At 42.7% G+C, this 72,089-nt stretch overlaps 2 protein-coding genes, 1 long non-coding RNA gene and 1 other non-coding gene across 4 annotated transcripts in view; all 4 read right to left on the reverse strand.

Annotated features, from left to right (window-relative positions):
• Nucleotides 1-15,477: 15,477 nt before the first annotated feature.
• IL17F (interleukin 17F) lies at nucleotides 15,478-21,827 on the reverse strand. Its single transcript, XM_045193432.2, has 3 exons — nucleotides 21,801-21,827; nucleotides 16,863-17,068; nucleotides 15,478-15,742 (listed from the first exon to the last, which is right to left on the reverse strand). Exons 1-3 carry the CDS (start codon nucleotides 21,825-21,827, stop codon nucleotides 15,478-15,480), a joined length of 498 nt encoding a protein of 165 aa, XP_045049367.2.
• A 2,459-nt stretch (nucleotides 21,828-24,286) lies between these two features.
• LOC112302513 (small nucleolar RNA SNORA25) lies at nucleotides 24,287-24,413 on the reverse strand. Its single transcript, XR_002974569.2, has one exon. It is a non-coding gene; the product is annotated as a small nucleolar RNA SNORA25 (small nucleolar RNA).
• A 13,300-nt stretch (nucleotides 24,414-37,713) lies between these two features.
• On the reverse strand, nucleotides 37,714-58,423 carry MCM3 (minichromosome maintenance complex component 3). Its single transcript, XM_024557888.4, has 17 exons — nucleotides 58,022-58,423; nucleotides 56,852-56,964; nucleotides 56,160-56,368; nucleotides 55,545-55,675; nucleotides 53,396-53,634; nucleotides 52,782-52,890; nucleotides 51,861-52,014; nucleotides 51,388-51,519; nucleotides 50,569-50,777; nucleotides 49,794-49,968; nucleotides 49,301-49,427; nucleotides 48,317-48,467; nucleotides 46,123-46,263; nucleotides 45,034-45,137; nucleotides 44,456-44,544; nucleotides 43,914-43,983; nucleotides 37,714-40,726 (listed from the first exon to the last, which is right to left on the reverse strand). Exons 1-17 carry the CDS (start codon nucleotides 58,097-58,099, stop codon nucleotides 40,528-40,530), a joined length of 2,430 nt encoding a protein of 809 aa, XP_024413656.1. The 5' UTR covers nucleotides 58,100-58,423; the 3' UTR covers nucleotides 37,714-40,527.
• Nucleotides 58,424-66,662: 8,239 nt separating this feature from the next.
• Nucleotides 66,663-72,089, reverse strand: part of LOC123479485 (uncharacterized) — a 14,623-nt gene continuing 9,196 nt past the window's right edge. Inside the window, exon 3 of the long non-coding RNA XR_006655118.2 lies at nucleotides 66,663-66,831. This is a non-coding gene — a long non-coding RNA (uncharacterized lncRNA). The remainder of the gene's footprint in view (nucleotides 66,832-72,089) is intronic.

Here is a 72,089-nt window from a genome sequence, read left to right on the forward strand (position 1 = left end):
ATCTGCCATTTGTCTTTGTCTGACTTATTTCAGTCAGCACAATACCCTCTAGGTCCATCCACGTTATTGCAGATGGCAAGATTTCATTCTTTTCTATGGCTGAGTCATATGCCATTGTATATATGTACCACATCTTTTCATTCATTATTGATGGATGAAAAGATGGGATTACCCATTCATTTATTGATGGATATTTAGGTAGCTTTTATACCCTGGCTATTGTAAATAATGTTGCAATGAACATATAGATGCATATGTCTTTTTGATTTGGTGTTCTGGGTTTCTTTGGATAAATACCCAGAGATAGAATTCCTGCTGCTCAAATTTAGCAAAATCTCTGTTATAAGAAATTACATTTATATTTGAAAACAATACATTCATTCTACCATTTCACTATATTACTGTGATGAGCAAACAATTTTGCCCAAGGGTGAGCTCTAGAAAAGAAGAACAAAAGGATTTGCAGGATACAATTTATTTTATTATATATATATATATATAAAATATATATATGATAATGTATACATGCATTATTTATATATTGTTTATATATATTATATGAAAACATAAACATATATTATATATAAATAGAATATATTAAAATAATGTACATGTACACATTATTTATATATTGTTTATATATAAAATATATATATATTTCTGTCAGGAGATAGAATATCTGCAACTGGGCTTGAACATTTGTTTAATATTTCTTTAATGAAAGATTTCAGATTATTTGCCAAAATTTTTGAAATGACTAAAGAGCACCCAAAACAGTAGCTTAACTTTTGCCCTTGAATAGATGTTGTTGAGTAAACTATTCGTGAAGCTCATCACTGTCCCTGGTAACCTCGCCTTTATCTCTGTGTCACATCCAATTCGGCTCCCATCAGACTCTAGATTTGAAGCAAGCCATGTGGTTAACCAGACTGTCTACAGCCTCTTGACGAGTTCATGGCTCACCATGGTGATGCTTACAACAAAAGTGTAATAACCCTGTCTCTCAGATCCAGAGAAAAATAAAAGAAAGAGAAAAGTGCATATACTTTCCACTAGAATAAAGAGGAAATTCTCATCCTGTACAATAACATGAGTGAATTTAGCATAGAAAAAAAGATAGCTACTCCAAAGCTATTTTCTTTGGAGATTCTTCCCCTTCCTTTTATGCCCCTTATGGGCCCTCAGCATCAGCTTCAAGATCAGAATTAAAGAAAAATTAAGCAAAACAAATTTTTCTCTAATTCCACAAAAAGTGAAATATTCCGGTCACTCATGGCTAACCTGAAATCTTCCTGAGTTGTTCCTGCAGTTATAATGTTTCTAAAGTTTTTCAAAGCCTGACAGATCAGCAAGTCCACATATGCTGTAAACAACAAGGAAGGGGGAGGAAAGTAAGGAAGGGAAGAGGAAGGGAGAGGAGGGGAGAGAAGGGAAGTCAGGGGAGAGGAGGAGAGGGGAGAAAGACAAAAAGAAAGAAAAAAGAAAAGGAAGGAAGGAAGGGAGGGAGGAAGGAAGGGAGGGGGGAGGGGGGAGGGAAGGAGGGAGGGAGGAAGGAAGGAAGGAAAGTTAGAGGAAGGGAAGAAAAAAAGGACTTCTGTGGAGAAACTACGCACAGCATGCATGATATTTCTAAATGTTCATTTCTAATTACTCCTGCTGAATATTCAGATGTGACTAAAAGAATCAACTGCCTTAATTACCCATGTTTACCTCAACAGCACATACGAGAAATCCGGTTGCATCTATCATAAGCACGAGCGTGACTTGGCCACGACACCCTTCCACTCTCATCCCTATTCAGACCAGTAGTAAACAGATATGAAGGGCAGATCTCAAAGATGCTCATCGTGCCTCATCTCACAGAGTAATTTTTAATGGACAAGTGCATATGATTGTATATTGTCTTTATAGCATGTGAATTTAACCAAACATGATGTCTAAACAATGTAAACTGAAAATAGAACATATAAAGTGGAAGTACTATTAAAAAGACATATTAAATTCATCAATATCTCTCAATGACTCAAAGAGGCCGTGATTCCTGGGTGTTCTGTCACTTAAACAAGTTTGGGAACGCCTGCCCCAGCCGTCTCTATTATCAAAGTTTCTCATTCTCTCTGAGACATCAACCCCACTCTCAATTCTCCTCCTGCTCCCCAGAAGCCTTTTTGGAACCAAAGGCCTCCAACATCTGTACTTTCCTCAGTTACAAGCTTTCTTTCTGCCTCAGATAGAGCTACAGATATATAGATTAGTTAGCTATAGGTATATATGATATAGATGATAGATGACATAGATATAGAGAGTGGCATTTATTGCATTGTATTGGAATTCTTTGCCACAGCCTCATGAAAAGAAAACTGTTTTTGCCTTAAGGGACTGGCATTTCTTCCAAGAGAAGTATTTGCAAAGCACTTTGAAAGGCAGCATTTGGTGCAAAAGATATGACCACCAGGCCTTGTCTTAAAAGACAATAGAAAAATAAATAGCTAAATTACTGCATAACAAAGATACTAGAAAGAGGTAAGGAGCAATGGAGGGAGAGTGAGATCTGAGGAGAGAGGAGAGGTGGACTTAGGGTAGAATTACTAGGAGGTGGGCAAAGGCAAGGAGCCTGTGGAGAAATGTTTGCCCTTGAGGATTCCTCAGTGCCGGTAGTGGCTGAAGAATGTTTAAGAACAAGCATGTCTACTAGTGGGTGTTGTGCGTGTTGCATCGTGGTGTTGCTGCTCTCTCACCCCACATCTTCAGAGACGCCTGTCACACTTACAAATGCCCAGTGGGCTTTCCTCACAAAGTACAGCTTCCGAGTCAGCTCAGAGCAGAGCCACGTCAAGGAGAGCAGCATTTCAGAGCCCAGGGATCTAAAATAAACCCAAGATTCCCTCCGGAATCCCCACAGAGATAAGAGGCAGGCCCTCTTGCTCTGCAAACCAATTGTTTATTTTTGTGGGCGTGCCGGATTTTAGGAAAAGCTGCCTCCTTCTCTTCCAGGGCCTCCCACTCTTTGTTGCCATCCTCAGTTCGGATTCTACCAGGGAAGACAGCTGTGGCTGGGTCTCAAACTTGGCAAAACAGACCATTTTCTGTGTGATATGATTTACAGGGCACTGTGTCTACTAAATTTCAGTACCTTCAGTAGACAGAGACCCCAGCTGATGAGGGTTATATTTGCTGCTTCTTTCTGTCTCCCTTCTAGATCATAAGATCATAGCAGAAGAAACTGGGCCATATTGATCTTTGATTCTCCAGCTGACACAGTCCTGGACCCTTAAAAAGAGTGTTTTCAGAAAATCTCTAGAAAACTACCTCACCAGCTCAACCTGTTAACCTCCTAGAGATGTGCATTTTTCCAAAAAGGCCATCTCAAAGAGAGGATTTCAGCAGAGTACAGAGATATATCTTAGAGGCAGAGTTCCTTCCCAGTGCTGCACAAATCCTATTACATAGAAAATGTTCTGTTTTGCTAACCTTGAGACCCAGCCAAAGCGAACTTTCCTGGAAGAACCCCAATTGAGGATGGCAACAAAGAGTGAGAGGCTCTGGAGTAAAGGAGACAGCTTTTCCTAAAAAGTAGCAGACCCACCAAGGTAAATGATTACTGCTCAACTTTTTGCCCTACTTCCCTTTAATACATCAACTTCAAAAAGTTTGATGAAGCCAAAAGTTCAAATAATTTTAATATATCAGATATGACTCTTATGCAATGTTTACTTTTATGCATGTAACCTTGAGCTGTTGGGAGAGAATAAAGGTCATTTTGGGCTGAAAATGTAGGTCAGACATCTGGGTTTAAGTTCGTGGAAGGAGCACTTCACCAACACCGACTTCCTTCCCCTGAGGTTACTGTAAGAAGTTGACTGTTCCGGTCAGATGGTGAGAAGCAGCTTTGGGTCCAACAATGCTTTTCGTATGTCTCCCACACAGAGCATGCAGCAGTCAAACTGAAACAGCATCCTTCTGCCTCCTTTGGTGAGTCAGAGCATTTCCCAGCCCGCACCTCCTGCTGTCACCAAAGATGTTGTTCAACTGGGCTGGCCACTAGATAAAGCACATTGTCCAGGACAGACTGAAAAGGGGCCTGAAAGCAACAGACCTCAATCACTGCTCTGCAGCAGGGACAGTGAGCGACCCAGAAATTAGAAACGAGTAGACCATGCCTAATAATTCCTAGTGTGAATGCTCTTCCAGCCTAGGAATTAGGCTAATCAGACATCCAAGCTGATGAAGAATTACCCATGGCAGAAAAGATTTTCAAAGAAAACAATCAGATACACAAAGCATTTTATTCGTTTCCCATCACTGCTATAACACATTACCACAAATGTGGTGACTTTAAACAGCACACATGTATTGTCTTACAAGTTCACTGGGCCAAAATCAAGGTGCCAGCAGGCCTGTGCCCTCAGAGGCACTAAGGGAGAATGTTTCTTTGCCATTCCAGCTTCTAGAGCTGCCTTCCTTGCTGGTGGCCCCTCCTCCAGCTTCAGAGCAGATCGCTCCAACCATCACACTGCGTTATCCCCTTCTGTTGTCCAAGCCCCTCTGCCACCCTCTTGTAAAGGCATGTGCGACTCCAGTCGGGACCTGCCATAATAATCTGAGATAATCTCCCCATCCCAATATCCTTCGTTTAGTCATATGTACAACGGCTCTTTTCCATTTAAGGTAACACTCACAGGTCCCAGGAATTAGGACATAGGTATCTTTGAGGGTCATTATTCAGCCTCCTACCCCACATAAGAAAAATTTTCAAAGAAGAAGAAAACAATCAGATACACTCTACAGCACTGTAACACAAGGGAACTTAATGTTCTTTTGATTATTTAGAAAACAATTTCTGAGATCATTGTCATTGTGGACATCCGTCCATCCATTTTCTAGTGGCACACAAGTGCTTGTTAATACAGATCCCTGGCAAACAACTGAAACCAGAGATTCCGCTCTATTAGACTTCAAAATACACTACAAGGTATGAGATCATTTTCCTTCAGCAAGAGCACCCAGTAATCTTTGAAACTTTCGTGCAAATAGTAGAATTTTTAAATGTACATTTCCAGGAAGCAAGCATTTTTTGACTCCCACTAGATGTGTCTTGAAACTCCCTATTTTTTTCTGAGAAATGCAGACAGTTGGGCCTTTTAATTATATAAATAAAGGGGTGGGCAAAAGTAGGTTTGCAGTTGCAAGTACGTGAAACATAGAATTTCTTCTCGTGTTATTATTTATTAATTATTGGATTATTTATTGTTATTAACCTGCTTTTGCCCACCCCTGTATAAACTGGAGCAACTTGGGAAGCTACAGTTCCTGGGCATTAGATGCCTTTGTAGAAGGTGCTGTTAAAGGTCATTTACACCGGAGGCAGAGTCGCATCTCTGCAGACTATGTCTTTGTAGAAAAATCCTTTGTACTGATGATACGGAGGTTTCTTCAAAAAATTAAACATAGAGCTACCATATGATCCAGCAATTCCACTTTTGGGTATATCTTAAGGAAATAAAATTGCTATCTATAAGAGATATCTGTACCCCCATATTTCTTGTGCATTATTTACAGTATCCAGGACAAGGAAATAATCTAATTGTTCATTGACAGATGAATAGATGCAGAAAAAATGGTACATATTATTCAGCAATAAGAAAAAGAGGAAATTCTGCCATTTGTGACAACGTGGGTAAAGCTTGAGTACATTATGCTAAATGCAACAAGTCAGAGAAAGACAAAAATACCGCCTGATCTGCCATGTGGAGTCTAAAAAGAAAAAAATTTAACTAAAAAAAACCCAAACTCATAGAAACAGAGAACAGACACATTGATTGGCAGTTGGTACAAAATGGGTGAAGGAGGTCAAAAAGTACAAACTTTCAGTTATAAAATAAATTATGGGAATGTATTATAAATCATGGTGACTATAGTTAATAATACTATATTACATATTTGAAAGTTACTAAGAGAGTAGATCTTAAAAGTTCTCATCATATAAAATCTTTTGTTACTATATATAGTGACAGATGATAACTAAACTTACTGGGGTGATCACTTTGCGATACATATAAATGTCAAATCATTATGTTGTATGCCTAAAACTAATACAGTATTATATGTCAATTATACCTCAATTTTTTAAAGGTACCAGCTTCCAGTTGTATAGATAAGTAAGTTCTGTTAACAATTAACAATTCTGTATTATGCTAACAATTTTGTATTATGTATTTGAAAGTTGCTAAGAGAGTAAATCTTAAAAATTCTTATCACAAAAAAATCATAACTATATGACGTGATACGTGTTAATTAAACTTATTGTGGCAATCACTGCAATATATTAATATATCAAATCATTTTGTTGTACACCTTAAACCTATGTAATGTTGCATGTTAATTACATCTCAATAAAACTTGAAAAAATAAGCCATTGTATTTCGATCACAAAACCTGGGGAAGGGCCCAGCTGGGGAGTGCTCTCGGGGGCTCTCTTGAGCAGGCTGGTTTCATGGGTGTACAACCTGTACAGTCTCAGAGAGTCCTGAGCTCGGGTGAATGCTCAGCTTGCCATTATTAATTATTTTTAATAAGGAATTACGCATTTTAATTTTTCACTAGGCATCACAAATTACGTAGCCAGTCTTGCTCATAAGGTTGCATTCAGATATTTGTTGGGGCTGCATTCAGCTGAAGTCTCACCTTGGCTGATTGTCCAGGATGGCTCCCGCACTTGGCTGAGGACTAGGAGCTCATCAAGAATTCCCAACTAGAGCTTCTACACATAGCCCTTCCAGGCTGCCATCCTCAGGGTAGTGGAACTCCTTGCATGGCCGTTGGCATCCCCTAACAGCATCCTAAGAGAACCAGCTGGAAGCTGCATCCCTTTTTGTGATCTAGGGTTGTCAATCAACCTGACAGGGCTAACTGGGTTCTACCTTCAGGTAGCTCAATGAGACAAGGATTGGTGGTCCCAAACCAGACAGTTGACCAAGGTAGTGAGCAACCTTAGGAAAAATTACAGGGAAGTGAAGATGTTGATCCGAGATTTCCAGAAACCTGTGGGGAACAAAGCCTGATAAAGGATTAGATTTCTATACACAAGCAAGATGAAGGCCATTACAATTTGAGGTGTTTCTGGAAGTGGGCAAAATCAAGAGTCTATTGGTTACACTTCCAATGAGCTTTCCATAAAGCTTAAAATTAAATTTGTAGGATTAAGCAAATATCAAAATTAGCATGCTCTCACTGACCAGTCACAGACGGACCCTCAGAGAAGATGCCATGGCTCGGGTATTCCAGTGCAGACAAGTGATTCCTGGTGGGTCTCCTACAGAGAGGCCATGTAGCTCAGTGACAAAAGGCAGGAGTCTACCACTAGGTGGTGACTGTCACCTCAAGAAAAGTATGGACTCAATCTATACCCCAATTTTCTCACCTGTACTGTGACATAAATTAATAGGCCTTAAGTCACAGAGATATATGGCAATTAAATGACTGAATACATATGTTAGAAGAGTGTCTATTCCATTCTAACTACTGAACAAGTGTTAGCTTTCATTACAGAGGGTTCCAGTACTAATGAAAATAATAAGGGATCCCTACCTTCTGTACAAGAGGAGTAACTAAATCATTCCTTTGCCCAGTAAAAGCATTCTCATATGACAAGAACTTCAATTCATCTACATTCTTAAGCCCGAATCATAGTACTCAGCAGCTTTCAAAAGCTAAGCCATATAGATCCAAAAGATTTGTTTTCTTTTATACTTAATTCTGTTTTCTATGTGTTTTCAAATATACAAACCAGGGTTTGGCATCTCACATGCAGACACAGTCAAAACCAAGCGGCAGAAGCAAACCTTGCTTTCTTAATGGATCTCACTTGGGGTTTGAGGTGACCACAGAAGCCAGTCAGGTGTTTGACAAGTGGTCTGTGGGAAGCCTGGGGCTTTTCTCTCAGGTGTGGAAAAGCCAAGGAGTGTGGACTCAGCAGACGCCCAGGACCCCAGGAAACTCCTGCCTGATGGACTACTCTTTTAACGGCTTTTCATGAGCATGGTGTCCCCCCTGAGGAGGCCAGTCCCATCAGACACCCCTCCAGCCTTTAGCACACTCAGCCCCCCCAGGGCGGGGGTGCCCGGACCTTGTGTCTGTCAGTCATGAGTCTGTGGTTGTGGGAAACCGTTACATGGCTTCTGCTGTTGTCACCACTGTAAACAAGGTCTGGCCCTTGCCTGTAGGCCATGCGATGTTTCACTGCAGACAGCATGTAAGGAAACCACAGGGGTAAGCCAGGGGTGTAGGAAGTCTCCAAGTTTTGTAACAGCCACAACCCAGAGCAACTCATTAATCCATCTTGGCTAATGCACTGATTTACGTGGCTTTGAAAACAAGAATTGACAGGTGGGAGCCTTTATCCATAGGCCCTGGCTTATTTAAACTAGTGAGTACAAGTAGTAACAACTGGTTAGAACTTGGAACTGCTCTAATGGCTTCCATGTATTATTTCTTTTAATCCATGGCACAACCCTATGAGGCAAGTATTATCATCATCCTCACTTTCGAGTTGAGGAAACAGAGAGTCACAGATGTGATGTGACTTGTTCAAGGTTTGAAAATACACAAAGAGAATTTTAACGTGAAAGGCAACTGTACATATAAAAGGACATAAATTCTCCTGTCTACATTATATAGTTCACATAAAAAAGTAGTCAAAACAGCTATAAGCATTATTTACTTTTTATAAGTAGAAATAATTAAAGGTCCAAAAATAAAGGAATAACTAAATAAATTCAGGTTAATCAACTTGAAAGAGTAGTATAATGGTCACTGAAAATTATTGTGAACAGTATATAGAAACATAGAAAATATATAAAATATAATGTAATTATAAAATATAAAATATAATTAAGTGAAAGATTACCAAATACAGATTACATGTATGTTATGATTACGGCCTTATAAAGTATGTATGTATGAGTCAGAGGAGCAGATGAGAAAGAAAAATATTAAAAGTTATATGTTATTGTGGTGGGATAATGGATAACTTTTCTCTATTTTAATACACTGGGCAATACACTTACCATGCCAGGTACTATTCTAAGCACCTTACACATATCGCCTTATTCTAGGCTCTCAACAACCTGTGAAGTAGGTACTGTTCTCCTCCTCACTTTCCCATGGAGAAAATGGAGGTTAGGTGACTAGCCCAAGATCATTAGTAATCGGTGCAGTTAGGAAGTGCAAGATTTAGCATTTTAACCTGGCACCTGGCTCCATCATCCACGTGCTCAGTCATTATAGTGTGATATCTGATGTTGCAGTGGTGTTTGTATGATGTAAGAGAAGAGAGAACCATTTTGCAGCAAGAACATCATGCTCAAATCGAAGCCATTCTTTTTTATCTTAGTTTCAAAGTATTTTCTCTTTGCTACTGAGGAAAATTCTCAAAATTATGTGCACTAAATAGCTGCTAGTGAGCCAGTAGGAGGTCACAATTTTTTAAGATTTTATTTTTTATTTCCTTTTAGAGAGAGAGGAAAGTAGGGAGAAAGAGAGGGAGGGAAACACTGATGTCTGAGAGAAATGTGCCTCATGCCCCCAACTGGGGACCTGGCCTGCAACCCAGGCATGTGCCCTGACTGGGAATCGAACTGGCGACCCTTGATTTCATAGGCCAGCACTGAGCGACACCAGTCAGGGTTCCAGTGCTCTTTGTAGATCAAGAGTTAATCCTGAGGACCTCCAGTGATTTATGTAAAAAACCTATTAATCATTCTTCATTTTCAGATAGGAGAATATTCTTGTGAAGAAATATTAGGTACCTTATCCAACTTTATGCAAATGTACTGATTAGATGATCAGGCAAGACGGGGGTCTGCCGTCCAAGACACCAAAATTTAAACCTCCAGGGTAATCTTTACTAGCTCTTGTGACCTTGGGCAAGTGGTAATTCCTCATTTCCCTCATCTCCAATATGGCGATAATAATCTTTGCAAGCTCACGGCACTGTTGTGAGGGCTAAGATGCACAGGAAATAGCACAGTGCCTGACACACATACCAACACTCGGTATAATGAGCTGCTATCATCATCACCATCACCACTATCATCATCATCATCATTATTTTTATTTTTAACAGCCCTCAATGGAATTGTTATTGAGTTTAGCTTCCTGGGCCCCATTAATACTCCATAATTCTGCTGCAAATGTAATTTAATTCTATTGCAAACATAAGAAGATGCATAATTGTGACCTGGGAAGTCATAACCTCCCTGTTTATCAGATTCACAGATATAAGAAACACATGAAGTAGAATCTTCCATATATAAACAGTTCTGCCCACTACCCCAGAACTGACCTCACTCACTGCCTGAAGAAATTCTGTTTTCCTAGGTTCCCTTAAAAAAAGAAAGAATGTTTTTTATAGTCTTTTTTGATACTTAGGATGCATAGAGCTCATCAGCTCAGAAGCTATCTTTTATTCAATGGTTATTTCTCGGCACCAAACAAGGTGTCCCCAAAATATACGTCAGTGTCTGAGAAGCGGTGTGTGCTCCTTTTCACCCTGAGGAAATCCAAGTGAACATGTACCACCTCTCTGACTTACTGAATCAAAGATGATTTTCTCCCAGTTTGTATCAGTGAAGTAGGCTACAATGCTCCTGGCCCCAGAGGGAATTTTTTAATGTATTAAATCTATAGTTTCCTTTACTCTTTTCTAGTTAATTTAAGGTGATTTAAATAAAATATCTACATAATGATAGCATAGTGACAATATATAGATCTTTTACTTGAATTACCTTAAATCACAATAGTCCCCCCACCTTATCCATGGGAGACACGTGCAAGACCCCCGGTGGATGCCTGAGACTGTGGATAGTACCAAACCCTAGGTATACCCTGTTCTTTCCTATACACACACCTATGATGAAGTTTAATATATAAATTAGGGCACAGTAAAAAATTAACAACGAACTAGTTTTTTAAAAAAACATTATAACACTATCCTGTAATAAAAGTTATATCGATGTGATTTCTCCTCTCTCAAAATATCGTATGGGACTGTACTCACCTTTTCACGTAAAGGAAGCACTTTATGGCTTTTCTTTGGCATGCGGAGTTGCCAGCATCACTACTTTCGCTCTTCGGGGCCCAAGCACTTCAGTACCTTGACATTGACGTGAGAACCAAGGACTGCTTAGTGACTACCAAATGAAGAGCGTCTAAGATGGAGATGCTGGAGAAACGGATGGGATTTCACCACAGCTGCTCATAACAGTGAACAATTTACAGTGTATGCATTATCTATGGAATTTTCCCGTTAGTATTTTTGGATCGCAGTTGACCCCAGGTAACTGAAAACACAGAAAGCAAACCCACATATAAGGGGGGTGAGGGGACTGCTGTATATACAGTTGTGTGTAGAGAGTAAATGGACAGGGTGAATTTAAGACCCATGGGAATATTACAGCAGTAGTATTTAAACATAAAAGTTGGCTGTGAGTTTCCTGGGACTGAGCAAACTGGGAAACTGAGGTTCTGTGCCTCTTGGGATAATGACTACCAGTGACAAAGCACCTGCCATTTCCCGGGCACTGTATAAAGTCCTTCACATTTTAACGTCAAGTGCATTACACAGTACTCTTTAAAAATACATATTATCCCCCATTTGACGTACTTTGAGGAAGCTGAGTCTCACTCAGAAGGATTAAGTTGCCAGAATTCATACAACCAGAAAATGGTAGGACCAGAATCCAAAGCCAAGAGCTGTCTAAATATTAAATGCATTTTTCTACCTTTCTTGTTAGAAACAAAAAAAACCCATTTAATAACCATCTTTCTCATGGTGAATTACAAGCAAAATTTCTCCCATGAGGCATTCTAAATATAGGTGACTTTTATCCAGCTTTAGAAAGAGGTGGGTAGGGAGAGAGGGCGTGATAAAGAGAGATTAAGAATATGTTTTCTCCACAGCCAAGCCTTCATAAATAAGAACTGGATACCAAAAGAAAAGGCTACATGCTTTCAAGTTTCCACGTGGAAAGAAAAGTTCCTCTGTTCACACATTATGATGGTGGTGTTGTTTTTGAACATGCGAACCACTCATCTTAGACCATCTCCTGCAAGTGAAACAGGGCCCTGCTGTGTCCCAGGAAACTGAACTAAAAAACAGCCACATTCAGCCTCAACCACGTCTCAAGCGGCTGCTGAAGAAGATACCAGTAGATTCCCCATAAGGGAACTGTGCCACCTTGTGAGTGGGAGAGGATCTGCAATTTCCTGAATGACGGCCAGTCCTCAGCTCAAGCCCGGAAAGGAAGCTGTAACTCAGGGCCCTAGACTCCAGGGGAACCACGTACAATGTATTTGGAAATGTGGGATGCAGAGGTAGGTCTGTATCCACTCCCGGGGCCAGCCCTGAGCCATGTAGAGAAATGACTAAAATGGTCTTTATTAGAAAAAAAAAACTCAATATGCATGAAAAGTCATTAACTTGAAGCCAGTGAACCTGTCTGTTCCTGCCATTAACTACCCAAGTAACCTTGAGCAAGTCACCTAACTCCTCGGGGCTTCATCTGCAAACGAGGGAGGCTGACCAGGGGATCTGCGTGGGCCCATGAGGCTCTAACAATGCGCTGCCATGGGAGAGAAATTGCCTTCTTTCTCATCTTCCAACTGGCCTTCAGCTTGCCAACCCCTTTTGTATTCTACCACCAAAATTGTCTTGTAAAACACAGCTGTGTTCTCATCACATCTGCAATGCAGCACACAGAACCATCCACACGTGGGCCATTTGCCTCTTTCCATGTTTAATGCATTCGTTCACTCTTTTTATTCAAGAAATATTTTTATGTGTCCCCTACAGGGGTGTCAAACTCATTTTCACCGGGGGCCACATCAGCCTTGTGGTTGCCTTCAAAGGGCCGAATGTAATTTTAGGACTGTATAAAAGTTCAGCGAGAGCTGGGCGCTGCCGCCGGGTAGAAACAAGGTGCTGGGCCAGATAAAACAAGGTGGAGGGCCGGATTCAGCCCGCGGGCCTTGTGTTTGCCACCTGTGCCCTACTGTGTCCCCATGCCCACATTGTCCCAGGCACATGGAAATATTTGCTGTTTCCCTAACACACCAAGCTTTTTTGTGCCTCTGTTGCTTTTGCTTATACTGTTCACTTTGCTAGGGATGCCCTTCCCCCATTTTCCTCTAGAGCAACTCATCTTCAGCTCAGTGCTCAAGTCATCTTCTCTCTGAAAATTCCTGGTGGGCTCTCATCCTCTGTATCTTCTTAACATTCCATACCTTGACTACAGTACTTAGCACATTGTTAGGATGTTACATATGTACATATGTAACAATGTAATCCTTTTTTAAGATTGTATTTATTTCTAGAGAGAGGGGAAGGGAGGGAGCAAGAGAGGGAGACACCATCAAACACACCAGCAATGTGTGGTTGCCTCTCACACGCCCCCTACTGGGGACCTGGTCTGCAACCCAGGCATGTGCCCCGATTAGGAATTGAACCAGCAATGCTTTGGTTCTCAAGCCGGCACTCAATCCACTGAGCCACACCAGCCAAGGCAGATGACATCTTCATACAACAGAGGTGTACCTTTTCCCTCTGCAATTTCCTTCATCTCTATACTTCTCCCACCGCTCAGACAGGGGCTTTTTATATGAGATTCATGGAAAATTTATGAAGCTGATAGCTATGAGAGAAAATGTTTCCCAGATTTCAAGAGCCTGAACATTTTAAGTACAAACATTGATGTTCATGCCATAAACAAAAGATTCTGAAGCAAAGAGATAAAGAGCTAGCCAGGCAAACTACTCCATCCACTCTTTCCCCCTACAAGAAACTAGAAAAAATTTCCCCACACTGATACATAGGTGCCAGTCTCCTGCCACTTTCCCATCTTCATGCCCAGTTGCAGGTGGAGGGGAGAACGTGCGCCCCACTGCCTCGCTGGGGTCCGGAAGAAAGCAGCAGTGAGAAGTGCTCTGACTCAGTGGGACGGTACACCAAAGGAGAAAATGTGGTGTGCCATATCTGGGCAGGAGAGGGGTAAAGGAACCTCTGAATGGCGTGGAAACCAGAATATGGAAGCTCCAGTGTCCCCAAGAATCATTGGAGATGGATGACAGATAATCAGTGACCCAAAAGAAGTCAGAACAAGGAAAGTGTAAAGTGATCAGCATGGCCCCGATGCCCAGGGGCTCTGTGGATGGCCGTTGCCAATACTGTGGACCTTCCATACACATTTCTTACTTTGTATCTCTAGTGGCTAGCACAGTGGCCAATACGTGTTCACTTTGTAAAATAATGTAGCCAGGGAGATGGATCAATAAAGAGTTACCAGGGAACATGGTACCATTTTCCTTAACTCTCCACAGAAACCCCAAGAACCATTAATAATAAAATAACTCTCCAACTCATAGAAAGAGAGTAGGTCAGTGGTTGCCAGGGGTGGGGGATAAGGGGAATGGGAGATGGACAAAGGGTGCAAACTATTAGTTATAAAGTAAATGAGTTCTGGGGATTTAATGTACAGCATAGTGCTATGTTATGTATTTGAAATTTGCTAAGAGAGTTCATCTTACATGTTTTACTACAGAAAAAAATGTAACACTCGAGGGGATGGAGGTGTAGCCTAACTTTAGTGTGGTAATCATTTCACAATATATTATGTATCAAATCACCACATTGTGTGCTTCACTCACCATGTCATTCATCAATTACATCTCGATAAAGCTGGAAAAAACTAAAGTCACCAAGCTCATACACACAAAATAATAGCTCTAATGAAATAATTCTAACACTAGTGCTCTGATGAGAAAGTATGAAAAAATTGACAGGTATATAGAGCTTAAAATTTGGGGGGCTACAAGGTCTGTGAGTACAATCTGAGATGAACACAAAGTGTTTTGTAATCATTAATAGTTTATTATAATAGTACTTGATATATTAATTTTTCTCCTAAAATTTTATAGAGTCAATATATCATAAAAACATGAACAATTGCCTTACAAATATAAATATCAGGCCAACCTCATCTAGATTTAGCAAGTGCTTAATAAACATAGATACTAGATCCTTACCCCCATCTTCCCCACCCCACCTCAGCCTGGACAGCGCCTCCCACACTCTCATGTTGGGGGTATATTTTCTGTGTTTTTATCCACAGGGGACAGAGGCCCCTTTCACCAACAAAGCGCCCAGGGAGTGGCACTGCATCACAGCGACTGCATGGTGGTCGCGAACAGTGTGGACCAAGGGCTCCTTGATTGTCCTCAATTCATTTTCAGGGGGTTGGGACACTGAAACAGCTGAGGACTATGTTAGGATTCAGAAGCGCCCCAGAAAGTTAACACATCTAATACAAAGCTTTGAGAATTCCGTGCAGACCTCATTAAGAGTCCTGTGAAGTGGGGAGAATCAGGGACCACACAGGCCTTGTTGCAGAGTGCGGGGTGAGGAGCGGCACTGCTACAGCTTCTTCACCTAAGTTGATGGGCAGCTCTCAGGTCACGTGCATAGCGGATGATGGGGGTGACGCAGGTGCAGCCAACAGTCACCCTCACCTTCTCCAGCCGGAAGGAGCGAGAGCAGCCCTGGGGCTCCCTCCGGAGGACCAGGAACTCTTGCTCGATCGGGACGGAGTTCATGGAGCTGTCTTCCTTCCCCTCAGCATTGATGCAGCCGGAGTATCTGCACTGGGCCTCTGCAATCTCAGAGGGGAACCGGTGAGGGTCCCACGTGATGCTGCAGGAAGAGCAGGTAAAAGCCGGTAGTAAGACAGGATGGGGAAGATGGGCAAAGGATGAGAGCCCTGCAGCACTGGGCAGTCACCTGCAGGGAAGTGGTTCTGAGTAGCCCAGGGCTGCAGCAGGGACTCCGGAACAGACAGCCTGTACTCATACACAGCCCTCTGGCAGGTGCTTAACTCCCTACGTCTCAGTTTCCTCAACTATAAAATGGAGATTCTCACATATCTCTCACGGAATTGTTGAGATCATTCCGTGATACAAATGCGTATCCAATGCCATACTGTGAAATGTTGGCATTCAATAAATGTTAGATCTTTTAGTTCAGTTTTTACAATGTTATTATTATAATTATTATTCATCCTTTGCTTAGAGACTGAAATCACCAGTAGGCCTCCCAACATATACTCTACAAAGTCTGCTGCTTGGAAAAGAAAGCCAAAGCCCCAGAGGTTTGTAAATCCAGTGCCTTCTCTCAATTTCTCCCTCAATAGCCTCCTTTGCCCGGAGGCATACAGGCAGTGAAGCCAACTCAGCCAGCTTGCCACCGCATACACTCCCTTCACGTGGGAAGCAGTACAGACAGCCCAGAAGCATTTCTAATTATCCCTGCAATCTGTTTTTACACCTATATTGGGAGGATTTAGATGAACTTGACATTTTAGGAACCTACACCTAAGACGAAGTCACAAGACTCTACCCTGAACCTTCCCACCGAGCATCCCACTTCCCTAACAGTCCTTCTCCTCCACTCTGCCCTCTTCTCCATTCTTTGAAGACCATTGTCTAATCTGAGTGTGTCTCTCTAGACTGACTTTTCTGGCTCCCACTCATTCCCACGCAGAGATGTTTATGTGGGCTGCTTTAAAAAGACCGCGCTTCCAACACAGGAAGGCTCCGTGAAGCGGAAAAAGGCACGATGAGAAGTTGGAAGCAAAATAGTAAGACTTTCAATCACCTAGGCCAAAACAGCAAGAAAAATGGGAGCTCCTGGGCAAGGTGGGATTTCTAAGAGTAAATGTGAGGGCTTTAAGTTTTTCTAAACGTTCTACTTTCTGATTGGAATAACTTAACATATTTTTTCAAAAGAATGTGAAGATAGTTTCCTCTGCACTTACTTGTAATCCCAGGGGGAGCTGGAGCGGTTCTGGAAGCCGTGTGAGATAGAGGCAACCTGGTTTTGTCTGAGGATGCGAATGTCAACCCTCACACTGTTGTCCTCCAGAGGAGGACAAAGGGCAGTATCCCCGGCTTTGACGCTTTTCTGAGCTGCCCCCTCCCTCAGGAGAGTGAGTCCCAACATCAGTAGCAGCAGACACTTGACCTGGAAAATAGAGGAGGTTGTAACTGGTTAGGGACTCTGGTGTCACTTGTTGGCAAGGGACATCCCATGATTTGTCTGAATTCGGCATTCCTGATCTTTTATGAGATCATGGCTTCTCTCTGAACCTCAGATCCTCACCTGGAAACTGGAACATCATACACAGAAATAGCAGGGTACCAAACTGAGAACTAAACTCATTAGCCTGGTGGCTGAGCCACATAGTGTGAGAGCTCCCAACCAGTGAGACAGGAGATAACAGGGTCTGGGATAGGGTTTAAACCTTGACCTGGCCTCCTCCTGAGCCTCTGGTTTCTCTTCTTTCCATTCAGATGGTAACACTTGCTTTATAATAATATTCACAAGATTAAATGAAACGTTCTATGTAAAGCACCTATAAATCTAACAAAAATAGAGGCTTACTAAATGATAGCTCTTGTTTTTATTATATTTCCAACATCATACCCCATGAATCCTCCACAAAATCCTTCCTCCCAGTCATTCCTTCACCTAGAATACACTGCCCACCTCTGTCTCTCCAAATCCCACCCTTCCATCAAGGCCCCGCTTAGGTGTGGTCTCCTCCAGAAACTGTTCCTAAAGTAGTTCAATTGAAAGTATGTTATTTATCCTTAAATCATGAAGGTTTAACCATCTACCACTCAAGCATCTTTTCTTTACTGTCTGGAAATGTACTGTTTGTACATTTGTTTGTACTGTTGGTGTCAGATCGGCACCCATTGGATTGTAAGTTCCTGCAGGAGAACGTGTCACTGATAGGGGGTTCCATAAACGCTTTCTGGAAAGGTGAAAAGCGGGTGAGTGAATGAATAAACAAAACAATACAGTTAAATTAACAATATAGTTATTCTCCCACAGTCTTCCAAAGGAAAACACTATAGCAAAGTTCCAATTATCCGCGATAATGGAAAGAAGCAGGGGCACTATGATGCCCAACAACAGAGACCATGGAAACTATTTCTCTTTAACTCCAGAACATAAATATTTTTTATACCTACCCTGAAATACGGGTTTATTTGGTGTTAGAGGCAAGCACAAAGAAAGAAAGTGCTCTTTGAAGACCTTACGAAATAAAAGAAGACTAAAAATCCCTTCAGCTCCCTTTGTCATGACGGTGCTTTGCTCCCCCACCATCACCGTGGACCCTTACTGGGGATGGACAGGGCCCATCAGCCACTCTCCACGTAATGCAGAACAAGAGCTGAGGCTGAGTTGCTTTCATTCTCTGGGCTAAGTGTTGCTCTGGCCCACACCTCCCATGAGTTAAGGTAGGTGAGGCAATCAGACACTTTGGTTAAATGACCTCCTTTCTCTATCTTGAGGATGCTGGAGGCAAGAAATGATAAGAGCAAACAAAAAGGTTTTGGTGTCATCCTGCTGTATCAGGTAGCTGATACTAAAAAGAAGCTGAAAGTGAGATTGACCCAGATAAGCCTGAGTGAGGCTGATTTACCTTCAGATAATCAGTGCTCATCTACTTTCATCTCCCACAGTCACTCATTCATTCAACAACTTTGTCTCTATCATATGGTGATTCCGGACATGGGCTCTGGGATCAGATGTCCTGCATCCATGACTCAGTTCCAGGACCCTTACTAGCTGTGACTCAGTTTCCTCCACCAGGAAATGTGAAGATTAAACAATGTGATCCACATAAAGTGTGGACAGCATGGCTGCACGTGGTAAATACTCAGCACAGGTGATGATTATGAAGTCAACATTGTTCTGATGATGCACAGTGGACAGGAAAGATGTGACATTTGTCCTCATGCACCTTCTATCTGGACACAGCACTATGACGTTTTAAAAAGTAAAAGTGTGAGGGAGCTTTGCCCACAGAGCTCCCCCATCTGCCACGGATGAGAATAAGTCTACCAAGACCTGAGCTGCTTGAGGAGGAAAGGTGGCTGATCTCTCAAAGGAGAAGGGCCAAGAGCCTTTTCCTCAATGGGCTTTTATTGGGTTCAATTTGCACAGGAATACAGGTAAAGCTCATCAATCGTTGTCAGGCAGAAATGATCAAATAATAGATAACATTCAAAGAACTCTGAGGGCTTATTCTGAGTCAGAGTCAGATAGTTAAAGGACCATAAAACTTTGAGGAAACAAACTTATTTCATGCTTGGACCCTTGTCATTTAAATTGAGAATATTGGCAAAGTCGGTTTCATAGGATTTTATGCATTCTTTCTTAGTCCTGATTGCCCTAGGGAACCCACCCTTTCCAGCACAGGACTGCACCCAACTCCAACATTGTTTCAGGCTTAAGGCATTGTTTCAGGCTTAAATCAGGTAGGGGAAGTAAGGCAGCCAAGAGATTATGAGACTTCTTGCAGACAGAATGAGGACGCAGGCTAGGCAAAAGCCGAGGGGCAAGAGTCCACCACCCCCTTTTTCTATAGCCCCCCCAGTCCTTCCCTGAGAGCCCCTTTGCAACTGTGTCTGTCTTAGGTCATCCCTCCTTTGAGGAATCTTACCTATCATTGGCTAACCGGTCATCTGCCCGGGGCAAAGCAGGGTGAGGTGAAAGGGGGCAGAGGTGATGCCCCTATAAGGAAGATAAGCTTTGTCTCCTAAGTGGCTTATGGTCCCAAGTTCTTTTCACTCAGACTTAGCCATGAGGAGTTACAGTTTCTAAAACCAGGTAGGGCAGTTCCCAACATAAAAGGATGCCCGCTTAGATGGGAGGGTCCTTAGATAGCTTCCCAAGCCTATTTTCCTTAGATTTTTTTTACATAAATTCCTCCTTTGTGTTTTCTCTTTTCTCTTCTGCATCATGTTCACTAAGTCATTGTTATATTCTTACCAAAGCTTCCAAATAATTGTACCTTGAGGTTATGTGATTCAGCAAAAATTGCCCTGCTTCTAATAAGTTGTTGTTACATTTGCTTATGTTCTTTGAGTATTTTAGAAAACACTTTCACATCTCTTTAAACTTCAGATTCTCCCAATTTTCTCATTGAGTAGGTAGAGCCGGTGAGCTAATTATTCCCATTAGACAGGTGAAGAAGTTGTGTCTGAGAGGCAACCAGTAACCTGGTCGGCTTCACCAGCCTGTTAATGACAGTCTGGGGACCCAAACCTAACTCTCAGGGGTCACTGCTATTGCTATTGTAGACCCTCATCATTGTTACTAACATGTAGCCACTCATAGGTGTTTAATCTTAGCTTTGTCGCACTAGAGGAGCCAAGCATTTCAAGCAATGTGACAGCTGTGTCAGGAATGCATGAGTGTCATGGGTCACGTGGCCCTTTATCAGGAAATCAGATGATGTCTGCAAAGCCCTCTAGTTTGCTCCACAAAGCTGTGGCTCTGAAACTGTAGATTTTAGTGATTGTGCAATACAGAGCAGAGGCTCTGACAAGGCTCTTGCTAGTTCTTAAGAACAATATATACAACACTTCTCTGAGAGGTTCAGAAATCCTGCTTCGGAACCATTCAAGGAGAAGAGTACTGTACTTGGAGCCATTAAGACTGGGTTCATGTCCCAGTTCTTGTGTGAATACTACCCAGTGGTGTTAAATTATTCAACTTGAGGTGTTGTTCATGTGTATAATGGGGAAAGTAGTTCCCAACCTACTTCACTGGGTCGATGAGAAGTCTCAGAGGTAAAAACAATAATAATATTATTATACTAATATTTAACACTTACTGAATACTTTCTCAGTCTTCATTGATTGTTGTATTAAAATGGCCAAGTTAACTAAAACCTACATATGCAGAGATCTGCTATTTCAGAGCATAGATTTAGTTATTTGCAATGATATTAATTAATCCCCCCAAAAATCCCATGTGGGGCATGCCATCATTATTGCCCAATATGGACAAGAGGAATAAAAATACAGCGTGGTTAAAACCTTACCCCAAATCCCACATTTAGTAAGTGGTAGAACCAGGTCTTACTCCAAAGCCTATGCCCCTAAATGCTATGCTTCATTGCATTTCTTGTCATCTCTAAAATAATATGTAAATATAAATATTATCATCACCATATGCCATGAATTTTTTTATGAAACCCAAGCTCTTTTAAGTTGCATAGACTATTAACAAGGGAGTAAAACAAGGGATTATTTAAGGCATTAAGATGGTAAGTGACTTCCCAAGCTCTGTTTTCATTCTTCCTATATTAAAAAGGCTCCCCAGGTCTTGCTTGACTACTGCCAGGCAAGATTCTAGACCCGGAGAGGTAGGTTTCCATCACACTACCCTCTCTCTCTCCTCGGAGGAATGAGAGAGCGCAGAAATAACCAGTTATCACAGGCATGGCAGATTCCCCCCCCTGGGAGCTGTCCAGAGTTCATCCAGGCATGGTTTCACTCCCTCCACAGGGCACTCCTTCTCTACTGTAGTCACGGGGAAATCACTAAACCTCTGTGACCCCAACTTCCTTGATATATATCTCCCAATAGCTGGCTAAGCTCCCTCCCACATGAGATTAGAGTTTTAAGCCAATCTAACTCTACAATGGTGGCCAGAGGAGAGATAACATGGTTTGTGACACCGACTATGCAAAAGCCACCAGGCAAAGAGCTGATTTACACCCCATTATAACTTCTAGCTATATTTTCTATTTCTCCACCAGACACATGTCAAATTGAAGTCAGCTCTGTTTTGAAAAGAAATACCCCCAATCAAGCCTAATTCCCTAGAAATCTGCTTTTCTGGAATCCTAGGGAGTGACTACACCTAAACAGAAATTGTTATTATTACTCACCACGGCCATGTTACACAGGAGGGTCATTGTCCTTTTGCTCTGGCTGCCTGCTTCGTGCAGTAAGCTCTTTCTGTGCGTTCCCTGTGTAGACCTGTGTTGTGTCAATGAGAATACCTGTTGGTTTTATAGCAACCACTGTCCTTGTTTCGATTGACCTGCTTACTGTCTTAGGTTGTGGTTGCCCTGAAGCGACTGACGAACGTAGTTTCTTTTTCTATTCCACTTCCTGAAGGGGAATCAAAGGGGGACCCCAAAAAGAGATGACGGAAAAAGGACCAGACCTTGCTTTTCTTCTACCCCCACTTCCACCCCCACTACCCTCAAATCACAGCAAAGTCCTTAACTAATTTGCTACAGAGATTAACCAAGTTAAAAATTGCTGTCATGATATTCTATGGTCTTCCACAAATGGTTAAGGCCTCTTGACATGTGCCATATGTTCTACTTTCTAGTCATGCAATATGAACTGTGATTTAAGTGGGAGATAAATCATCCTTAGAGAGGCCTTGGTATTAAACAGCAGGCCTCCATCTAGCTCCAATTTAAGAATGGAAAAACAAAATCAAAGTAATGAATGACATCAGTGAGAGATTCTGAAATTACATCCCCAGGTAGTTTCGTGGTAACCTGAACTAATTCTATCTTAACCCCATGGTTAGATTCCTACCGATGCTTAATAAATAATCATTATTCATACAACATATAAATGACCACTATCTTGGCTATCTCTGGTTGAGGATGATTTTTTAAACTAAATGGATTAGCAAGTAGAGCCTTTATATACTCTGATGTGTAATTTTAAATAACCTGCAAAAATTTAATTTGTCTCGTTAAGTGCAAGTCAACAAACATTTATTAAGCACATGCTATGTGTCAGGCATTTACCTTAGTAATACACAGACATTTTGAAATAATAGTGACTTAATATTTTTATATCCATTAAGATTAAGTAAAATTATACATGCTTGTCTAAAAAGGCAGGACACATTCCATCACAGCAAAGTTATTTTCATCTAGCACATGTTTGACAAACTTTCCTCCATTTTCTTTAACTGAAGAAAGGAAGAAGCATCTCTTGGGTTCATTGGAAGACCCTCCAAATTTGATCAAAATTCTTCTGTGATGATGGGCCTTTCATCCACGTTTCTATTCCCATGACTGTAGATTCTTCTCTGCCTCTCTCCTCTAGCAATCAAAAGTTTAACTCATAAAAGAATTTATTGAATTATTCTCTCAGGCATCATCCCTTTCTTGCTACCTCTCTGCTCATAATTAGTTTATTTCATACCTGCTTATATGTTTTAGGAGGAGTCTCTGGCATATTCATGGCCTTGGGGTAACTTTAGTTTCCCCCAATAATCTCTATCGGTCTCCTTCTCTAAATGTGCATCACCAAATATACAATCTAAATTAAAACATGGTATTTTTATACAGACACAGATTCAAGACAAGTCTCCTACCCAACTCCGTCTAGCTAGACTGAAGCCCTTAAGCCCATTGGATAGAGAATTTTTTAATACTTCACCAGATATACCTTTCCATATAGTCAGTAAAGCTAACACCCTGAAAACAGGGGCCATGTTTTCATGTATCACTCATGCTACAAAAGCAATATATGCAATAGACCCTTAAAAGTATATTAAAATGAGTGGTGGAATCATTCACCTTCTTCAGGGGTCTCTTATCCATTCCAAGACATACCTCAATGCATAGGAGACCACACCAGCTCTCTTGAAAGAAGGAACAAGTAAATCACCTTGAATTAAAAATGCCTAATGTAATACAAGAGGATTTTCTGGATAGCTGGGGAAGACTAAATGGTCTTTTGTGTAAGAAAGAAGCAAACATCGATGTTTTACATCCCATGGCCACAGCGTTTTCCCTCATCGAGGTAAAAGTAACTAACTTAGGATGTCAAACCAGTAACCAGCTTTCAGCAAGTTTGAAGTGAACCAGCGGATTCAGATCATTATTTCATCTGTAGTGTAAATCGCCTGCTAATACTGAGGACACAATAACGAATATAGAATGAACACACCACTGACCGTGTTGGAAGCCCTTCACTAACTGCCCCTGTATTGGCCATGACCCGAGCTGTTACCAGCATTAAGAGTTGCCATAAAGCAAGAGGAGCCACCGTGCAACACAGTGACAGCCAGGACACTCTACACACAATTCAAGGGCCCACAGAGAGAGACAGCTGAGACTCTGTAGTTCCAAAAATGAGTTACACACAGCCTCACATGAGGTAAAGCATTATAGCTGGTCAATCATCCATGTTAGCAAGATTTTTTTTTAATGCCCAACTACATGTCTGTTGAGGCCACCCCAGGTGATAGACTGTGCTATTATAGTCTCTGCCTTAATTAGTTCAAACTCTCATTACGGAAAGAAAGCAAACACACACAGATTAACCAAGAACACAATGACATGCGATTGTTAGAGATGCATATAGTTCAATGTACACATGTAGTTTTATTTATTTATCTCCTATCTCCTCAGGACAACACAGCACTACTGAGTGACTATTATATTCCATGGAGAACTTTCATCTTAGGTCACAGCATTAAGAGCTCCCGGTTTTGTTCCCATAAGCTTTCTTTGAAATGATCTATAAATTAATATCTTTTCTAATGTGTACATACCTTTTCAAAATAATTTTTGCTCAATCCAGTTGTCATGTCAGCCAGTCCTATATAACAGGAATAGAGAGGATCGTGTGATCTTAAAGTATGAGGTCACTAGCAGCCTATGAGGATTAGCTAGACAAAGGACACCTGCAAGACTCCAGACGTCGAGGACAGCTATTGTAAAATCTCACTGATTACCAATGGCTACTACAAAACCACATACAGCTTGTATTATATTTATATTGAACAGTGTTGATCTAGGCAATGAAAATAAGTAAGGGTTAATAAAATGTTCCTAGTAGGTTAAATGCCAACAAGGTAGCAGAAAGAAAACCTAGTGATTAAACACATTTAGTTTTAAATATCTAACCTTCAGAAGTTTTTAGGGGGGGGTTGGGGGGAGGGCTGGGTGAAAAAGTTGATGGGATTAAGAAGTACTAATTGGTAGTTACAAAATAGTCAAGGGGATGTATAGTACAACATATATAATATAGTCAATAATATTGTAATAACAAGGTATGGCGCCAGGTGGGTGCTGGGAACATCAAGGGGATCAGTCTGTAAAGTATATGCTTGTCTACCACTATGCTGTACACCTGAAACTAATACAAAATAATATCGAAGGTAAACTACAATTGAAAACTAATTTTTAAGAAGAATTTGTATGTTCACTCAACACACAGGTGAATGCAAGGAGAATCACATCAAGACATGCTGCCATGACCTAGTACTATCTATGTAGAAATGGAAACTAATGCCTAGAAGTGAAGTGCCCCCATAGCCAAAGGCGAAAATAGTGGCACTGTCACAGAGGTCAGGTGGCAGGCTGTGATGACCCACCCTAGGCAACGGCAGAATTTGGGCAGAATTATTGCCTGTAATAACTTAAGAGGCAGATACTGTACGCAGAAGTACAAAAGTTCTAGAGGAACTGACTAGAAAACAGAATGTTAGTTCTGCATGTTGGGTGCTGTTGTCTGCATCTGGCAAGGTGATACGAGAAAGAGATGAGTTCAGGAAAGAATAGGCAGGTTAGCAAACAAAACCAAGAGAATGAAGGGAGTCCAGAAATTCAGAGCCCTCAAGATTAAAACAACAACAACAACAGTAATTTCTATCCCCCAAAAGCAAAAGACAAGATTGAAAAAGACTTTGAGGGAGAAATGTCCAGTAAACCCTTTCAACCGAATAAATTCCCTATGGGCAAGAATCAACATGAAGCATCTGATACATCCTTCTGATTGAATAAAAGAACTCAGAATAAAGAATTTAGGGTATAGTTCTGGTAAACCACCACTAAATCGAGCCAGAGAGAGAGTTAGAGGAATGCAAGGCAAAGAAATAGAGATATTCTGGGATTATTCTGGGAATGCCACAAAAGAACCAATTTAGATAAGAAGTTTACTAAATTTTTGCAAGAGCTCTTGAAATTAGTCATGAACCAACCCTCAGTCCCCTAACTACCTAGGAGCAGGAACTAAGGCACCAAGGAAGGCATATTGCCGACACTGTTACATTTGGGACAAAGAGATTATTGGGGCAAAATTACCTCCCAGGGGTTGGAGCCAGAGATCCCCAAAAGTCCCCGGGAGTTGGGCCCCTCTCGGATCTGATTCACGAACTTTCCACATGCCCTGGCTACAGAATGCCCACAGTGTCAGCCAAGCAGGATTTCAAGGTTGCCACAGGTCAAAACTATTGTGCCTCTCCCATTCTTTCTTTTTCCAAATGCAAGTATTTAGTGCTATTTTCCTGCTTTACTCTACCCTTTCAGACCTTATGTGATGAACTACAGTATACCATTTAGAAATTCTAGACTTTGAGCTACATACACTAGAGGATAGAACTTTTGGCTGCTCTCCCTCAGGGAGAGGGTGAAGATATTATGTATGCAAGGAGAGTGACCCAAGTACCTGGTGAACAGAAGGGTGGACTATGGTAGACATGGTGATCCCCAGAATGCTGTTTTTCTCTACTTCCAGGAACCTGGAGAATTACACGTCTTTGCCTCTTTGCTGGATGAGTTGCTTTGGCCAAAGAAAAGTGAAGTATTTCACTCCTAGGCAGAAAAATCTAAAATCCATTTGTCATTCTCCATGACTGCTCCTCCCCTGCCTGGGGAATTATGGTGACATGAGGGGAAATGATGACATAGTAAAGGGTATGGGTCTCTGAGTGAGAACCATGAGCAGAGCCTCCCTGCTGCCCTAACTGGACGTGTACACATGGTCGGGAAACAAGCCTTGGTTCTTGTAAACCACTGCAATTTGGAGCCTGTTACTGCAGCAGATCCTAGTCTAAACTGACTGGTAGAGACCTTACATGATTTCACAAGCTTCTCTGTTTACTTTTACTTTTTATCAGAGCTGTGACTTTAAATAGCCAATTAAACAGTGTGGTCCTATAGTTGGCTTGAAGGATATTCTAAAGAATTAAATGCAAAAAATAAACAGACTATTATTCACTATCTTATTCAGTAAACCAAAGCTATTTGTATACTTTATTTTAACTCCAGCATTATCTCCAAACAATATTAAAACACTTCCAATTTCCCTGAACATGTATTTGTGTTAAGGCCAGACCCTTCTGAATAAGGGTTAAGAACATCACGTCAGAATGGCCTCAAAGTGTTATGGTTTTTATTCCCAACCTTCAAGCCCCTTGCAGCTCTTTTCCCCCTCAAGCACAAATATTCTTTCTCTGCTTAGGCTAGTCAGACCTATTAAATACATAATTTACCTGTCTTTTGAGTCCCTAGATCATTTAGAAAGTCCACATCCCCTTCCCTTTCAAAGCCCCACCTCTCCGCCCCCAACGAAGAATTTTTTCCTAATGTGGAAACACAACAGCATCTGTCACCATAAAGCTACAGACCCCCCCAAACTTCACGGCGTCTTTACCCCTCAGCCCCTTTAATGAAAAACGTTATTTCCAGGTTCAGAATCCTTTGCACCTATTCATTTAGTTTTACCTATTTCAGTCAAATATTCAAACCCATTTTGCACTTGCTATAATCTCCACAGAATCACACTTTGTAGCAATTAGGTCTTTTTTATAAAGGTCAACGTGTTTTCACGATGAAAAGATTTTCAAGCCCTGACTGGTGTGGCTCATCCTGCAAACCAAAAGGTCACTGGTTCTATTCTGGTCAGGACACCTGCCTGAGTTGTGGGCCAGGTCCCCCAGTGGGGACGTGCAAGAGGCAACTGATTGATGTTTCTCTCACACATCAATGTTTCTCTCCCTCTCTCTCTCTCCCTTCCCCTCTCTAAAAATAAGTAAATAAAATCTTTTTTAAAAATATATTTCCAAGAAAAAATATTACTTTTGGTTTAAAAATTAAAAAGAGATCATTATAATGATTATTTGTCAGATGAAAATACTGTATACCAGGGTCTTCCTGTGCTGATGTTTGTAGGATCAGGAGTTACTCAGGGCTTAGGTCACCACAGGATGAAAGACACAAAAGTCCTTTCCTTTCTCCATCCCGAACTGCCACCCAGTCTCTCTGCACGAGTGTGCACACATGCGTGGGTCTCAGAGAGTATAATTTCTGATGAAAAACATTGATAACCTAGGAAAAGAGTCACAGGGGAGAAAGATGAAGGAAGGGCACAGAAGCAAAAGCTGAGAGAGAGTACAAGTAAGGGGTGCGGGAAAAGACTTAAGAAAGGAGTTTCCCCAGAGTACTGTGTGAGAGTCCTGGGTGGAACAGGGTTGAGGTCACTGGAGAAAGTTCCAGATCAAAGGGAGGAACCCCTCAATTCTGAATCTATTCTATGGGCCCTTGGAGGCTTTTGCAACAGAGTTTTATCTTTGTTAACCAAGACACTATTTATTAAACTCCCTTGCTGTACCAATCACTATGTAGGTACTTAACATGGATAAGAAGAAAAATAAAAATACTATGAAAAAAAGAGAAGGAAAATGACCACGATAATTTCCTCTGTCCACTAGTGCCATGAACTTTATGTCACTTCTGATTTGGAGAGAATTTACCATGGTTCATTTTGGAAGCACGCAGAGCCTATTTCAGCATACAAACAGAGAGCGAAATTGCTACATATACAAATAACAGGAACTTGAGTCTTCCCTGGAAAGAAGAGAAATGGAGAGAGATGCCAGTAAGAGACGAAGCTGAGTTGGCAAGGAAACTTTTAAGAGTCACGAGCTTAGCATTCAAACTGTTCCCACATCTACACTGTGCTTTAATTTGCTTCCAATATTTCCAGGTCTAAGGGGAAATTCTTTACATACAAAACAGTCATAACGTCTACACAGCAGCAAAGTGACGTAGAGAGATGGTAGCAGCCTCAGGAGGGGAGGCAGCAAGAATGAGTCAAGCAAGAATTGGAAATGAGAAGGCAAGCTCCGTCCCCGACCCTGGCCATGCAGGGGCGCCTTCCCGCTCAGTGTGATCCTGGGACCAGCAGCATCTAGCTTGCTAGCACCTGGGAGCTTGCTCAAGTTGTAGGATCTCAGGCCGGCCCTAAACCTGTTGAATCAGACTGCATATTCACAAGATCCTTAAGTGACCCTATCACACAAAAGTCTGGGATGCACTGCTTTAGGGAACATAAAAGAAAGGGCCAGATTTCCTATAAAATTACAGTGGGGCTCACTAGATGCATTACATTTTGTGAAACTGAGGAGTTGAGAGTCAAGTATCCCTAAAAGTGATTGGGATGAGCAGACGGGAGCCTGAAGTCTTACAGCTGCACTCCCTCATAGCTGAGAACCATACCTCTTCCACTCTGGAGGGTTCCTTGACAAGAGCAGGGGCGAGGGGAACAATAGGAAAGTGAGGTTGTTTCCACGTGGAAATCGAGCAGCAGCTGGTCTGGGTTGGCCTGACCGAGCTACCCACAGGCTAGCAGCAGGCAACTCAAGGGTTCGTGTAGGCTTTCACTTACTCAGCAGCCAAGCTGATTTCCTGCATCAGGTGGATGGAATTAGTCAACGAGTTACGGAGCGCGGATGCCTGGGGAAAGCCCATGTGAGCGTCTGTCAAACCCGGTCGAATTTCCCTGGCTTCCTCCTACCAAAAACTCTCTTGAGTTTGTTTCCACCAGGTCATCCAGGAACTAGTGATCAGCAACAATTGCTCCTGGGCCGTCACCACAGAGCAAAGGTCTAGGGGTGGTGAGCTGGGGTGGCCAGTCTAGCCCCAGATAGGTGACCTCGCACTCCATTTTTTGCCTCTAGATCAAATAACCAATTTCTTAGACACTGGCCCAAATCTAACGCATAGCCCCAGCCTCAATTATTAAAGAAAATCAGCATCCCAAACCTTTCACGTGAACTCATTTTTCAGCTTCTGCTCCACAAAATGTGTTGTGTTTCTGAGCTCTCGCCATCTCGGAGCCAGTTCCTTTTTCCTAGAATGACCGTTTCAGTTCTCGCTCCTCAATTAGGTGCCACCCAAAGACCTGGCCTCTTCCTTAAAACCCATCTCCTCTGACCTGCAATGCACCCGTGTCTTCCCCTCTTCTGAACTCCCCACTAACTCTCACCGCATTTTGTTTAGCAGTTACTTTTCTTCTGTCCACTTGAATGACTATGTGTGTGCTTTTGCTTTTTTCGCTTTCAAGGGTGTATTCCGAATCTGCTCTTAGACAACTGTGACTTCTCTTTGTTTGGTTTTTATGTTCCCCCAACTCCCACACCCGCAGCAAATTATTCTACCCATAGCTAGTGCTCAGGGAATATTCACTTAATTTGGCTTAATTTGATATTGATCCTAGTTAATTTCTTCTTCTGCCTGGTTTTTTTTGCTAATAAGGGGATCAGAGTATGGCACCACAAAATATGTCATTTGGGCATAAGGGTGATTTTAAGCTGAAGGCAATGAGAAACAGCAGACTCAGGAAAGGCTGCCCTCCCCCTGTCTAAAAGCAGGGCATGAATTTCCCTTTGTAAAGGTCCCCCTCTCTTCTATTAGAAAGAGGGTGGTGACTCTTAATCACAGGAGAGGGAGACAACTCATCATTGGAGTGGGCACCAGCTTGAGTCTGCATAACAAACCTTGTTAAATAACCCTTAGCTTTTGTTAGTTTCCCCCATATATTTCCTTTCCTGCGATTTACCTCTGCTGGACCTCCAAAGCCCTCTCCTTCCCCAGTCTCGTTAACTCTCAGTGCATGTGGGGGCGCGCAGGGCGGGGAGGACCAGAAGGAGAGCACTGAGACAGCCACTCGTCTGAGAAATGTGTCACTTTCACTCCTGCAGGGAACTGACTCAGAGCGATAAATCTCGGGTTCTCCTTATTTTCACAGAAACACTGTAGAATAACAGGATGAAATGGATTTCCTGTGAGGGACAGTTCTTCGCAGAGGCAAGGAATTGAGGATGTATGGAGAAGGGTGGAGGAGAAGAAAATAAAGAGAAAGAAGAGAAGGGATATGGGAAGGAAAAGGGGAACCTGGGGCAGCAAAGAGAGGTGTGCCCCACTTATCAGGGCTCATTACACACTCTCTCCACTGCAACTCACCAGGGGGAGATCACAGGAAGGTGGTCGGGAAGAGACATCAAGGGGTAAAAGGACCCTGAGAGGTTCATGGCTAGGCGTGCAGAGCCCAGCACTTAGACAAAGCTTCCTATGGAGTGCACACATTTATGTCCATGACGCAGGTTTTGTGCTGAGCAAGTCACCCAGGAGAATGTCCCTACGATCTCTTTTATCCCATGACACCTCTCACATCCGACAGGTCCAGAGCACCTCCTCACCTAGCACCCAACTTACCCATTAAGTAGGGTAGACTTCTCTTCCCCTTTGCTTCATCATAGATTCCAGGAGCTGCACAGGTCTTTAGAGATCAATTGGTTCAGCCCTCCCAGCTGATGATGAAGGTTGGATGGCTTTCCTACAGGCAGCCCCCGGGGGAGGAGCCCAGCCTGGACCCAGGCCTTTTGACTCTCTCTAGTCTCCATCTGCACACAAAGAGGTCCCTCTCTCCAAGTCTTCCAAGGCCATTTTTTTTATTTAAACATGTGCTGCCAAGGGAGGAAAATTATTGTATTAATAGCCTTACATTGTAGATCGAGCCATATGACTCACAAAGCATTTTCATAAACATTATTTTTAATTATATTCTATTGATTATTAATTATTGGCTATTACAGTTGTCCTGATTTTTCTCCCTTTGCCCTCCTCCACCCAGCACCACCCACTCCCTCAGGCAATCTCCACACCATTTTTCATGTCCATGGGCCATGCGTGTAAGTTCTTTGGCTACTCCATTTCCTGTACTGTACTTTATATTCTGACAGCTATTCTGTAACTGCCTATTTGTACTCCTTAATCCCCTCACCTCTTGACTGATTTTCCCACACTCCCTCCCATCTGGCACCCATCAAAACCCTCTCTGTATCCATGATTCTGTCTCTGCTTTTCTTGTTTGTTTAGTTGGTTTTTCAGATTCAATTGCTGATGGATTTATATTTTTTGCCATTTTATAGTTCATAGTTTTGACCTTCTTTTTCTTAAATAAGTCCCTTTTACATTTCATATAATAATGGTTTGGTGATGATGAACTCCTTTAGTTTTTCTTGTCTGGGAAGCTCTTTACCTGCCCTTTGATTCTAAATGATAGCTTTGCTGGGTAGAGCAATCTTGGCTGTAGGTCCCTGCTTTTCATGACTTTGAATATTTCTTGCCAGTCGCTTCTAGCCTGCAGTCTCTTTTGAAAAATCAGTTGACAGTCTTATAGGAACTCCTCTGTAGATAACTAACTTCTTCTCCATTATCTTTAATCTTTGGCATTTTATTTATGATGTGTCTGGGAGTGGGTCCCTTTGCATCCATCTTGTTTGGGACTCTCTGTGCTTCCTGGACTTGCATGTCCATTTCCTTCACCAAATTAGAGAAGTTTTCTTTCATTGTTTTTTTTCAAATGGATTTCTGATTTCTTGCTCCCTCTCTTCTCCTTCTGGCACCCCTATGATGAGAATGTTGAACCTCTTGAGGTTGTCGCAGAGGCTACTTACAACTATCCTTATTTTTGTGGATTCTTTTTTCTTCTTATTGTCCTGATTGGTTGTTTTTTGCTTCCCTATACTCCATATCATTGATTTGAATCTCAGCTTCATCGACCTTAGTGTATATTGTTCTTTGTTTCAATTATTGTATCCTTAGTTTCTGCCTGGGTCTTTTTTATGTTGTTGAGGTCCTCACTAACTTCCTGGAGCGTCCTTATAACCAGGGTTTTAAAACTGCATCTAATAGATGGCTTATCTCCATTTCCTTTAGCTTTTCTCTGGAGTTTTAATCTGTCCTTTCATTTGACCCATATTTCTTTGTCTTCTTGTTTTGGCACCCTGTGTTTGTTTCTATGTATTAGGTAGAGCTGCTTTGACTCTGTATCTTGGTAGTGTGGCCTAATGTAGTAGGTGTCCTGTAGGGTCCAGTGGCACAGCCTCCCCTTTCAACCAAGCTGGGTGTTAGAGGTGCACCATTTGTGTGGGCTGAGTACACCCTCCTGTTGTAGTTGAGCCTTGGTGGCTATTGGCAGATCAATGAGAGGGATTTAACTAAGCCAGTAGGGTGCAAGAATTGGCTGTGACCACCGACCACCAATCTCCACCCTCTGTTGAGGATCAGCTGCGCAGGGACAGGGTGGTGGTGCTCCAACGTGGCCTGAAGCTGTCCACTGGGCACATCAGCCCTGGGGTCTCCCAGGAGGTGCAGGCCAAGGTCAGCCCCCATGTGTTTTGCCCAGGGTCACCTTGCATGAGCTATAAAGCAATCTGAGATGGCTGCTACTTGTGCTGGGCTTGGAGATTCCCAAGCAAAGCCAAACTCTGAATCCAGGCTGGCTGCTTCTTGTGCAGGGCCTTGGGCTCACTGGGGCCAGCTGTTGCTCATTTGATAGGATTTAGGAAGTTTTGAACCATGAGTTAAGACCAGCCATTCATCTGGGAAAGCAGCCTGGGTGGGCTGATAAATTGGATGAGGCAATCTCTAGGGATCTCCAAGGCAGGTCAAACAGTGTTAGCCAGGTTGATGGAGTTTCAGATATGGCATGTTTGCCAGCTGTGTGGGGAGAGGGTTTAGAAAAGGGACAATGGTGAGTGCCTTGATGCCAGACACTTCCAGTTTCTCCATGTGTACCACTGGTGACTTTCAAGCTGCTACCCCAGTGCTGGAGCTCAGAGGGAGTGGGTCTGAGTAGGTGAGTCTGTGTGTGGGTTAAGAGGAACTGGGTGGGGCTCCAGAAGTTTCTTCCACTGACAACCCTCAAAGGTTTTTGCAGCCAGAAGTTGTGGGGACTTATCTTCCTGACACTAGAACCCTGGGCTGGGGAGCCTGGCACGGGGCTGTGACTCCTCGCCTTCGAGATAGCCCTCCCGAATTTTCATTCACCACACATGGGTGAGGGAGCAGGCTCTTCTGTGTCTGCATCCCTCCCACCAGTCTGGGTGGATGTGGTTTCTTTAATTCTGTAGTTGTCAGACTTCCATTCAAGGAAGTCTGATTTCTGACAGTTCTGAGTGATGGCTGTTCTATATTTTAGCTGTAATTTTGATGTGGTTGTACAAAGAGGCGAGTCATGTCTGCCTCTGCCGCCATCTTGACTGGAAGTGCATAGACATTACTGTTTATGGTTCTCACGACAGTCCCATGAGAAAAAGATGATCAATCTCCCCATTCCACAGATGAAGAAATTGAAACTTAGAGACTGCATGGAAACTCTACAGAGCGACACAGCTAGTAAACAGCAGAGCTGAAATTCAAACCCACGGCGTTGGACCCCAAGCCCAGAGAAGGAGAAGTAACTTTCCCCAGAGGCAGGCTGGAGAATTTGGAAATGAAGATGCCCCGGGCGAGGTGGCCAGGTGGCAGCTGTCAGAGGGTCGGACTTACCGAGTGAGCAACACGTTCTAAGTGGTGTGTGCACTGGGGCCGGGACACCGGACTGACTCTGCCCGTGTTCTGAAGACCATGGAAAATGAAACCAGTCTTTTTTTCATTCTGAAGACTTTTTAGCCTTTTCACATTATTTATACACATGTATCTATGTATTAACAAGGTAAATGGAGACAAGATCCAGCCAGATGGTTTTTGATGTCAGCTCATAAAATGTCTTACTCTGCCAATTTCTCACCTCCAGCTCTCAGAGATTACAGTGGTGGAAAGTTGTCTGTTCTGCCCGTGCTATGTTTACCACAGGAAGAATTTTTAAACCACTCCCGTAACTCTGCAGGTACTAGTGAAGGTACTGTGTGAGAAGGATGTGGTGTGAGATCTTAAATATAAAGTTAAAATTTAACCAGACTAAATCTGGCAATTTTAAAAAGAGTTGGCGATAGAGATGATATCAAGTGTTAGCAAGGATGTAGGACAGAGGGCAGAGGGCACCTTTTACATATACATGTGGGAATATAATTTGGTAATTTGGTGAAATACATCTGAAACATGAATAACGTTCATACTTTTGGTCTAGCAGTTACACTTCTAGGAAATTACCCCAAGAAAATAGGCAAATGCCAATTATATACCCATACACACAAATGTTTCTGGGAAAATAAACCAAGGTATGTTTTCTGGTTACCGTCCTATAGGTGTTTCTATTTACTTCTTATGGTTGTTTTCTAGTGTTTCTCTAATGAAAAGATACTGTTGTATAATAGGAAAAACTTACATTTGAATTGTTTTTAATTTTAAAAACTTAAACAGTTTTCAGGGGGGTGGTGTCCTGGTAACTATGATGCCCACCACAGCACACATTTTGTGGGAAGGCAAGAAATAGCAAATACCAGTTATTGCCAAGTAAGCTTCTTGGCCTTTATCGCTGAGATTCTGCAGAGAGCATTACACACTGCGGAAGGTCTTTGATTTCATCTCTGCACACTGACAACCACAGACCTTATCGCCCCAGGATTACTCATAGATGTAGGTCTGACCAGCTCGGCTCCCCAAACAATCTCAGCACTTCGAAGTACTAAAAGGGAACAGCAGAGTATGGTGGTTAGAACAGGGCAGTTAAGAATAAAGATAGCCCCGAGTTTGAATCTGGAGTCCACCCTGACTAGCTATGAGACCCCAGGCAAATGATCTAACCTGAGCCTACTTCCTCTTCTATAAAATTGGGAAGATAAAATCCCCCTCATAAAACTACAGGAAAGATTCAATGACATCATTTATATGATGCTTAGGACTTAAATGCTAGCAAGTAGCAGGACCACACCTGCTCAACTGTCCAATCACCAGGTGCATGAAATTGTTTCAGGAAGTCAGTTTGCTTGGGAGCTCGGGACCTTTATATGACATCCCTATGTTCACTCTGATCTGTCTGGTTTCTTATTGTCCATTAGAGTGAAATGCGACATGTGAATGCTTGCATTTCTTCTGCAGAATGGATTGTCAGAATTCTGACTTGGAGTTCAGAGTTTCAGAAACATTCTGAGTCCCTAAAGCCCTACACAGGACTGTTCATTAATCTCAGTCTCAAATGCCTGACCTGTAACTTGCTGATAAAATGGCCATATTGTGTAGTGTGACCCTTAAACACTTTTAAAACGGGTTTTAGGATTTACCAAAAATATTCATACAGTAGACACATTAGGGTGGGAAGATAGTGTCGGTCTCTATTTCCTAAACAGTCCACGTCATGTTTTATTAGACAGAGCAATACTTTAAAAACAGAACCTGTGCACACAGTCAAATCCAACTTAGGCTGTTTTTGGATGTACAGGGTGGGGCCAAAGTAGGTTTACAATCGTTCATATGGAAAGTAACACAATACTTAATAAATAATGAAACAAGAGTACACTCTGTTTCATATACTCACAACTGTAAACCTACTTGTGCCCCACTTCGTATTAAGTCTTTATCACAGCTCATTCAGGGCTTCATCCACTTAAATGGCTAGAATAGTCACACACACACACACACACACACACACACACACACACACACACACACACACACGATGGCACGAGCTGACCTTTCTATGCCAAGGTTAATCACTGGTACTTAAGGTCGGAAGGCTTAGCTTGTTACAAGAAACACCTGCTGGGAGAACTGTTATCAGGATGGTAAATCTCAGCAGAGGCCAATATCCTCCTACAGGCTCTAGGAAAATACTCAGGATTTAAGAGTAAAAATATTTAGGAAAAGAACTGAGAATCCTAATTCTCTCCCTTGAGGAAAAGCTGAAGAGAAGGAGCTAGAATTACATGCTGGCTAATAACGGGGCAGACAGAAACCAGCCCTCATCACTGAGGCATCGAACCTGAGAAAGAAAGTGAACCAAGTTTATATTTCAGTCAACTCAAGTGCAGTTGTACAAAAATTCATTTTGTTTCAAAATTTTCCTAGGAATTAAATCTCAAGGTAATTGGAAACATCCTGGAGTTCTACCCACAAAATACAGGTTCCAATGGAAGTAACGCCTACTTCAGTGCGGTTGGTAGAGTATGTCTCGCAAGAGATGGACAGCCATTTGAACTTTTCACCTAAAATGCCATACAGTGTGCTTGTGTGATAGTTACGTTATAGAACTACATGCTTATGGTTTTATAATAGAAGGTTTTCTAATAAAAAAGGGGCTTTATTTGCGCCAGCCCCTATAGAGCAGCAGACATCGGCACCCTGAAAAACGTATTTAAAGATGAAAGAAGGCTCATTCTGCCCTGGCTAACCTGTCTCATGGGTAGAACTGACTCTGGGTGTTCAGTCATATGCATTTCCAGAAGGGACCTCGGAGATCACCTAGTTCAACCACCTCCTTTTCCAGATGAAGAAACCAAGCACTTCCCTCTAAGGCAGTGGCTCGCCCAGCCTGGCACATTGACTCAGCTGCACGCCGCCAGAACCAGAAGAGGAACGGACTCAGGGCCCTCACTTCCCAGTGCAGGGCTTGTTTCCCTCTGCCACCTTCCGGCTCTCTGGAGATTTCCTGCGCGACCGCCACAAAATACTCCACCTCTGCCTCCCTACCCGTGAAGCATAAGTAGCGACACCTGGCTCCTGAGGGGGGAAGGGGAAATGGCAGGGAAGCAGGACTGTTTTTAGGACTGCATAGCTGAGGCAGCCAATACACAGGTGACCCTCACACCTGCCTTAATCCGCTTCAGTGGATGTCATCTCAGACAAAGTCTGGAATCAGTAGGACAACTGGTGTGGTTGGAAAACTCCGGAAAATGAGAAGGGGGTAAACTATGCATTCTCTGGTTTCTGGGAGCCTTTTTCAAAGCTCTTTATCTTCCTCCTCCAGGTTGTCTCCATAACCCTGCCTCACAAGCATATTATGAGGATTAAGGTGGCACTGCCCACGCTGGACAGACTTCAAGCCTTAGGAGAGGCTGAAGAACCCACTTCCAGAAGCTGGGAGTAGGGGGGCCTCCATGTGAGAAGCGCTTGAGTCAGAGCCACACTGACTGGGCGACAGGAACAGCAAGGAAGGGGAGAGTTCAGAGCTCAACAAGGGAGAAACCACTTTAAATGGTTTTAATCTAAGGATCACTTTTTAGAGATGAAACACCTGTCCAAATCAATCATTTTACTCCAGGAACTTTAACTTGCGGTACGAATGAAAGTACTGGGGAGTAGTTCCACGCCGGTGGGCACTTAACCACCTGCTCTGTGACGTCCCACGAGCACCCCACAGGCAGGAATCATCCCATTCTACAGATCCGGACAAGCAGCACAAAACCTAACCAAAGTTATTTGGTCGCAGAGAAGAGATTCAGTTCCCGCAACTTACCAAATCCTCTCTTGAAAACTATCCTTCAATATGGATGCTTCACTTATCCAGGAGAGTTAAGGAATAAGGTAGCATAACTTTCCAAGGTACACTTTATTTCTCCTAGCCCCACCAATTATTTTAACTATTTCAGATGACAGACCTAAATGTAAACACTTGTCTTTGGGAACAAAGCCTGTGTTTTTTCCTGACAAATCTGGGCCATCACTGCAATCTGTGCCCTCTGGGGCACCGGCCTGCCCGGAGGCCTCGGCCTGAGCTGCCTTTCTCAGGGTCAGGCAGCAGGAATTGCGAGCTCCTGGCAATAAACTTCTTTAAGTGCTTACCGACTTCTTTTATTTTTGTCCTAAGTTGGGAAATAATACACATACATTTTGAAACTCATGGTAGAGATTTGTTGAGTCCCTAACAGTAAGTTACTTTAATACAATTACTGTCCGTTGTGGCCTCCTGAAACAGTCCTCTACCTTCTGTTCTTCCGTTTGCTTGCAGAGCTGAGCTGTCAGCACGGTAAAGTTGGTACTACAGGTACTAACAAAACGCTGGGTGCTCCTGGTTCTCTCCCCCTGTGCCTCAGTTTCCTCAGGAGCAAAGGACAGAGAGTAAGAGTCCTATTGACAAAATGTTTGGCCTTTCTGGACATATTACTTAAGAAGACCCCTGAAAACCCCTAGCTTTTCTTTACACCAGCACCCCACCTGTAGCTTCCACCCCCCCGATTCTCCGCTGGCCCCTCAACTCCTATAGCTTTTTACTTTGTGTGTCCTCATTCAGTAACGGGGATGGGCAAAAGTAGGTTTAATTTAAGTGAAAGTCTGTTCTTACATATTGTTTTGTATTATTTTCCATACCAACTGTAAACCTACTTTGCATACCCCTGTATACTTTTCATTTTTAGAATGCTGACACGTTAGACATACATATCCGCAGCCCGCAGACCTCAAGAGCAGGAAATCCCGTCTTTGCGCCCACTGGGGCCTCCGGTACATCACACCCATTGCCGGTCTCAATGTCAAAGTCTTTCCAGGACTCCTGCCCTCTCCCCCCTGGAACTGCGCTCCCTGGATCACTCCCACTAGGACCTGCATTTCACATCTGGGAAAATAAATCACAAAGATGATGACATGGAATTCCCAACCATGCTGTCTTCCCTTCAAAAACCTAATGCCATGAAAAAACAAAGAAAAAAGAAAATCTTCTGCTTCGTATCTTCAGAGTGAGGGGCTCCTCCCAGCACAAAGAAAGGAGGAAGTTCCTCACCCCTCTGACAGCTGAGAACCAGCAGAGCCTCTTCTCTTCCAAGCAGCTTCCAGTGCACGTGACCCAGGCCCCCATAAAATCACTGGGTTTTTTTTTTTTTAATTTAAGTAACTTTAAATGTTTTCCAGAAGGTATTCAAATCATACAACAGTAGAAATATTGCCCTGGCCCCTCTACAAACTTCTGTACAGACTAACAAATCCCAAAGGCTGTATACCCAGGTGTATGTGGTTTCACAAGAATCCTGTAAGAAAATTTCTTTATGGGCAAAACTCACATGATTTTAAGGTATCTGATACATCAGGTATTGTTTCTCATGAAGGGGATTTGATTCGGGCCCGGAAAGCCAGTAGAGAATCACTTCTCCTCCTAGACTTTCACTCACTGGCCTCCTGTGGCCATTTAGCTATTTCAAATCAACAGGGTTTGGCGTGTACAACTTGAACTGATAAATGCTGGTATCACTAAGGAAGGAAACTGCCTAAAGACCTAACCTCCAAAGAGTGCGCGGTAGCCTGCTGCCACCTTGTGGTGGATTCATGCAAATACAGGAGCAGCAAATCTTGCAGGGCAGAGCTTGTAAGAAAAACAAAATTAAATGTCTGTAACAGCACGCAGTACTAAGGCCATATGCATAGAATAAGAATGGGTAAGTATATTCAAAGTCTTGAGTATTTAGGCCAAAGGTTCACTGTATTAGTCTTGACTGATGTTTGTGCAAAGAAAGCTTTCTTGGCCTCCATGACTTGCTTCCAGAACTCTCCACCAGTGTAAGACGACCTAAAGCCTGCTCCAGACCAAAGTGCTTGGGAGACAAAAGCCAGAAAGGATGAACAAACACCAGATGAGCCCCCAAATACTCAGAAGTCTTTCGCTTGGGGATGGACGTGGGCAGTATGAGCCAGTCTTCTGCAACAAGACGCAATAGTCTTGGCCCTTTCCCACTTTACTCTCCACCTCACGGCAGCTTTCATCCCCAAAGCCTCCAAGTCCTGATTCAGCTTCAGCACAAGTCTCTCAGCTTCGATTCAATTAAACACTGTTATTCATAGGAAGGAAGGCAAAGACCAAGATGGGGGTTAGGGTGGGGACTTTCCTGGCAGATCCCCGAAGTTTGGACGCGAGGCCTCCTCAGATGAGGAAGACGATGCCCTCCGACACCATGACCTGGTTGTCGTCCTGCATCTTGCTCAGCGCTGCCTGGATCTCCTCTGAGGAGAATGGCTCTTCTCTGTCCCGGCTGATGGACTCTGTGAGGCGACTCATGCCCACCGACTGGGCGTGAGCTTCCTGGAACACCTCCAAGAGGGCCACCTTGAATGCCTTCAACCTGCCCAAGACAGGAAAACGTGGGTGAAGGAGGCGTAGACAAACCCAAATGCTTTTGGGCAAGATCTATGTTGGGAAAACCTAAGGCATTAGTGCAGTAGTCACCCTCTACACACACACACACACACACACACACACACATGCACACACACACACGCACCTCTGATGGCTGTTCCACACCCGAGTTTCCCCCTTTAAACCTAAAACCTTCTGAAACCTTCAATTTCAGCACACTGAGAAATAAAAGTATTTTAAAATAAGAGGCCTTTGAGGGTGTGGGGAAATTGGCACTTCCATACGCTGTTGGTAGAAATGTAAACTGGATGGCATCTTTGGGAGGCAATTTAGCAACACGTACTAAAACTTTAAAGTACATATCCTTTGACCTAGGGAGTCCATTTCTAGAAACTGACCTTACAGCTAGCTACACTTGTGCAAGTGCACACTGATAAATGAGAATGTTTTACAGTAAACAGATTTGTAGAACCTAAACGTCCATCATTAGAAAACACAAATAAAATTTTACACATCCGTATTATGGATGGACACTCTGCAGTAATCAGAAAGAGATATACATGAGCTGATTTAGAAAGTGCTATCAGATACAGTTCCACAGTTATTTTGGGGGAGTGGAATTACAATTGATCTTAATGTTTTTTTCTATTTTTCCATGTTTTCAATTTACTTCAGTAAACATACTGTGTTGTGTGTGTGTTTAAGGTAATAAAAGAAAAAAATCAATCCTTAGTCATTGAGTTTCTTTGGCGTTCAGTTCAACAACAAAATTTATAGATATAACTTTCTAAAACTAGTGGTAAAACACTTCATCTCAAAACAAATAGCAATTCATTAAAAAAAAAAACAAATTTAAGTATCTAGCCATGTAATATGAAAAACAAGAGACATTTACTGAAGATACAAGATACAAGAAACATTGTACATAGGACAATGACACCTCAATGACACCTCAGTCCCCTTCAAAGTAGGAGCCTTGGGACCTCACACAATTCTACCAGCATCTCTTTCACTGTTCAAAACACTCTGCAAAACCCTTTGTTGGAATCGCCATCAGCTGCCCCATCATATTTTCCTGAATCACGAAACCAATTTTGCCACAACACATTTCATGCCAAGATCCTACTTCAAAATCTCAGACACAGTAGTTTTTGGAATCCCCAGATCAGCTTCTAGTTCTCACACTGTCAGTCACCGATCTTTGCTGATTGAACCCTGCACACACTCAACGTTCTCCGGTGTTCTGCGGCAGGTCTTCTAGAATGTGGGTCACTTTCAACGGATTCCCGACCACCTTTGAAGAGTTTATGCCACACTTTTATTTGCACTACGCCCATTGCATCATCCCCAAAAGCCTTTTTTAAAAAAATGTAGATGTTTTTGTTTTCTAATATATTTTATTGATTATGCTATTACAGTTGTCCTATTCCCCCCTTCACTCCACTCCATCCTGCCCATCCCCTCCCTCCCACATTCCCCCCCTATAGTTCATGTCCAAGGGTCCTACTTATAAGTTCTTTGGCTTCTACATTTCCTACACTATTCTTACTCTCCCCCTGTCTATTTTCCACCTACCATTTATGCTACTTATTCTCTGTACCTTTCCCCCCTCTCCCCCCCTCCCACTCCCCTGTTGATAACCCTCCATGTGATCCCCATTTCTGTGGTTCTGTTCCTATTCTAGTGGTTTGCTTAGTTTGCTTTAGTTTTTGTTTTAGGTGTGGTTGTTAATTACTGGGAGTTGGCTGTCATTTTACTGTTCATATTTTTTATCTTCTTTTTCTTAGATAAATCCCTTTAATATTTCACATGAGGGCTTGGTGGTGATGAACTCCTTTAACTTGACCTTTTCTGAAAAGCACTCTATCTGCCCTTCCATTCTAAATGAAAGCTTTGCTGGATAGAGCAATCTTGGATGTAGATCCTCGCTTTTCATGACTTGGAATACTTCTTTCCAGCCCCTTCTTGCCTGTAAGGTCTCTTTTGAGAAATCAGCTGACAGTCTTATGGGAACCCCTTTCTAGGGAACTGTCTCCTTTTCTCTTGATGCCTCTAAGATTCTCTCCTTATCTTTAATCTTGCCCAAAAGCTTTCTGAACCATCAGAATAGTTTCCATGGAGAAACATTCGAGCTTAACACAAAATCTGATGTATTCATTGCTCTACTTGCTCAGCTCAGTCATTGTGAATGCGACAGTCACACAGTACACAGGTCACTCTGTGGTGTCTACCACCCGCATGACTAGTACAGTGAAGCCATCGTTGTTCATGCATGCGCATTCCAGTCCACTCTCCTTGGCTGCCAGGGTACACTGATGTCGTGCAAACCATTCTCCTTATATTAGCAATGGCTGGACTTTTCCGGACAGACCTCATATATACATATATATATGCATATATTTATATTTGTAAATATATACATATTTTATATTTAAATTTATAAACATATCAATACATACTTATATGTTTAAGTTGTATATAAGCATAATTACATATACTTATATAAAATAAATATATTTTACGTATTTATATAGTTATATTTACATACCTTTATTTATATATTTACATAATGTATGTATAATATACTTACTTGTATATTAAATATACGAATATATTTACATTTGTAAATACATACTTTTATATTCATAAATATATAAAAATATTATATTTGGTTTTTCCTTACTGAATTGTCATTTGAGATGAAGAGTTTTTACCACAAGTTTCAGAAAACCTTAGCTATAAATTATACACAAGTCCATCTCCATTTTTCCGTACATTTTTATACTTATACGCCAATCTATCTATCTACCTGTATCTCCTACTACGGAGAAGAACCGAAGACCCAAAGCCGCAGGGTTACCCATGCTCTAAGACTTCTCTTCCTGGCCTCACAAGGACTTCAGGTTTAAAATTCCCACCCAGAAAGAATTATTCAGCAAGCAAATGGTAACGTGTAACCTAGGAATTTTTTTTGTAAAGGGTATACAAGAATTCTTTACAAACTATTTTTGCAAAATTTGTTAAGTTTAGCATCAGAAACAGAATATAAAATGTATTTTAAGACCCCTGGGCCTCTGGTTTTGAGCTCCACTGACAGGCAGCTTGTTTCATACCCTCTCCCCCGGAAGAAGTCCTTGCCTGCCAGGACACATGGAATCCACTTCCCGACTCACCTGGATTCACTCAACCCCACCTGCTGGGCTTCCATGGTCTCCTGTGTGTCCGCCGACTTCGGAGTTTGCACTTGAGAGGGTAAATGGTTGCAGAGTGAGAAGACAGCAAGGTGAAGAAGCCATTTGCAAAAACACCAGAGAAGTGACCTTTTCTGCTCCCCACCCTCAATGACTCTGCTGGAAACTATTTCCTAGGGCTCTTACAGGACCAGGAAGGACAATTAGGACAAAGGGAAATCTCCAACGAAGGAACAATGTTAAGAACGTGTCAGGCAGGAGACCCTCAATACCCGTTATCTGGGCGCTGGCGCCAGGCTTGGTGAGAAGCACAGTTGACCCAGGAGGAAAGCAAACAACTGTGCAAAGCTTATTTTCCAAAGTTTTGCTATGAGTTTCTGAGGCTCTCTTGGAATAAACCTCTTGGACACAGGGTCCCAGGCAGAGAAAATGGGGGGCCCCCCCATAGAATGCGAAGCACAGAGCAACTAAAACATCAGGAGTCAAAGGGGCCACCTCATTATCAGAAAGGGACACTCTCTTACCTTGAGGCATTTCCTTCTCCGTGTCACTGAAGTCATAGGGGTCATATGAGTCCCCATCTTTGGCATCTGAGTGATGACGAGTCTTCCTCCTAAAATACCCACTGCAGTTAAGAAAAGCTTTAGGAAGCCCTACCCTTTTCCTCTGACCTTGAGAAAAAGAACCAGAAGCTTCTAGAACCAAAGTGAAACACTACGCCCAGGCCTGTATGAACTGTTACTTTTTCTGCTTCCCAATGCTTTTTCCCTATCACCCACCCTCACAAATTCAACCATAGTCCCAGGAGGAATAAAGAATCTTGAGGAAAAAATTCCGAAATATATACTCAAAAACTTCCGAGTGAGTTACTGCTCCTGCTATTCAACATTTCTTGAGCAGGAAAGAGGACAAATGCCACCCCACTGAAGACAGTGGGGCTCACTCTCTCTCTCCTTTGTCCAAGCCACCTTCACCCCCAAACCCTGAAGACCCAGACACCTTGCCCGGAAGAACCCGATGTCTACCAACTTGATCTACCCTCCACGCCTCCCCCTGCCCCAACTGGAGTCTCTTTCTCTCACTGCCCTTTGCCCCACTTTACCTCTTCCTCTTCTGTTCCTGCTCTTCCTGGCTTTTGTCCTCTTCATCTTCCGTCTCTGATTCATCCTCAGTTTGCTTCTTACGTTTCTTCTCCTTCTCCAGAACCTAGGGCCAAGTCGGGTATGTATGGGTGGGCGAGAGGGGTCACCAATGCCAGAGAACTGAATAAAGACCGCTGAGTAAGAGTCCCTTCTGCACCATCAGCAGAAATGATGTCCATGGGTCTAATGACTCACCTAAGCCTCTCTTGTCCCCAAGTCCCAGAACCAGGACCAAGGGATAGGCTGCTACCCATCTTTAGAAATGCTGGGTGAAGTGTTCAAAGCCTTTCACACAGTAGGTACTCAATGAGTGTTTACTGAACAAAGAAATGAATGAAAAAAAGACAAAAACAAAACTCTAGGCTATAATGGCTAAGTGAGAAACAATTCATTTCTTTATAAATCAGGAGTTTACTTTACATTTAAGTAATGTAAACCCTAGCAAGAGACAGTCAAGAAAGACTTATCAAACCCACGATTAAACCTCAAAATGCTACAATTCACCAGACTGGGGGGTGGGGGTCCAGGGGCAGGAATAATGAGTAAAAGGGAGTCGAGTCTTCAAGGTCTAAAATGACAGAGATGCAATGTCACAAGCAGAAATATGATGAGAACCAAGTTTGAGAGTTCAACTCCTGACGTGAGGTTTTGAGGTGTCACAAGAACACCTACCTGGAAAGATACAGGAGGGGGAAAGGTACAGAAGGAAGGTTTAGAAGGAAGAGGTAGGTTACCAAGGTCAATCCTTTAGAAACATCTGCTCCTCTAAGAGGCAAAGGAAGCAGAGAAGCTACAGCACACCAGTGAAACCAGCATCCTTCCAGGGGGTCTAGCACCGGTACTGACAGCTTTCCAGCTGGTTCTCACACACAGCAAGGACTGGGAACCACTGGCGCTGCAGGTCCGAGAAAGGGAGGCCGAGTGAACACTGGCGGACAGACGCTGCTTTCTGCTTGACCCAGGCACAGCTGACAGCCGCGGGAGGCTGTGAAGCCCAAGCAGCAACGATTATTTCAGAAGAACCTCTCGCCAGGCACCTGAATCCCCACCTTTTTGAAGTAAGCGTACTGGACCAACTCCACGGCTTCCTCTGCGTCCTGCAGGTCCACAGTCTTGCTCATGCGGGCCTTGGCATGGGCCGTGGCCAATCGAATCAGGGTTTCCAGCGTCCGGGCTGTAACCGGAGATGTCTGCAGGAGAGAAAAAAAGAGGATTGATTATCCATCCAGAATTACACGTATTCTTCAGGCACGCCCACCATTCCCACTGCACGGAGAAGGAAGTGGTGACACCACCAGAAAAGCTCCAGGAAGTCCAGGCAAAGGGTTCAGAGCCCTGTATTCTCTGTAACTACCGTATGAAATTCAGAAAGACGAAAATCGTCAAGGAAGTATGTGTGAGAAAGTGCTGAGGGAGGGAAGAGCGGGTGAACAGGAAAGAAAACTAGGCATCTTACAGCTGGAAAAGTCAAAAAAGCCTAGAAAGAGTACCAAAGTGATGGGAGAGAAGTAACCCCTTACAGCAGGCCCGAGATGCATCAAGAACCTTGCTTTTACATTCTTTGTGTCATGACACACTCTTACTTTCTTGGAAAGTTTTGTAGGTGAGCAAAATGAGACTCAAGTAATTTGTCCAAGGCACACCAAGGGAGAGGTATGAAAGAGGACACATTTTTAGAAGTTGGCTAAACTCAGTGAGTCCAGAGGAAGAGCAGAACTCTGACGTGTTCTTACCAAATGGTTCTCCCGGGGGTGGGCGCCTGCCAAACTGGGGTGCTTTTATCTCTTTAAACTGTTATTGTCTGAATAGGACCGCTGGCCTAAGGAATCAGAATGTGTTTAGTACTAGACCTATGTACTCAACTTTTTTTTAAGTTTCAGGTGATTCTGATGTGCCCTTCTAGTTAAGTCCTGACCGTATCCAACCTTCCCATTACTTTATGAATAAGGGAACTATGACCTGAGAGGTAAAAGGATTTGTGCAAGGTGCAAAAACTAGCTGAAGACCTGGGATCAGAACAAAGGGCTGGGACTCTGTCACCCCTCGTCTCCCGCTGAGTGATGCATCAGTGATGATGTGGTCACTGCTACTTCCAAGTTTTCACAATTATCGTCTAAACCCAATCTGCCATTCAAAACCAAATTCATTTATATTCATTTATACAGGTTAATCAGACCTGTCTGTGATTGAGAAAGTTAGCAGTCTGGAGGTTCTATACTCCATTATAAGCTCTGATTGGCATATGACCAGGTTCCGTGAGAGGGCCTTTGACACACTGGAATGCATTCACGTGACGGGAAACTTGAGACAGGGGCTACTTAATCTGAAGACAAGTCACACATAATCTCCAGAACACGAAACTGAGACCCACGGGTAAAAGCCACAGGGAAGCAGTTTAGGTGCAGTAAGGAGAAGCACACGCTAACACTTCAATGCAGTGGCACACTAGGCATGCTTTCAGCGGGGTGTCGAGGACGTCCTGGCAGGAAGTCTAGAAAATGGAACGCCTGTCTTGGTGTGCGGCTGGAGCAGACAATCTGGGATCACATCTAAACCCAAGAGTCTATGTCTCTATCACATACCGAGGGTTTTGGACTTGGGTCTGTGAAATCCTGTATGAATTAAAGGGCCCCCAAACATTTAGATAAATTCATGGGCTGGTGTGTAAGGTTTCGAGAAATAGCTTTGGCAAACCACCAGGGTTGCCCAACTCCAAATCATCTGTCAAAGTCCAGCTCAAGTATCACACTCCAGGAATCCTTCCCTGAGACTCATACCACTTTTGCAAAGTCTACAGGAAGAGTTAACAGCGTCTTCATCTGTCTCCAGCATTTTCAGGTGCCACACTGTGGTTTGTATTTCTAAACCTGCATGTATGACCTTTCTATCCACCGTTCTGCCTCCCCACCCCAAATCTGGGCTCTTTGACAGCACTTCATATTTTAATGCCGCATGCCAGAAAAAGAGACTAATTCAGTTACCAGAAGTTGCTCATGTTTGCTAAATAGATCACAGCTTCCGGGGGCCAATACTACCTGAATTGACCTGATACATATTATCTCTGGGGCTCTCATCTCATTTTCCTCTGAAAACGCAAATGATTAAAATTGTGTGAAGACCAGAAAGAAAAAGGTAAAAAACCACGACAGTAAAATGGTTTCAGAGCTCTCAGATAGGAGGCACTGTTTCCCAGCCACATATTCAAGGGACTCGCAGACCCCCCTTGCCCTGGGGGACTCTCACCCTGGCTGTGTCGGAGCTCATGCTGTCTTGGCTGCGCAGGCGTGAGTACTCCTCTGCAATGTAGGCAGCTGACTCCTGTGTTAGCATGGGCTTGATGATTTTGGCCACGTGGATGTACTTCTTCATGAAAGCTGCATTCACCATCTTCTCCCTGGACCCACACACAGTGAATTCCACTGCCCTGCCACACCTCAGCACCTGCCTGGGAGAGTGGCTTTGCCTCTCCTTAGAGAGGTCAAGGGGCAGAGCAGACACAGCCTAAAACTCATTATCACGAATCTCACATGGAACATGTACAAGGCCCTTTCACATATTTTTATTTAACCCTACAGGTATTACTTAGGTATTAATTGTGAGGTAAGAAGTTGAGGTTATTATTTGCCCTATTTTATAAATAGGAAAGTATGACTTATGAGATGCGTAAGGAGACTCAAATTCAGTTTTCTGACTCCAAATTTTATGTTCTTAAACCAACAAATTTGAAGATTATGTTATGCTTCCTACTGCACCACAGCCAAAAACAGAGGTAGAAGACCTCACATTTCACGCTTCGAGTGCCGGATCACAGTTTCCTTTACCCAAACCCACTTGCAGAGCCCCCAGAGCGTGCCGTCTGCTGACCCGTCACCAGGAACCCAGCACAACGGCTTCGTGACTTGGGCAACCCTTCACGTACGAGGGTGCCGTCACACCCCCACATCGGTTAGGTATGTCATCAAGCCTTCCATTTTAGGAAGAGATCAGAACCTAAGTGTAACCACTCACAAACATTTACAAGGCAAGTGGCCAGGAAAAAAATGGTCTATCGATGGATCCAAAAGGAAAGAAAACAGGCCCACGTGGTTATGACTCCAAGCATAACCTTAACCTGGGCAGCGCACACACATACACACACCCTAACAAGATACAACACTAGATATACACGTGCTCTAATGAGACACAAATCTCAGGTTCCCTCAAGGGACAGGTATGAGAAATGCTCACTTTCTCTTCCTGTTCCCATGCAGAAGGTTGTCGTGCTTCTCATAAATCTGGGTGTCTTGCTGGTCTTCCTGATTAAAGTTGGGATCATCGGTGGCCAGGATATCCACGGCACTGCCCAAAGGCATAGCTAGAAAACCCAAGTTGAGAGAGTAAGAAAGAGCTTAACCTAGGGGAAATCACTTCTTCTGCAGCACAGGAAGGAAGAGAGACAAGACTCACAAAGCAAGGACCCATAAGGAAGCAGACATGTGAAAGCCACAAGTAAGGAAGGTGGAACCACCTGGCCCACAAAGATGCTTAAAGGTGTTCCCAGACCCAGAAATGGACAAAAGACACACCAGAAGAATCTCCAGTGAGCAAGAAGGGGAGGTAGCCAGGCAGGGAAGGGGGCATCTTTGACATCACCTCTGACACCCACCACCCCTTAGCTGGGCCTTACACCACGGGATCGGTTCAGGTTCCCTTCCCTTCCTCACTCTTCTCATGGTCTCACCATCACCATCCTGCTCCCCTGGTGCCCTGTAACGGTGCATCCTAAGGACGTGGTCCGAGACCTCCCGATCCTGCTCAGGGTCCATCTGGTCCAGCATGATGAACAGTAAGTCAAACCGGGATAGCAGCGAGTCCTGCAGCCCGATGTTCTCCATAGGGGTCTTGTACTGATCATACTGGGAACACAAGAAAACAGTAAAGTGGAGGCAAAAACCAATACAAAGGACAAGGAAGTGCCCTAACAGGCTGCATGTGGGTGTTAAAACCAGCCTCCTTCACAAGCTTTATTCTGCCCCTCCCACTCCCAAGGCAGGACCAACCCTGCAAAATGACTCCCTCTTCCTATTGCTGGTACATGATTAATTTTTATTTTCTAAAAACACTCAAGAGCTGTTAGTGGCTGTCTCTTGGGAAAAAATAGGAAAAGAATTAATTCCCACATTGTATCTCTGTTCTGTTTGTAAATCCTCCTACCACATGTAGTAGTGCTTTCATTTCAATGTCAATACAGGTTACCTGGGAGGTGAGACTGCAGGTCCTTTTTGTTTCCTTTCTATTTCTGAAGTTACTTTAAATAAGTAACTTTCCAGGGGGCTCTGATGTGTAGGATGGGTGAGGAACCGTGGCCCTACACCCAGGATGGTAACAGGACGATAAGCTTACTCTGGCCTTTGGCTCGTTGTTCCCCTGGGTCACCTGGACTGAACCTCTCGGCCCAGTTACTCGGCAGAACTAAATGAGGTGAGGACAATGGTTAAGGGCCTGATTCCACTGACCCTGCCGTAGACGGGGTTGGCTGCTGCCAGAACACTGCAGCGGGCATTCAATCGCGCATGGATGCCGGCCTTGGCGATGGTGACGCGACCCTGCTCCATCACTTCGTGGATGGCGGTGCGGTCCATGTCAGACATCTTGTCAAACTCGTCGATGCAAACCACGCCTCGGTCAGCCAGGACCATGGCCCCCGCTTCCAGACGGCGTTCCCCTGGGAAGTAGGGAGGTAACAATGCATGCTACATACAGTCCAGGTTGTAGGGGACAGAAGGGAGGCTTCAATCCCCCTCCTAGGCACCTCTCACTGTCGCACATGAGAATACAGTGAGGTCAGCTCCTAGGCACTTAGAGGAATCCCTGGTGGGTCACATTTTCAAGCTCTAACATGTACGTCATCACCTTGCTCCACTTTGACCCCTAAGCAACTAGCCTCCAATCAACTTCCTTCATAGATTTTTCTCTTCATCCTCATCCTCAAGTAATTTCCTAACTTGATCTCTGGTCTCTTTCACTACTCTTCAAAGCCCTTCCTCCAATTTAGGCAATAGTACAATTTTCACTTTTATTTCCCTTCCAATTTGCTTTCTCCTTCAAAACTCTTTTAAGTAGCCTTCTAGGAGACATTCTTGTCCATAGAAGGCAACCCAAACTTAAATTTAACACACCCACTAGTGCCACATGCTCAGTCCTCTACAATCTGGCCCAAACTAACCTCTCAAGTGTATCTTGCCAACACGAGCCAGTACCTAGAGCCAGCGCCCAAAGCTATGCTCCACCTCACTGTTGGGACTTTTGCCAAGGACCCTTAAACGCTCCCTTACCTGTTTCCTGATCTGTGGTGACAGCGGCGGTCAGACCCACTCCAGAGGAGCCCCGGCCAGTAGTAGGGATAGCCCGGGGGGCCGTGCAAAGCACATACCGCAGAAGCTGAGACTTGGCAACCGATGGGTCTCCTAGAATTGGACGGGGGCAGCGGTGACTCCCTAAGAAACTCCCCCACACTCCCCAGCAAGTTCTGCTTTTATAGAACAGCTCTTGGAATAACAGAAATACAGTAACAGGTTGTTAACATTATTTTCCTCACTTTCCCTTTAGCACTTATGGAATGTATTTTAGATATATAAACCAGGAGACTTAAAAATAATAATAATAAAAAGACTCACTTTCGCTTTTGCCCTTTGATGGGACTGAAATACAGCCCGGTACAGATCATACCATCTTACAGGCTGCAGCGTCCCACCCCACACTCCACAAGGGGAAGCCAGGCGCCTGCAGCAAACCCCCAACACCATACCTATTAGGAGAATATTGATGTCCCCGCGGATGTGGCTGCCGTTTTCTAGGTCTCGTTCCACCCCTCCCAAGAGCAAGCAGAGGATTGCCTTCTTGACATAGTCGTGCCCATAGATACTGGGGGCCAGTGACCTGGCCAGCTGGTCAAAGATATCCTACAGGAGAAAGACCAACGGCATGAAAAGCCTAATGAGATTCAATGGGATTTTGCTGAACTCCACTTTACACTGTGGCCTATACAAAATGCTTAAGGAAGTGCAAGTACATGAGTACTGTTTTAGTCCTAAAAGCTTCCTCTCTAAGACAAATCTCAGCCATCAGATGATCTTCAGGACAGGTCCAAAGAAAACCTAGATTCCGAAACTTGCTTGGAGGTTTAATCTTTAAGAAAAAAAGTGAACCCTGATCAAGGCTGAAATCTGCTTATCGTTACACTCCCCACTGATATTAATCACTAAATGATCTTAATTTTTAAGCCAGAAAAGTGTTTCCAGGCTCAATGAGAATGTATTGTGCTTCAGTATTAACCTTTATCACATATGCATTATGTTTTGTTCAATTCTAAATATGAACAGTCTTTAACAAGAAAAAACAAAGAGAACTAAAAAATAACATATTTTAAATTTAAGTTACAATGTATCACTGTCTTCAATAAAGACTCACTGGTACGTTGATATTCTAACTCCTATTCTTTATATTAGATTCACTTAGCAGCCCAGCAGGTAGCACAACAGAAATATTAAAGAACATAGAGCAAAAACAATCTGTTGCTTGCTGACTGGGTCAAAACTAGAAGCTAACAACCAAATACTTTGGAGGAAAAACCTTGGCCTTCCTCCTGATCCAGTTCAAAGATAGCCGTGCCCAAACACGGCCCGTACAAATCCACCCCCACCCTCAAATCGCTGAAGGACATCCAGACCTTGGAACGGGTTTTACTGAACTTCTTGATCTTGGCTATATCCTCAGCAGAGAACGAAGGCTGAATGTCCTTGCTCATCTGCTTCACATTACAGGCAATTAGAATCGTCCTGGGACAAAGAAGAGAATTAAGAGAAAGCCTGTTATTTTCTATTCCTAACATCAGAACCTTTTTAGGTTAATAATCTAGAACAGCAAATTGAAAAACAAAAAAACAAAGAAAGAAGAAGTGAAAGAAAGAAAGAAAGAAAAGCTATTCTAAATTAAACAACTGATTCTCTGTTCATCCATGACCTAAACATGCAGACGATGCCTCACCTCGGGAATTTATCTCCTGCTGACCCGCAGAGCTTCAGGTAGAAGATGTGGGAAGGAGGCAGGAATACGTGAGATACTCCCAGGTAAGCCATGAAGCTACAAATCACATTATCAGTAAACCCCACTTTTAGCATAAGATGGTATTAGCAGTGTTATCATAGAAGAGAGGCATCCCATCTCCCAGCAGGTGGAGTGCTCCACCTGTCTGTTACAACTCTGGATTGTGGCAAACTAAAGACCAACACCAGAAATGGAAGCTGCCAATAGCATTCCGATACTTCACAACTGACCCTTTACCTGAAGTTCCCAGAGGTGTAGCCTCCCTTCTTTCCAGGAAGGCAACGGTAGGTCCCCACTACCTGGACTCGGTCACCAGGCTTCACTTTATCCACCAAATCATCATCCAGAATAACATCCACTGAGCGTGGAAGCTGGCCAGCGGGGGCCTTCTCCGGCATCTCCTGGATGGTGATGGTCTGGTGGTCCTTGTAGACAGAAAGGCCGTATTCCGTCTCAAGGGGATTGTTTTCCTCATCCTGGAAAAGGCACGCAGAAAGCAGTTCTCTCAGCCCTGCCTTAGAAATACCCCACTTATTTGGGGAGGGAAACAGATATATTTTGAAGGTGACTTCGTGAGATTTTAATAGCCAAAAAACAAAGAAAGCCACATATCTTCTCCAGCTTTGCCAACCTTATCTATTCTAATAACAAGCCATCTAAATGGGAAGAGGCAATCTATGGTCTGAAGGGACCATGGCTACGTTAACATCTAAATTAAGATTCTTCCGCTACTAACGCGGAATATATGCTTTCACTGGGATGCAATATTTCCACTCCTAGGTAATACCCAACAGAAACACTCACCCAAAGCCTTATACTACAAAGTTCTCAGAAGCACGATTTCTAATAACCAAATATTAGATAATATCCAAATGCCAGCAACTGAACGGTTAAATAAATGTGGTATATGCACACAAGTGAATTGCACAACAATGAAAATGCATGAAATACACCTATACACAACATGGATAAATCTCACAAACAGAAGCTACTACACAGTGTTTATAAGTATTTGTTTAGATAAAAAATAAAAATAGGCAAAAATAATCTATGCTGCCGGACATCAGGACAGCTAACACGGCAGTGTGGGTCCCTGACTGCTGGTAAGGTTCCGTTTCCTGTTTTGGATGCTGATTTTATAGGTATCCAGCAAGTTGTACGCTTGTATGCTCTTTCCTGTATGTATGTTAAACTTTAGTAAAAACATTTTTAAGTTTTTATTTCTTTGCAATTCGAATTTTCAAAAAAAACACAGTACTTACTGAATGCTTACAATGTGCAAAACACTGCTATTATTTCATGGAATTATCTCATGGAATCATCACAGCAATCTTTCACATTTTACAACAGACTTAAAAAGGGGTTAAATAAGTTCCCTAAGATCACGCCATAAGTAGCGGAGCCAGAACTCAAGGCAGGTGTAACTCCAAAGCCCACACTCTTAAGCACCACAATAAACAAAGCAGTTCCAGACACCAGGTCCGATGTATTTCTTGGCTCAAGAAAAGAAGCTTGGCCACAATAGTTGGTACAAAAGCACTCCTTGAGTACTTCCTGGAGAAGAAATTCTAGGAAGTACGATTCTAGAAAGTAGGATAACTTAGAAAATGCAACTGGCCTATAAAAGTAAAAAGACATGGGTCCCCGTCCTTTGGGTTATCACCAGCAGGGACCATAAGCAAGTCACTCAACCTCTCCAAACCTCCACGTATCACCTGGAGGTAGATTGAATCATTCTGAAGTTGCAATTATAATTCTAAAATATTCTTGTTTTAGTTGCTTATATGTGTTAAGATTCCTCCAGTTGATAAAATTGAGGACAAAGGCTGGGTCTTACATACCTGTGTCCTCCAAGGTACCTAACAATTCTCTGGATACAGTAGCTCTCAACTAGAATGGTGGGGACAGGTATTCTGTGACTTAGTTTAGACATCAAGTAATTAATATTAATCATCTTCTTTTGTCTCATTAAGGCTTCACACCATCCTCAATTCAGATCAGCCTGCACACTAAGAATCAAGCTGTTGCTTCTACCAACCTCCCCTCACACCATAGTAAAATACTGGCAAAGAGCACATAGCAGCATTACAGCGTATTTTTCATATTACTCTTGGACTATAAAATTAAATTTTGCTAAAAGATTGATGTAGACTAAATGGCGTTTTCCTTTTTTCAACCATTCCATAATTTTCTGAAGTTTTTTTTTTTAAGTCATCAATTTTCCCTATTTCCTGACTAACAATCTGTTTCCTTTAGATTAATCCTTAATCCTTACTTTTCACCCTGTTTACTTTTAGAAGACTTCAAATACTTCCCAATTACCTGCATTAAAACAGACTTATTTGACTACAACCTCCAGAGAGGCCCAATCGTTCATGCCCCTCACCTTGGTGGGGTAGACGGAGGTGGAGGGAAAGGCCACCAGGGTGGTGAGGTCAGAATAACGTCGCTCTATGGTCTTCTTGGTAGCAGGACAGTAGTGGACACTGCGGACAACTTTGGGACGAACTAGAGAGCCTAGGAACGGAAAACGTGCGCATATATACATTCATCCAATGGACAGTGATGAAGGTGGGACCTAACCCGGGCAAGCCTACGATGACTCCGAATACTAATGTTCCAACTGGTTTAGGCTATTTCAGCAATACTTGTCATTTGTTCATCTTTACACTTAGACATAGAACATCACCATACCCATGTAAAACTTTGAGTACAGCCGATCCCAACTGAGAAGTAGGAGTTCAGGGTTAGAAAGAGGAGATTGCCAACAGCCAAGACTCCTCCACTCTCAGCAAAAGTCATCATTCTGCTGACACAGGTGGTCACTCAAGGTCCTCCTAAACCCTGTGCACTTGGAGCTCCTCCAAGTTCCCCCTGGTAATTTAATGCTCCACTTTTCTGATGCCACAAGCTACCCCACTCTACTCCACCTCTCCTGCTTTCCCAGCTCCTTTAAGTCTATCCCACCTCCATTCTCAGACTCTTATTTTAACCCACTCACACTTAGTGACAATGCCCTCCACACAGACTACACAGCTGAGGAAGCAGGAGGTCAGGGTCCGGGGAGAGACGTGCTTGGAGCCAAAGCTGCCCTCTAATCCTATGTAGAATTCCTCATACTGCTTGGCATAGGTGGCATCAATGGAGGCCACGAAGTCCTTTAAGGCCCGCTGGAAGGCAACCAGCTCCTCAAAGGCATTGTTCAGGAGGCTGCATATGGACAGGAGAAAGAATAATTAGGCAGAGAGGACAGAACTCAAAACAAGTGACCCTCAAACAGAAGCAGACATTCTGAAATTTTTTTAAAGTGATTTAGAGAGAAAGAAGAAGGGGAGGAGTGGGTGGGAGAGAGGAAAGAAGGGAGGCAGTGGGGAGAGAGAGAGAGAAAGAGAGCGAAACATCAATTTTTTGTTCCACTTATGTATACATTCATTAGTTGATTCTTACATGTGCCCTGACCAGGGTTCAAACCAGCAACCTTGGTGTACATGGACAATGTTCTAACCAGCTGAGCTCCCAGGCCAGGACACAGAAGTGGACATTCTTAAATGATAAAGGCCAGGGAGTAAAGACAAGGCAATGAGGGCTTCAAGGTCAAAAGCATTTCAGCCAGTTCCAGTGCAGGGAAGAGAGAAAGGAGGAGTCATTCTCACCGGAAGCCAGGATATATCCTCGGAAACACTTGCCACTCACCGGTTAGCCCTCTTCTCGTTTTTCCTGCGTAGGTCATTCACGTTAACAATCAGCCGGTACTGGTTGTCACTGATCAGCTCCCGGACTTTGCTCTGATAAATTCCCTGGTCTTCCTGCAAAATAGCCGCCACCACAAATAACAACAGCCACAATTCAAAAACGTTTTGAAACAGAGACAGCTCTCACAGCAAGATGAATAAGTCAATCTCTGCAGCAGAGCTGACCCCAATTTCTCCCGTATTTTCACTCACTAGCCTCAGATTCCATACACACCCAAAAGGGATAGTGCAGGGATTTTGACTTCCTCAAGGTCCACGCCATTATTCCTATTACCAACAGCTTCAGTATGCAGTCATTTCTCAACCTTTAATGGGGAATTAAAATGAGCTCATAATAAGTATAAAAGGACAATAAATGCAAACCTTGTTAAAATGTAAATTAAATGGGACTTTATATTCATATTTAAATGAACTTCCATTTAAAAGTTATAGACATAATTAAAATATTTTAATTCCCTGCCATCTGTATAATGTAGAAAGAGTTCTCATATCTAAACCTGAAGGAGTTGGGGGCCTCAGCTATATGTTTACGGATACAGCATTAGTAACCAGCATTCTATGCTTTACTAGCATTCTATGGCTTTCAATCTGGGGTTGTACACAAAACCCCTGCACCTGTATAGCAATCACTTTTTCTCTGCATCTCATTTAGGACTGAAGAAAAAAGCTGCCAAATCAGGAAGTCTTCCTCCCAGCAGAAAGTCAGTCCCTAAAACCTGGGACCCTCAAGGCGGCAGATCACTACCATCCAACCCCCCAAATTAAGAGAGCCGGAGTGACTTCTAAAAGATCCAAGTGGACTTTGCCGTTTTGTTTGCATTTGAAGAAAGCCTGTCAAATCTCCCGCGAGCTGGCTATCAGTCTTACTTAGGAGAAAGTCACACGACAGCTCTTTAAGGTTCAAGAACAGAAAACCAAGTAAAGACTGGCTCCACCACGAGGAAACTTAAAAGATCAGGGTGGAAGGCTCCTGCGCCGGCCGGCCCGGCGCGCCTCTACCTCCCGGCCGGTTCGCTGCTCCGCGGGGAGCGGCGTCCCGCGTGGCCAGCCTCGGCCCGTTCGCCTCCCAGGCTCCAAGCTCCCGAGCCTCGCAACCCAGCGCCTCCCTCACCTCGTCATCCAAGAAGTCCAGGTAATCTCTCTGCGCCTCCCGCAGCTCCACGTCGTCCAGTACCACGGTCCCCGCCATGCTTGTCAACTCGCAGCTACCTCCTGCAGAGCCGCGCGGACCGTCTCGGGTGATCCCGCCCCGGCGCGAAAACTTGCGAACTTTTCCCGCCACCGAAAGTTACCACGAGGAAGGGGCGGGATCTCTGGGAGGATGGACCTATTCTGATTGGCTAACTCCTCTGACCCTAAACTAAATACTACCCAATCGAGACCTTATACTTCGCGTTTCCCAGAGGCGCCAAGTGGCGGCAGGAAATGTATCAGCCCGGGCGCTCTGCGTCTCCCCTCCCCGTGGCTCCCTCACTGGTGGGAAAGCTGACCAATGAGGCCGGAAGGAGAGCCCGGTCCCTGAGCCGCCGAAGGCCGGAGTAACGGGAAGCGATGCATTCTGGGAGTCGTAGTCTTCCCCCTTTTCCGGACGTTTCGAGGGTGTTTTTCAATCACTGTAAACTCACCCGCCAAACAGGGTGGGACTGAAAGACTAAACATCAGCGAATGGGGATTTACAACGCAAGGAAAGGAAAACATAAAAGCAAATAATTTTAAAATATACATTCCAATCAAGTGTGCTGGATATCTTTCTTAAGCAGCATCCAGGGAAATAAAGTGAATTTTGAGAATCTGAGATTGAGAATAGAATCATAGCACCTTTGGGAATGGTTATGTAGATCAGCGACCCATTTGCTAACAGAATAACGTTGCCTGAAATACCCCATAAAAATATAAGGCCGCGGAGGAGCGTGAAGTGAAAGAGAAATTTCGGTGTCTACCCCGCAGACCTAGAAAGGGCCTCATGTGTTATACAAAACTTTGGACATAGTTATTACACCATCATTCAAAAGGGTAAGTGAAAGGCTTTCTCGCCTTATAAGATGACAGAGTCTTTTAAAATAACAGTTAGTGAAAGATAGATAAGCACATGGAGAAAAAAAAAGGGGGGGAGGTGTCAAGTCACTCAAGTACCGATCAGTAATTAAGATAAAGCAAATCTGAAATGAAATAAAAAAGATTAGTTGCATTTCCAAGTTTTGTTTTTTTTTAATCTTTTGCAACTTTTAAATATTTTTTAGTTTTACTTTTGAGTTGTAATTTATATACAGTAAAATGCACAGATCTTAAGTGTACAGCTCCATGAAATTTTATTACGTATAAACCCATGTAACCACCCAATGCACAGTAAGGAACAGTCTCATTGCCCCAACATGTTTTTAATTTTACGGAACAGGAAATGAAAATACCAGATTGCCCAGTACTAGATATCTGTTAATTCTATATCTGAAGTTTTGGCCAACTACTTAGTAGCTTTTAAAAGATCTCCAAGATTCATTGTGCCCTGTATTCGAAGGATAATTTGCCTAAACAAAATAAGTATGCTATCTATTTGTACGTGTGTATGTATTTTTAGTTATTATACAGACTAGAGTATTGTGTCATCCTAGTGGGCAGGTAAATTGATCCTTAGAGAAAAATACCAGTCTTCTCTGACTGCTTGCTTTTCATGAACAGGCCAAAAAAAGAAAAATCTAGAATGAGGATTCTATTTGCAGTTACATAGTAAGATACAATTACTTAAACTTAAGAATGTCTTTATCACTTGATCATAATTGTTATGTTATGGACACACTGAAGGCAATACTGACAATATTTTCTGCTCTAGAAAAACTTGAAATTGACACTGAAAGAAGGAGGAAGCTTAGTTCGATGAAAAATAAGTAACTTGCAATGGAAAGTCCAAAGGAGTGGAAGTATGAAAACCAAATCTTTGAATCTAGCACACTTCTCTGGGCTTCAGTTTCTTTATATAAAATATGAGGAAATTGGAAAAAAATTCTTAATAATCTATCTCACTCAAGCATTCCGTGAACCTATGGCGAACTTGAAGACTGTAATGACAATTGTACTTATCAAGTCTTTAATATCATCATCTTCAGCCCTGAAGGACATGCAGATATTTAATTGGTGCTTTTGCCTTCTTACATTGGGGCATGAGATGTTTGAGCAGGGAAAGGGTGTTTCCTTTGTTATCTCCTGCTCCTTCAAATTGCAGAGAGAATAATCAATCACAGTGATGCTTTAAAAAAATTAGATGTATTTGCACATATCTCATACAGAGTCCAGCTGAGTTTAGCCAATGGCTCTCCCCCACTTCTTACTCAAAATGAAGAAGCATATGTAATCTGATAAAGTTGTATATCTATGGTTTTCTTTTTTGTTCATCTTCTTGCTTTCCCTTCGGATCCATTTTCTCTCCACTCTAGGCCTTGACAGAGCTAAGGCAATCTCCAAAGCTGAACACTAGGGGGATTGTGGAGAGCAGAAGTTTGCAGGAAGACTGGAAAATAGATTGCAGTGTCTGTGGTACCTTTACTTTTCTGTGTCCTTGGGGGAATAAAAAGTACCCAAAAGCACAATGTAATTTAAAAATGTTTAATAAATATTATTAAATGAATATTATTTATGCTTACTAAATGATATACATATATATATCCTTATTCAAACCAATGTTACAGTTGTTACATTTTCTATGTTACAAAACTTCTCAAACAATACCCCAAATACCCTACGATTAATAACTAGCTTTCATTTGCAATGGCATGGATGGAACTGGAGAGCATTATGCTAAGTGAAATAAGCCAGGCGGTGAGGGACAAATACCATATGATCTCACCTTTAACTGGAACATAATCAAGAAAAGAAAAAAAGCAAACAAAATATAACCAGAGACATTGAAATTAAGAACAATGTAACAATAGCCAGGGGGGAGTGGGGAGGGGATAGTGGGGAGAGGGGTCTATAGGAGCTACTATAAAGGACACAAGGACAAAAGCAAGGGGAAGTATAGAGGTGGGGGAGGGAGGTGGGATTGGCTGGGGTGGGGTGGAGGGATGGGGAGAAAATGCAGACAATTGTAACTGAATAAAAATTTAAAAAATTAAAAAAATAATAAAATAAAATCTAAATAATAATAATAATAATAACAACTAGCTTTCAGCATTCAAGAAAGCACCATAATCCATTACAGTCCTGTAACACTCAAAGGACACAAAAGCTTGGAAGTCAAAAACTACTTCTCCAAGGCCAGAGCAGTTTAAGGAATAACCTGCAGACCCAGGCTTGCCCTGGCCAAGCATATTGCTCTCTTCTGTGATAGGGACTAGTCAGAATCTTCTGACGCTGTGGTGCAGGGTCATAAGCACCAAGACAAGCAGACTTCCTTTATCCTTCTGGCTGCTCTACTTACTAGCTGTGTGACTGAACAACTTGCTTAATTATTCTGTACCTCAGTTTTCTAACCTTTAAAAAAAATAGAGTCAGAGGCATGGATACATGAAACAGACTGACAGCTGTCAGAGGAGAGGTGGGTGGGAGGGACTGGATGAAGGAAGATGAAGGGATTAGCCAAAGAACATATGTGCATGACCCGTGGACACAGACAACAGTGTGGTGATGGCCAGAGGGAAGAGGGACGAGGGCAAGGGGAAGAAAAATGGGGACCTCTATAATAATATAGGCAATAAAAATAAAAACATAAAAAGTTTGGTATGAAAAAAATAAAATTGGGATAGAAGTTATATCTAGTTCAAAGAATGGTTTGAGTATTCAGTGAGCTAATAACATAAAAGACTGAAAAAAGTTCCTGGCGTGTAGTAAGCACTAAATAAATGGTGGTAGTAGTGGTTGGAGAGGGGTCAAGAGATGTTGGGGAAAAAAGGGAGGAAGCATCCTGGTACTTTCCTTGAACAATTCAGACAACAAAATTCAAGCCACTCTTCCCGCTCCCACCAAAAGTTGATAATAGAACCAATGCAGACACTGTTTTGAGGACTTGTTTGCCAACTGGCTAAAGGAATAATACATTCATAGGGGCCTCGATACACACAGTAGTCTGGTCCAATTCTGCCAGTGTTGAAAATCATCAGAGGCATTTGATTTATGCTTAATGGAAAACCAAATTGTCCCTGGAGCTAGCCACTGTGTCTTGTAAAGAGAGGAGAGTCCCACAGCAGCTGCCCTTATCTCTTGTTTCCCAGAAGCCTTTAGGTTAGATGTCCTACAAAAATCAGGAAAATCCAGAAACGAAAGAACATCAGTGATCCTGATTTCTCCATTAAATTTGACAACACAGTTGGGGTCTACCAACAACTTGTGATTCATTGTCACTTGCCAATGTTAATTTCAGCAGTCGGGTTTCTTAGTCACTGAAAAGTCATCCCCATTACTAGTTGCACAATTTTACTTGGAATCTGTTGAAGAACTTCGCTTCAGTGCTTAGATCCACAGATTTGCAGGGGAAATCACCCAAAACTTGCTGAGTGAATATGAATACAGTATATAAGATTCTCTAATAACTTCCTTCTATAGATCTGTCTAGATGTAAGTGCATTTTAAAAGATATAGTCGCTTTATTCTTTATAATGTGCCAATGTAGTGAAGTTAATAGATTTAGCCAGATCAGCCAATCAAATATCAGTTGAGCATCTCTATACCTAATTCTGCCCCTGACCAGACACTCTACATCAGTGCTGCCCAGTGGAAATATAATGCAAGTCACATATATTACTTAAAATTTTCTGGTACCTACATTGTAAAAAGGAAAAACATGTTAAATTCATTTAGCAATACATTTTATTTAACCCAATATATCCAAAATGTCATTTTAACATGCAATCAATATTTTTAAAGTATTAATGAGATATCTACCTTTTTGTACTAAGTCTTAAAAATCTAGTGTGTTTTTTATACTTCACCCATCTCAATTCAGACTGGGCACACTTCAAGTGTTCGATCATATGTGGCTAGTGGCAGCCATACCAGCACAGCTTCAGCGTGTGAAAATCTCTCTCTCGAAGTAGCTGTGATTTAACTTGAAATAATAACAACCATTTATTGAACATGTACTACATACCAGATACTGTGCTATGCACATTACCACTTAATCTCATTTAATCTTTCTAATACCTTGTGATGTGGTTATTTTTGATCCTCATCTTACAGATAAGGAAACTAAAGTTTAAAATACTACAGAATCCTATACCAATAAGGGACAGAGGCAGGATTTGAACCCGGGTCTATATATATATATATATATATATAGCTATATTGAATAGCATTTAAAAACAAATGAGTATTTAAGATTCAGTAGGATATACTTAAATGTTAAGTGAAACATTCTATATTTTATATTTTAAAATACTTTAATTGATTTTTTAAAATTCAGTCTGTTGTATTCTTAGTGCATTATAGTTTTTCTTACTCATTTTACTCTTGAGGGGTAAAGAGACCTTTCTCTGGACATGAAGAGTACTTTCTGCTGGTTTACAGATTGGCTAGCATCCGTGAGTCTCCTGTAACATTTGTGTATTCATTCAATTAACCAATTATGTGTGAGCTATGTATGACACAGTACATTAGATACTGTTTATAATCAGTTCTTACTCTATGTTACCCTTCGGGTAAACTGTGCATCATCATTTTGAAGTTTCAAAATATTTTGAATGCCTGCCATTAGTCATTATTCAACCAACAGCGCTTTGAGATGCTGTATTTACTCACACTATAAATAATACTGTGAGTATTTTTATTTAGGTCTTTAGGGGAGGTACGAAGATCAAAAGTTTACAATCTAATATGGAAAACAAGGTACAAGCACAAATAATCCTGAGGAAAAGCAGCCTGTGTCTAGGCATGGTACAGAGTGCCATGTGCATTAAACATGGCAGCTGTGACCTGACACAGGGGTGATAGGTAAAGCTAAAGAGCGGGGGTAGTATTCGATGTGAAGATCAAAAGGTGGGCAGTATTTCTTCTAGGGATATGGGTCAGCAATGACATTGAAAGCAAAATGTAAAGGCAACAGTGACCAAATCCTTGGGAGACTAAGGTAGCTGGGATGAAGGGTCACCCTAAAGAGGTCAGTGCAGGGTAGGACTGGAAGCAGTCAGGTGTACCAGGCCTGACTGTAGTGGACACTGAACAGCAGAGGAAGAAGACTGTGCTTGATGTAGGAGGCAAACGAGAGTCATTGATACCTCGTGAGCAAAGGAGAGACAGTATCAATTGTGCTTTAGGAAGATTAATCTGGCCAGACGATATGTATAAGGGATTATTTTAAAAAGAAATTAGGTCTGAAGAGGTGTTCAGAGAAAAGACAAAAAGAAAAGGATGAGACCGAGACATTTCAGAGGAAAACTGGACAGATCTAAGGCTCTTTGGATGGAAATCGGAATGAAGGAGAGAGAGGAATAGAAATTACACGTGTGTATGTAGAATAAATACCTGTGCCTCACACACAGTGCCTCAGGCTTACAAAATGCATGCAAATGTTAATTGTATTTATTAAGATATTAATTTAGAATGAACAATTGTTTTGTAGTTAAGACAACACAGGAAAAGAAATTTAAGGCATAACCAAGTCTCTCAATGCACCAGTAGTCAAGAGAATATAGAGTAACTTTGACATTTAGTTCTAAAACTTTGTCTAGGACAGTATGGAAAAGGAAGGAAAATTATATTTTTGCTAAACTTTAAAACAAAGTATATATAAACTACACCTCATTGAAGCAAAGTATATATAAATTATATGTCAACTGAGTTTATTCTAAAATTCTAAGCAAAGAAAATAAATCAGAAAAAGCACGACGGCTACATCTGGTCAGCTGGCATGGTTGGGAGAGGGCCAGTGCTCTTTGAAGGAGACCGAATATTAAGTGTAACCGGCCCTATGCCATTAGACTAAGAAACTACAGTTCCTGTCCACAGCATGCACAATCCATTCGACAGACCCGAAGCCAGGGTTTGGGAAAACTGAATCTCATTTCATCCTCCACTCACTGAACATTTAACAACATGGAAACAGAATTTAAAAGATGCTTGTGACGCACCTTGGGATACAAACCCCAGAAGTGGTTGTTTTGATTGCTCACTGGTCTTTTATAGGAATATACTAAGATCACCTCCTCCATTCCCCACTCCAGCTCATACCCACAGTTCATGTCAGCACCTTCCTACATCCTTCTAGCTCAGTTGTGGGAACCTTTAGATAAGAAGAAATACAAGCCTTTATCACCCTTCTTTCAGCCCTCCAATATGCTGTTGTTTTTAGAGAATATACAACACCCGTTAACACTCTAATTTTGTATTTTAAGTGCTGTAAAGATCAAAACAAAAATCTCTCACAAGCCGAGGTTTAGTTTTTACCCCTTCTCTCTACTCTTTTACTGGTTTCTTTGATAAGCATCCATAAACCAAACCCAGATGGGTATTTTTCCTGGCCTGTGTTCATCTGGTTAGCCATCTGCTTCTCTCTTTGCTGATACAGGAAGGGGAGATATTTTTTTAAAAAACAGAAGGTGTTGGCTTACAGCCCTGAAGGTCTGGGGAAGGTGGCTTTTAAAATAACCATTCTTTATTCACCGCCATGCTCCAACGCCACCTTCATTAATTGGAAATGGAAAGTCAGCCAACAGTGTTCATTAAAAAATATATCAGAGTGCATGATAGACTGTTAGTGCTCACGTCACCTTAGAGGCCATTTTATACAAAGCCTCATTTCATATCTAGACAACTGAAGTCCTGAGAAATTCAGGTAGATCCCAATATCAATATATTTAAAGTAATTAAAGAGGGTTTTTTTTTTCTTTAAAAGGTAAAGAAATATTCAGGACTCAAGATCCTGAAAGAAAGGTAGATTTGAGCAAATCAAACTTTTAGAATTAAAGAACAGTTTTTGGGTGGTTCTTTTTTTTTCTTGAGAGAGAGAGGGGAAGGAAGGGAGAAAGAGAAGGAGAGAAACGTCAATCACTTGCCTCTCATACATGCCCTGACCTGTAACTGAATGTGTAACCCAGGCATGTGCCCTGAATGGGAATAGAACTAGCAACCTTTTGCTTTGCGGGGTGATGTCCAGTCAACTGAGCCACATCAGCCAGGGCAAAGAATTCAGTTTTTGAAAGGATAAATAATGGACTGGTTAAAAACAGAATAGCAGTTTTTGAAAGGATAAATTAATGGACTGGTTAAAAGCAGGATAGATAACGTTTGAAAACAGAATTAGTAAACTAGAACATGGAGCCGAAGAAAGTGCCATAATGCAGCAGAATGGGGAAAATGAAAAATGTAAAGAGAAGTTAACAGAAATGAATGATAAAACGAAAATGGGAATTCCAGATGGATTTAAAAAATGAAGTAAATAAAAGAAATCATAGCTGAAAATGTTCAGAATTGATCAAAGATAAGAATCCTCAGGATAAAGAATCATAATGAATCCTGGGCAAGGAATATAAGGTAAACTTTTACTCAAGCACACCTCAGTGAAGCTCAGGGCACCAGAAATATGGGGACATTATTAAAATCAATCCAAAAGAAAAGAGGAACAAAAGTTTAGACTGACAGCTGATTTCTCACCTGTAACAACAAAGGCCAGAAAACTGAATAATATTTTCAAAGGGCCAAAGAAAATAACTGGCAACCTAGAATTACATGCTTTGCTAAACTATTATTAAAGAGTTACAGCTAAATAGAAGACTTTCAGAATAACACTCCAGATCCTTGTTGAATGGACTATATGTGTCTGCTAGGGCTACCGTCACAAAATACTACAGGTTGAGTGGCTTAAACAACAAATTTATTTCTCAGTTATGGAGGCTGGAAGTCCCAGGTCAAGATCTGGCATAGTTCAGTTTCTGGTGAGAGCTCTCCTTCTGGTTTGCAAATGTCCATCCACCTTCTTGCCGAGTCCTGAAGTGGCCTTTCCTTTGTGGACATGCAGAGAGAAAGAGGAGAGGGGAGGGGAGGAGAGAGAGAGAAAGAGAGAGAGAGAGATCTCTTCCTCTTCACATAACGCATATTGTATTATGGCCCCACCCTTATGACCTCACTTAACCTTAACTTCCTCTGAAAGACTGTCTCCAAATACAACCACAATCATTGAGCGTTAGGACTTCACCGTATGAATTTGAGGGGGACACAATTCAGTTCATAGGAGACTCCTAAGGCACACATTACAGGAAAAAAGAAATTAAATGAGAAATAAGGAATAAACAATGGTAAGCAAAGAAATTGGTAAACACAGAAGGTAAACCTAAAGTGTTGGCTCTATAAAGCAATATTATTAATAATAATTAATTTGGAGGGAGGTAAAAACTAAATGAGAATAACTAGTTTGGCCTTATAGAACTTTCCACAATGATGGAAATTTTCTATATCTACTCTATCCAGTATGGTAGTCATTAGCCACATGTGGCTATTTGGCACTTAAAGTGTGACTATGCAACCAATAAAATGAATTTTAAATTAAATTTAACATTAAATTTAATGTTAAGTAAATTTACATTTTTTGAGCAGCCACACGTGACTAGTGATGACCATATTAAACAGCACAGCTTTAAACAATAACAACGACAAATGGGTTAAATATCCTAAGGTCTCTGTTTATTCAGAAGGAAAACAGACATTCTGAAGGCAGTTATTTAAGGATAAGTGATTTAAAGAAACAATTTAAGGATAAAGATGAGAAAACCTGAAGCAGATGTATCATTTCCAAAGTGGTAGAAAGAAAAGAAGAAGACACTATCACTACACAGAAGACAACAGGAAAAGAGAAGGTAAAAAAGAAATCAAAGAAAAGCATGGTAAGTAGCAAGTATAAGAAATGTGACAGAAAGAAATAAGTAACACACTGGTTTATTTTTACAGTGGAATACAGAAATTTCACGTAGCCTCATATATCAAGAGAATACTGAGTGAAAAAATCAGATAACAAAAAATAAGCACAGTACTAAATCTTTTATATACAGTTTTGAAACTTAAATTGTTACTATTCTTTGAAAACATGCAACGATATCAACAATAACAGTACGCATGGGAATGAATGATGCAACCCGACTTAATAGTGATTTCTTCTGAAGGAGGGGCAAGGGTAGGGGGAATGAATCTATTGCTGAATATATATATATTTTTTAAAGATTTGAAGCAAACATGACAAAATGTTAACAGAAAATCTGAGTGGCAGGTACTTGGATTTCAAACTATATCATTTGAAACTGATAAAAGTTTCAAACTATTATCTTTCATATACAAAAATTCAAAACAAACACATTAGGCCAAACCATCCATCCAGACACTTTCCTCTTTTCTCTGTGTTGGACTATTTCCATCTGACTAGTTTAGATCTTAGAACTTGAACTTGATTTCTTGTCATTTAGGAAAAGACAAACAATAATCTAACATAATTAGTCCTCTTCACAGCAGAAGACTAAGGACCTGGACAGCCCAGTTCCACCGGGAAGTTCTGTTTCCTTAGGATACGAGTCAACAACTCATTTAACTATGTGTCCTGTCCGTGGGGCAAGTGAGTGCATTGGGTACCACTGGACAGCTGTGGAGGAGAAAGAAAGCAGAGGGAGAAGAGAGTGGGAGAGAAGGGGAAGGAGTGACGGTAGCGGACTACCAATTGACTTTGCTCACCCCCAACATATCCCTGTAGGAGAGTGGGATGGGATGACCCCATCTCTTTGATGTCTTTCTGTTGTTCCTTTTATTGTACTGCAATTACGGTTTACAAATCTGTCTCCCCCACTGAGCCATGTCTTATTCCCCTTCTTACCCTGAATGCTTAGCACAAGACCTGACAGAGAGTAAGCCTTAATGAACGTCTGTTGAATTAACGTTGAATACACGACTTTAGATGTTAGGCGATTTCCTGGCATCTCGCTTAAGCCCTCCAAGCCTTTCTCTTTTGTTTTACCCCCTTCTTGGGTCCTCTTTCAGGCTCTCACAATTTGAAATTTTAAGCCTTTTCTATCACCATCTCTAAGCCAGGACACTCAAACCAGCTTCTGGGCTTCACAGAGTGCTTTGTCAGGAAGACACGGAAGGTAGACTGGGGGCCATGTCTACAAACGGGAGCTTTTGGGGCAGGAGGCCAGGAATCCTGAACCTAACATTTTTACTTTATGGGAGCTGTGGCAGGGAGCTATTGTCAAGAGAACAGAGGAGAGGGATGCGGCAGGCAGTTCCTCATACCTAGTGTTCATTTCCTTCCTCCCCTGCGTCCCAGTCTGAAGGAAGGGGCCCCCACTCACCTTCTCACACCCAGTCCTGGCTTTCCAAAGCCAGCCCTGGTCTGATAACAACCCTCTCTTTTCAAGAGAAATCAGCAGGTGCTTACAGCTTGTGGGTGTCCTACCTTAACAGAGAGAGCTATCTGGCCACACAAGATATTTCTGTTAACTGTGTTGTGGGAACTGGTCTAGTCTGCTTGGCTGCCATTGAAGGGATTTTCCAACGAAGACATCTGTGTAAACGGTCTATTGGAGGGTGACCGGCCCCACCTTGAGTGTGCTTGCTCATTGGACATCCAGCGTAGGAGACCTGCTGGCCTTTTAGCAGTGAGCTGTTCTGGAGCCAAGCTGAAGTGGAGGCACGTAGGCAGGAAGTCTGCCTGAAGCTCAGGCATTTGCAAACTCGATGAGACAGACACAAGTGGGCAAAGCCACCTGCGGCCTACTTAGAAGAGGCGGACTGCCTCAAGAGGGGCAAGACAACAGGTGTATATTTACCCCTCCCTGTCACAGACTGGGGTGGCTATGGCTAACCGAGAAAACCGATAGCCAGTCTTGTTGAATCCTGGGCAGGTCTGTGGTCTCTGGTGGGGCCAGCCTGGGTAGATGACCCCTACAGCTCCCTGGTTTTGTCCCTGCCCCCTTCCATAAGCTCTAATCTGAGCAAAGCAGGGCAGAGCACAAGGACCTATGACATTAGCAAGTTCTCCTATTTTGGAACCTCCACAGCGTCATCTGTTGGACCAGGCACACCGCTGATAATTTCCAGCAGCTAAAGGATCACAAAAGCTGTGGCCATAGAAAATTCTGCAGCAGTGGGGCTTCTCTTGGGATCCTTTCTTCAATAACATTGTCTCTCACCTGCTGCCATTCCAGCCACTCTCTGCAGTAGAAGTGAAAACAGACTACAGTGCCATCCATGTTAAGCTGGCCTACATGAAGTCCACCCTGACCCTCCCGTCACCCACAGGGGTATGAAGGAAGAAAAGGAACCCCAGTCTTATTGGCCCATGGTCTCCAGACTGCTCTAATGGGGAGACTAGGCACCAGGCTCTAAGAAGGTGAACCAGTAGCTCCCACTCGGCACAAAAGACTTGCCCAAACATTGTGCCAACAGATGTGACTAAACTTTAGCCTGGCTTCCTCCTGCATTAAGCTGTGTCCCTAAAGGTGACCCCAGCAATTTCCCATCTCTCCCTCACCCTTTTTTAGATCCCCAGTCTTTCCTAGCCCCTTTTTGTTCTCTCCTTCTCACTTTCCTACAGATCCTTTTACTTATCTCTAAATGATCTAACTCCCTTTAGCCCCTTAAAAGCCCTTAGTCACCTTTGTCTTCATTGGTGTTGAGTTCACTTTACACTGGAGTCTCTCTTCCTTACTGCAATAATCTGAATAAAATCTGTCTTGCCACCTTAACAAGTGTTCATTGCTGTTTGTCTTTGACAGGACCAGTCCAGAACTTGCACTGACGGGCTCACCCCTCATGCTCCCAGGCCAGGAGCCAGCGGGACGTCCCAGTCACCCCAGCAGAATCCACCTGGAGCCCACTGGGCTCCAGCAGAGATCCAGCACCTGCTCACCACCATGGAGAAACCTGCTATCAAGAGGTGCCTGAAGACAGTTCACCACAACACTGCAGCCTATGATGATGTGGCCAGGTGCCTTCAGGAGCAGGGATGTATCCGACATGCATACCAGTGTCAAACCAAGTTCAAGGCCCACAATGTGGCCTGTAAGAATGTCCACGTGGCCATCCTGCACTCTGGGAGAGCTCCGGCCAAGGGCTGCCCCTTCTACAGAGCAGATCACAGGTGGCAGCAGCCCAGACCACCTCAGGAAGCAGACCCAGCCATGCGTGGATGAGCAGAAGGTTACTCTCCCCAGCAGCAGCAGTGGTAGGAGGCACCAGAACCAGAGATGGAGATGGAGACAGAGTGTCATTTAAAGCTGGAAGGAGAAGCATTTAGAGCTGACCAGTGACCTCATTCCTGAAAGCCCAGTTGGTACCCTAGTCGACAAGACAGTTGAGATGGACATTAGCCAGGAAGTTCAAGGAACTGGGACAGGTAAATGGCCAGATGTGTTCTACCAAAGCCTTGAAGCCATGGAACTGGGTTGAGAAGGAAGTCATAAATGATAAAACCAATTTTGAGGATTCCTCAAAATTCCTGAAAGTGTAAGAAAGCATGGTTTCATTACAGGTTTTGGAGTCAGCATATTTAAGCTGGAAGGGACAGCTGGAAATTGTCTTCAACCTTTGCATTTTACACCTAAGGAAACTAATCCAGAGGAAAGTAATTGCAGAAGGCAACACTGCCAGTTAATGCTAAGGCTGACACTAGAACCCAAGTCCAGTGATCCTTCCACTGGCTTATACTGGCTATTGCCTGAAATGTAGTTGATGACTGGCCCTCATGGAAATCTTTTCCAGTCTTAATTCTGGGGCCTGGAAAGAATCGTATCAGGAGAGCATCTAGAATTTGCTCTTTCTTCTCCAACAAAAGTCCAGAGGAGGCCAGAATCTCCAAAGAGAAACCAGCCTCAGAGAGAGACTCCATCATTAGCCCTAAACACTCCAGGGTGTCTCCAGTGCCCCCTGGAGCATGGGCAGGCTGAATGTGCCATTTCAGCCCAGTGCCAGGACCCTCAGGTGCCCCCACACTCTTGCTGCCATTATTGCAGCTGAAATGGCAGAGAACAGGTGGCTGGTCAGCAAATTGGCCTGGGAATCAGCAGCCCAGCTGCAGAGCCACCTAGACCAGCACAATGCCCACATGGCAGTCCTGGTCCAGGTGGCCAGAGACAGTTACACTCAACAGCAGGAGGTGGCAGCCATTCTTCAGGGCGTTGTTGATTCGGGACATTGTCCACGAGGGAGTGCCCCTCCTAAGGTCATCTCTAGGCCACCTGAACCAGGAATGAGACCTATAGCTTCTGCCGCACCCTGCA

This window comes from Desmodus rotundus, chromosome 11, assembly GCF_022682495.2.
Source record: "Desmodus rotundus isolate HL8 chromosome 11, HLdesRot8A.1, whole genome shotgun sequence".
Lineage (NCBI taxonomy): Eukaryota > Metazoa > Chordata > Mammalia > Chiroptera > Phyllostomidae > Desmodus > Desmodus rotundus.

Coding starts and splice junctions, on each gene's coding strand:
- IL17F (XM_045193432.2), bottom strand. CDS start 21,827: ATGACCCTCCTGTGTAACATGGCCGTG. Junction 17,069..21,800: donor TCCTGTGTAACATGGCCGTG/GTGAGTAATAAT, acceptor TCTATTTTCCAG/GTCAAGTGTCTGCTGCTACT. Junction 15,743..16,862: donor AGCTCCCCCTGGGATTACAA/GTAAGTGCAGAG, acceptor CTCTTCCTGCAG/CATCACGTGGGACCCTCACC.
- MCM3 (XM_024557888.4), bottom strand. CDS start 58,099: ATGGCGGGGACCGTGGTACTGGACGACGTGGAGCTGCGGGAGGCGCAG. Junction 48,468..49,300: donor CATGGGAACAGGAAGAGAAA/GTGAGCATTTCT, acceptor GTGTGGGTCCAG/GGAGAAGATGGTGAATGCAG. Junction 45,138..46,122: donor AGTACGCTTACTTCAAAAAG/GTGGGGATTCAG, acceptor ACTTGGCCCTAG/GTTCTGGAGAAGGAGAAGAA.